This window comes from Peromyscus leucopus, chromosome 5 (assembly GCF_004664715.2).
Source record: "Peromyscus leucopus breed LL Stock chromosome 5, UCI_PerLeu_2.1, whole genome shotgun sequence".
Lineage (NCBI taxonomy): Eukaryota > Metazoa > Chordata > Mammalia > Rodentia > Cricetidae > Peromyscus > Peromyscus leucopus.
The window spans coordinates 126,870,487-126,941,525 of NC_051067.1; the positions used below are offsets into that span (position 1 = coordinate 126,870,487).

General features: G+C 43.6%; 2 protein-coding genes and 1 pseudogene across 8 annotated transcripts; 1 reads left to right on the plus strand and 2 right to left on the minus strand.

The window, feature by feature from the left end:
- Window positions 1–1,972: 1,972 nt before the first annotated feature.
- Window positions 1,973–26,026, minus strand: Taf5l (TATA-box binding protein associated factor 5 like). Of its 4 annotated transcripts, none has more exons than XM_028856342.1 (5): window positions 25,821–26,026; window positions 15,164–15,308; window positions 10,190–10,294; window positions 4,846–5,570; window positions 1,973–2,888 (listed from the first exon to the last, which is right to left on the minus strand). In XM_028856342.1, exons 2-5 carry the CDS (start codon window positions 15,303–15,305, stop codon window positions 2,091–2,093), a joined length of 1,770 nt encoding a protein of 589 aa, XP_028712175.1. In that variant the 5' UTR covers window positions 15,306–15,308; window positions 25,821–26,026; the 3' UTR covers window positions 1,973–2,090. The 4 variants fall into 4 exon arrangements, with proteins under 4 accessions (XP_028712175.1, XP_028712173.1, XP_028712176.1 ...); XM_028856340.2 differs by having other exon boundaries at window positions 4,846–5,573; window positions 25,821–25,994; XM_028856343.1 differs by lacking the exon at window positions 25,821–26,026 and adding an exon at window positions 25,434–25,624.
- A 99-nt stretch (window positions 26,027–26,125) lies between these two features.
- Window positions 26,126–59,996, plus strand: Urb2 (URB2 ribosome biogenesis homolog). Of its 4 annotated transcripts, none has more exons than XM_028856334.2 (10): window positions 26,126–26,522; window positions 28,289–28,427; window positions 31,917–32,093; window positions 34,269–37,596; window positions 41,415–41,575; window positions 47,473–47,583; window positions 49,860–50,102; window positions 53,934–54,021; window positions 57,110–57,249; window positions 59,262–59,996. In XM_028856334.2, exons 2-10 carry the CDS (start codon window positions 28,302–28,304, stop codon window positions 59,457–59,459), a joined length of 4,572 nt encoding a protein of 1,523 aa, XP_028712167.1. In that variant the 5' UTR covers window positions 26,126–26,522; window positions 28,289–28,301; the 3' UTR covers window positions 59,460–59,996. The 4 variants fall into 4 exon arrangements, with proteins under 4 accessions (XP_028712167.1, XP_028712168.1, XP_028712169.1 ...); XM_028856335.2 differs by having other exon boundaries at window positions 26,126–26,506; XM_028856336.2 differs by having other exon boundaries at window positions 26,126–26,328.
- On the minus strand, window positions 30,137–31,642 carry LOC114682463 (annotated as a pseudogene).
- Window positions 59,997–71,039: the final 11,043 nt, after the last annotated feature.

Genomic DNA, 71,039 nt, shown 5'->3' on the forward strand with positions numbered 1-71,039 from the left:
AGCACTTGGGAGGCAGAGCCAGGTGGATCTCTGTGAGTTTGAGGCCAGTCTGGTCTACAAAGTGAGTTCCAGGAAAGGCACAAAACTACACAGAGAAACTCTGTCTCAAAAAACAAAAACAAAAAAAAACAACAAAATTAATAATAATAATAATAATAATAATAATAATAATAATAATAATATAAAGTCAATCTATTTTACCCTTAGGATTACTTATTCTTTTTTTTTTTTTGGTCTTGGTTTGTTGTTTGTTTTAAAGACAGGATCTTATGTAGTCCAGGTTAGTCTCAAATTCCTGATCTTCCCAAGTGCTGGGATTATAGGCCACCATACCCATCATCTTGGAATTGTCTGACAACTTATTTTTGTTTGAGACAGGGTTTCTCTGTGCAACTGCTCTGGCTGTCCTGGAATTTGCTCTGTTCTGGCTGTCCTGGAATTTGCTCTATAGAACAGGTTGCCCTGGAACTCAAGAGATCCTCCTACATCTGCCTCCTGAATGCTGGGATTAAAGGCATGTGCTACCATCGCCCAGTCCAACAATTTATTATTAATCTAGCTTTTAGACCTCTTATAGTTTACAATGGGATTTCTTTTTTTCTCTTTATTTCTTCTCTCTTTTTTTCTTTTGAAACAGTGTCACACACCATGTATACCCTTGGTTACCCTGGAACTCACTATGTAGACCAGGCTGGCCTCAATTTCATAGAAATGCACTTTTATCTGCCTTTCAAGTGTTGGGATTAAAGGAGTGAATCAACACGTTCAGCTACAATGGGATTTTTTTCCCCAACGAGCTAAAGTGGGACCCTCCTAAACAGATATTCATCTCTCATCAGCAGCCAGCAACATTGGATGTATTACTGCTGTAGATAATTCAACTGGAGACCAGGAAGGACATGATGAAGAGTAAATTGAACAGAATACAAGAATAGACAACCACGCCTGCTTTGTGGCTGATCTGGCCTATGCTCTGGCCACTACTCTGAAAAAAGATAAGAGACACCTTTCCAGGACCAGAGTATAAATGAGATGCCACACTTCTTTTTTTTGAAACTAAATACATTTTAATAGAAAACAAAATACAAAATAACTCTTTCCAGAAAACAGAAATATTAAATCCTTTCCCACACATCAGAACTTCCTCTGTCCTTAGAGCATGGTTTGATACTCGTGAGTGTGCACTCATGATTCATTCCTGTGTTCACTATACTGGTACTGCAGTGAGGGGTGGAAGCAGATCATTGAGGGAGAAAAAGACACCAAAAGCCACCTCTCAGAATAAACAGTCATCTGGAAATCCAGCTTTCTTAAGTCTATCTTGTGACTTATTCAAAATTCGTCTTGACCATAATTTTGTTGACGGTGCGAGGATGGAACAGTGGACAACGGGCTCAGGTGCTGAGGCCCGCCCTCTGCCTCCACAGTCTTTCTTTCCAGGTAGAGAAGTCCTGACCGAGTGATGCCAACAAAACAATCTTTCTCCCCCACCATCACTCCAAGAGCCCACTGTTCAGTTAAGCTACCTGCCTGCTTGCAGAAGCACATTATATGGTGCCCCTTTCTCCTGATACACTGGGCTACCAAAGTCTGAATTCCCTGAACCTCAAAATTCCAAGTATCATAGCCAGTGCCAGGAGTCAAACCTGCAGATAAAAGCAGAGACATCTCTGCCAGTGCTAGGTTTCCTCTTCTCAATAATAATAATTATTAATTATAATAATAAAAATCCTGGTTCTATCATTATGGAAAAGAAAGACTGCTAGAACATCCCTTCTTTTCCTAGTTCCTGTCCCCACTTCCCTCGAGGGGTAGCCACAGGAGACACTGTCTACAGCTGCTGCAGGGAGTTCTGCAACTGTCCAGTAACCCTACTGGGGAGAGACAGATGCAAAAGCAAGGTGCCTGCATCGAGCCGGGAGGCCTCAAGCCTGAGCATCCGGCTCACAACTGGAGTCTAGTGCACCAGGGCTGTTTTGGGTGAATGTGGGGTAGGGGAGGGCTCTTTTGCAATCACTGATTCAGTTTTAGCAAGTCCTGGACTTCGACCAGTCTTCCAGCCCCACCCAGTCTGCCACCTGAATAAAAACTTAATGTTCTTGATTTTCTTGTGTGATTCCAGTCACCAGGAGGAGGTTGCAGGCCATGAACTGCACACTCAGGACGTTGCTCATCTGCCCAGTGTACACGCCCACGAGCTCACCCGAAGAGCCATCAGCAGGTGTGTTACAGCACGTGCTTCTGATGTCCCAGACACGCACAGAGTTGTCCATGGAGGCAGAGGCAACCAGACCGCTGTCTGGGCTAAAGGCCAGACTGGTGATACTGTCTGTGTGGCCTCTCAGTTCTTTAAAAAGCGTCCCAGAGGCCAAGTCCCACAGCTTTAACCGCTGGTCCTCACCAGCAGATGCCAAGTACTTACCATTGGGAGAAAAGGCAAGGGAAAGCACGGGACCTCGGTGACCTGTGAAGAGCCGCACTGAGTTCCCCTGTTGGGCACTCCAGAGCCGGACAGTTTTATCAGTGGAACCTGTAGCCAAGTAGTTTGAGTTGGGGTGGAATTTGACACAGTCCACATCAGCCAGGTGTCCTGCATATATCCTCAGCGGGTACGTCCGATCAAAAGACCACAGCCTGGCGGTACGGTCATGGGACCCACTGGCAAAATACAGGCTGTAGGGGCTGATGTCCACGTCCCACACAGGGTAGGCATGTCCCTGATACAGCACAGTGTTGGTGAAGCTTCCCAGGTCCCAGTACCTGATGGACATATCTTCAGAACAAGAGAGTAGCCCCGAGCTGTCTGCGAGGAACCGAGTGCTGTATACTGGGCCACAGTGTCCCCGAAGGATCTTCATCTCTGTGCCTGCATTATCTTCCTCATTCTCCTGGAACAAGATGGGTGGGGTGGTAAAACACACAAGAAAATATTCAGTGGTCTCACAAGGAATGTAAGCCCAAGAGAGGAAAAGGAAAGAACAGGGCCTGCCTGGAAGCAGTACCTGTCAGAGGGCATGCCCTTCATGGCCACTTACAATGCCCAACCATAGGCCACATCGGATTGAAGATAAATACTTTTTGAATGAGCATCTGACTGAAAGGCAAGCCTATAGGACATCCACTACTAATTCTGATAGATATCTTTTGAAAAGACAGACTTCTGAACTGATATTAAGTTCTTAGATTCTCCTTAAAGAGCCATCAGCTCTTTCTGTTTCTATTCCATTTAATGAAATCTAGAGATAAGCCTGGTAGTATAAATCTGTCATCACAGTACTGATCCTGAGTTCAAAGACCAGCTGAGACAAAATGAGAGCCTGCTTTAGAAGAATCTGAAGGGCTTGAGCCAAAATAAAACATAATTGCATAGGAACTTTAAACCAGAGTATACAGCTACGAAGAGACCATGAACACTGATAGGTAAGAGCTGGATATGGTGACTTATGTCTGCAACGCCAGACTTAGGATCACCATCAAGATTCTGATATTATAAGAGACTTTGTTGGGCTGGGGTTGGGGGTGGGACAAAGCAAAGGAAAAGAACAGGAAGATGGAGAGTCTCAAACGTGTCTCCTGCAGTAACAAACTTCACAGACTGCGAATGACAGCAAGGCGGTGGTGGCGCCTTTGGCACCTTCAATTCCAGCCCTCAGGAGGCAGAGGCAGGTGGATTTCTGGGTTTGAGGACAGCCTGGTCTACAGAGAGTGAGAGAGTGAGGAGGGGGAGGCTTAAAACAGAGCCAAGTGACTCAGGTCCCTTTTGGAAATATTTTTTTTCCCCTTGGAAAACAAGACATGTCCACAGCAGTACCTGGAGATAAAGTGTGCTCCCACAGCCCTTTCCCAAAAGGCTGCAGCCTATGTATAAACCGTTTCTCCTCCACTCCCTCACAGGGAAGCTCCTGACCACTATAGCTGTGATTCTTCACTGCAATGGGTTTTAACACTAGAAGACAATCGAGATTCTTTAACACTCAGCTTTGCTGGTTTCTGCATAGGAAAAAACACCTTTTTAGTAGGCATTGTTTCTTCTACTAGAAAACTAAGTCAAAGCAAAATAATTGCTTCCAATATGTATGAAACTTGAGGGAGTTGAGCACTGGTATCTGTCTGAAATTACTCAAAAAGGCTACTGCAGACACTTCAAATTAGAAATGCAAAAGCATTTGGGGGCTCAAGAGAAGCTGATCATGAAGACTGTCTCTCTCAGCCCAAGTTTGTATACAGTAGTGACTGGTGACCGGAATTTAGGCCACTGTGCTTGCACCTTTCATGGCCATCCCATAATAGCCACTCCACCTGACAACAGGTTGCTGCACTGATTGAGGAGACACCAGTTCTACAACCCATGTCCCTTTTCAAAGTGGGGCTGAGACCACTCTTGGCACACAGAGCTAGGACAGGTGCACACCAGTGTACTTTATGATGGACAAGGCTGTGAAATAGCCTAGATTTCTGCAGGGCAAGACAACAGTCACTACCGTTTAAATATCTAGCAATGCTGTTTCTCACTATTTGAACCTGCACAGTGCACATTTGAGTGCACACAACAACAGGCATGCAATGTGATCCCTAAGTCATTATCAGCTGAAGATCTGTTAGGCTCAATGGTGCCTCCTGCTTTTCAGACAGCAGTAAACACTGTCCACTCATAAATAAACTGAGAGCTGGGAGAAGGGCTGTAATGTGCTTTTATCAGGCATGAGTGGGACTCAGTGGCTGTGTCATTTAGTATTAGTCCAGCTTTGGCTGCCTAGCAGGGGACTACAGAGTACTGTTTGGTGGGACAGGTCAAGAGCACTCTAATAGGAAGGAGATACAAGAAAGAAAAAGTGGCATCCCTACCTCCTCCTCCAGAGTGTCACAAGCTAGACGGATACGAGATGTGTCCACATGGTGGGGCTCTGATTTCAGCTTTTTGGAGCGCAAGCTCCAGAGCTTTATGCAGGAGTTGTCAAACCCAGCAGCCAGAAGTTTGCTATCAGAGGAGATCTCTGCAGTATTCAGCAGCTGCTCTGTGTTATAGAAGGCATAGAAGCAGATGGTGGTGAGGGAGGGAGGTCCATCCTTGACCCGCTTGATACTCTCCTGCAAGACTTCCAGGGCAGCCTCATTCTGCAGAATTGGATTGGGCACATCTGGTGGCTCCAAGCCGCTGCTCTCACTTCGGGAGGAGCCACCACTGGCATAGAGCTGATAGTCTGTCCTCTTGGCAGGCTGAACGTCCAGGTGAATGTGCACGGCAAGCACCTTGCACAGGGCAGTGTTGTTGTCGCTTTGGAGGTAGCGGATAAGGTAGTTGTAGCTATCTTCCTGGAGACGGACCACGTACTTGTTGTCCAGGAATGCACGAAGCTGGAAGTTTGACAGAATGTCCTGGATGGTCTGTGTGGTTTGCAGCTGCTCAATGATGTCCTTCTGACTTGCATTCTGTAGGAACATTCCATGGAAGCGGCTATAGAAGCTTTCCACTGTGCTCTTGGGGCCACTCTGGACCAGGTTGAGGTGGAGGTAGACAAAGAGGGGGTAGAGGAGAGGCATAACTTCATGGCTGTGCTGGGAGTCAGAATCTGCTATGAGAAACAGCAAAAACTCACTCAGTAACCCAAGAAACAAGAGGATCCTCCTAGAGCCAGTTACCCAACACTTCCTGCCCACAGAATCTAGAGGTTCAAAGTCTCCCCATCAAACAAGAAAGAGCAGACTTGGAGGTTCAGTAATGGTTTTGGGGATTTGGCCATGCCTTGTGCAGCTGTAGTTAGGTCTATAGTCCAGCATCTTCCCTATTACTTCTCAAGTCAGAAACCCCTGCCTCTGAGGATCCTTAGATGGTTCTAGGCAGACTGCATTTGTCACAAAAACTTTCATCTTGATAAGCTTTAAGCTAGGAACACAAGTATGTTTAAAATCTTCCGGGTGGCAAGCAGGGGTGGTAGTTCATGCCTTTAATTCCAACACTTGGAAGGCAGGTGGATCTCTGTGTTTGAGGCCAATTTGATCTATATAGTTCCAGATTCATCAGGGATACACAATAAAAACCTGTCTCAAAAAAAATCTTCAGAACGGCACTTACCCTTGGTTCTGTGAGCACTGTAGCCAAGAGTAAATTCAAAGCTCATTGGCTATCCAGACTGATTTGTCCTATGTGATGATGAAAATATGCATTTAAAGCTTTGACTTCTTTGGTGAAAAATATGAAACTTCCCTTTCACAGTGGTAAATTACAAATAAGATCTGTATTTTGTTGTTGAGACCACTGACTAGTCCGAAACTAATGTCATGAAACTTTGATAAATAATGCTAAGTCAGGCTTTAACTGTCACAGATGGATGAGAAAAGAGGTTCATACAGCATCTAAGTATGTGTGCAAGTGCGGACAGAGTGTCTAAGAGTAGGGCTCTGCAGATCACTGTGAGCGGAAGAGGGCAGCCACCTCATGGCACAAGTACCATACAACAGAGCCAGGCCCACTCGCTCAGAGCCAAAGTAGTGTCTAAACACTTGACAGTCTTAGCAAAATCCACCTGTTAACACCCACCATTAACTTGACCTTTACTGCTTTTTGGGTTTTACTTGTCCTTTATTGTAATAAAGAGTTTGAATTTTATACAGAAACAAAAAAGTTTTATATTTAGTGTAACGATTGTTTAGTGCAAAGCAAGCCAGTACTTTTGTTCTGCTAGCCTATTTTTTTAAAAACATGAGCTATTCCACAGCAGAACCTAGGTAGATACCCAAGATGCAATCACGAAAATGTGCACCGCATAAACTCCAACAATCCCAACTCAATGTGAGAAGGCTTCACTGATAAAGTAGCCTGGTCTGTGATAAAATTATTAAGAAATTATTCTATACCATCGTGACTAAAAACTACATATTGTTACTGGGTCATGCCAGAATCATTTGTCATAGAGCAGACCACATCCAGAACAAGAGTACACAGAATTCTCCTCCATGACACAATTACATGTGTGTGGCTAAATCGTGTCTGGCTTCCTCACTGGACAGGATCTTCCGCAAAGGCAACAATTGTGTCAGAAATCACAATACCACTGAGCCAGTGCTTAACCTAAGTACATGCTGAATGAATGGAAGGCAGGCTGGAAGAAGTTCCCCACTATAAAGGCAAGAAAACTCCATTGCAGAGCAATAGATATAACCACTTAAAAACTTAATAAACCAAGCCGGGCGGTGGTGGCGTACGCCTTTAATCCCAGCACTCGGGAGGCAGAGCCAGGCGGATCTCTGTGAGTTTGAGGCCAGCCTGGGCTACCAAGTGAGTCGCAGGAAAGGCGCAAAGCTACGCAGAGTAACCCTGTCTCAAAAAAAAAAACAAAAAAAACAAAAAAGACGCTAAAACTTAATAAACCAAAGCTAGTTAAGAATTTCCACATTCTTGCTTACTACAATACCTTATCATAAAGGGTCTGAATTCCTGATCTTCCTGTCTCTACCTCCCAAGTGTTAGGATTATAGCAATGGACCAACCACCCAGCTCTATTCTGAGATATAATGAAGTCTATCCTTTCAGTTTAAACATAATGGATGCTTTTTAGTAAATCTTGACTTTCTGTAATAGTTTGACCCTCTGCTTAAAACACTAGACCATGTAAACATAGGTTTATTATGGGGGTCAAATAACATAGGGTGACTCTACACACAGAATGGAGACTATTTTGGTCTGTCTCCTCATATGCATCTGCCATTAGATTAACACAAGGACTATTTACTTGAGGAGAAAATTATTTTAAAATTTATAAAGTTTTTATCTGTATTTGTGTGTGCAAGTATGTACGTGCATGCATGCAAGCTACATCTGTGTGGGTGTACAGGGAGGCCAGAGACAGGTCTTGAATCCCTTGGAGCTGGGTTATAGGCAGCTATGAGCTGCCCAAAGTGGGTGCTGGGAATCAAACTTGGTTCCTACGGAGAATGGTAAAGGCTTTTAACTGCTTGCTGAGTCAGCCATCTCTCCAGCACCCAAAGTATTTATTTATTTTATTTGTTAATCACTGGGTTTTATTATTTTTTTTGTTTTGTTTTGTTTTTTAATTTTCCGGAGCTGAGCACCGAACCCAGGGCCTTGTGCTTGCTAGGCAAGTGCTCTACCACTGAAATAAATCCCCTGGGTTTTTATTTTTTTAAACACAGCTTTTAAATATTTTTTTAAAATGATTTTTAAAATTTTATGTGTATGGGAGTTTTGCCTGCATGTATGTCTGGGTACCATGTGAGTGCCTGGTGCCTTCAGAGGCCAGAAGAGGGTACCCCCTGGAACTGGAGTTACATATGGTGGCTAGCTACTTTGTGAGTGCTAGGATCTGAACCTGGGTCCTCTGGTAGAGCAGCCAGTGCTCTAAACCCCTGAGCCACCTCTCCAGCCCCTAATACAGTTTTTGAAAATAGTATTTGTTTTGTGTGTGTATCGGGGTACATGTGTAGAGGCCAGAAGACAACCGGCAGTTGGTTCTCTCCTGATACCAATGTGGGTCTCAGGGATTGAGCTCAGGTCAACAGGTTTCACGGCAATCACCTTTATCCAATAAGCCATCTCTCTAGCCTTTTTTGGTTTGTTTTAACACACATGTAGCATTGGCTGGCCTCAAATTTGCTATGAGAATGTCCTCGAACTGTCCTTGATGTCCCCGCTTTCCAAGTACTAAGGTGCCACCATTCTTGGATAAAATCAAATTATGTGTGTGTGTGTGTGTGTGTGTGTGTGTGTGTGTGTTTTTCGAGACAGGGTTTCTCTGTAGCTTTGAAGCCTGTCCTGGAACTTGCTCTGTAGAACAAGCTGGCCTTGAATTCAAAGAGATCTGCCTGTCTCTGCCTCCCTAGTGCTGGGGTTAAAGGTGTGTGCCACCACCACCTGGCTATTTATGTATTTTTTGAGACAGGGTTTCACTATGTAACTCTGGCTGGCTTAGAACTCATCATGTAATCCAGGCTGGCCTCAAACTCACAGAAATCCATCTGTCTCTGCCTCCTGAATGATGAGATTAGAAGTGTGTGCCACTAAACCAGTATCCACTAATTAGTCTCCACCCTTCCAGGGTAGAGAGTGTTTTATTTCTTATAAGGTGCTTACAGAAGGGATTCAGTAGTACTCACAATCAACATGCTTCTTACTGCAGCTCCTCAATTCTAAGTTAATACTGGCCATCTCAGGACCAGAAAACATGGTTTGGTTTAGTTGTCCAAACCTCTTCACCTCATATTCGAGGATAATGAGGTTCCTAAATGGGATAAATGGCTCTTTTTCTTTTTGAGACAGGGTTTCTCTGTTTAACAGCTCTGGCTGTCCTGGAACTTGTTTTGTAGACCAAGCTGGTCTTGAACTCACAAGAAATCTGCTTGCATCTGCCTCTCAAGTGCTGGGATCAGAGGCGTATGCCACCACCAGTGGGCTAAATGGCGCTTTCTTTTTTGGTTTTTCAAGACAGGGTTTCTCTGTGTAGCTTTAGAGCCTGTCCTGGAACTCACTCTGGACCAGGCTGGCCTCGAACTCAGAGATTCACCTGCCTCTGCCTCCTGAGTGCTGGGATTAAAAAGGCATGCACCACTGCCTGGCTAAATGGCTCTTCTTAAGCGACTGTTTTTTAAAAACTCACATCAATGTGTTAAGAAGAAGCAAATGGAACATCTATTCATTGATTTTGTGTCTCTGTGGTCATTTTATCTTTGGCCTGCCTAAATGACAACAGTGAACTTCTTCACCCAACTCATGAGCACTACTCTGAAAGATGACGAACACTTCAAACTCATTTCATTTAAAGGATGCTTCTCTCCATGGCTGATTTGGCTTTCATTTATTCAGAAGTCATAAGCCAAAAGCCACAGAAAAAGAGTGAATAGGACACACAGAGTTCTATCTTTATAAACTTCAACCTCAAGATCTAACTCTCACAGAAACTCTGTTTGTATACAAGAACTAGTTAATAGTGTGGTGGCGCACACTTTTAATCACAGCACTTAGGAGGCAGAGGAAAGTGGATCTCCGAGTTTGAAGCTAGCTTGGTCTACAGAGCAAGTTTCAGGACAGCTAAGACTATAAAGAAACACTTGTCTTGAAAAAACAAACCACCACCAAAAAAACAAGTACCTGATTCTCTAGAACCTAATAACATGCTTGTAATACAAGAGGTTCTGAGGGATGTCTACATTATTTGGTTTCTTAAAAAGGACTTACCAGTGAGAAAGCTTCTCAGTCGTCCAAACTGTACTTCATATTGCTGGGGTTCTGCCTGGCAAGGAGCTGCAGACACCGCATTGGCACAACCAGATTCTGATTGGACTGAAGAGAAAGACACACAAGACAGAGGCAGGAAGGCAGTTACTATCTACCATGTAGCAGGATACACAGAAGGCAGGCTGGCTACACTTGTTTGTCTCCCTTCTCTTCTGGTACTCCACAAAAGTAGGGCAGTGGAATGAAAAACTAGAAAGCATAGGATAAATTAAGTGAAGAGAGGATAGGCACATACTATTCCTGAGATTTATCTGAAAATGTCTAACCTATGTTGAGATCAACCAACCCAGGCCACAGCACATTGTAACATGTCAACATAGGCTAGACATTTCCAGATAAATCTCAGGAATAGTATGTGCCTTCCAGTTCAGAGAAACAGTCTTCACTTGTTTCTGATCATGTCTTCTAATTTTCTGATTCCCAATTTCAAAGAAATCATCTGAAAATCATTATCTTTTCTCTGCTCTTCATATTTCTGCTTTACTAATAGGAAGGTTTCTTTAACTTTCAATCCCCCCAGTCCCCTTTTTTTAAAGACAGGTTCTCTGTGTAGCGGTTCTAGCTGTCCTGGTATTTGCTCTATAGATCAGGCTGGCCTCAAACTCAGAGATCCCCCTGCCTCAGTCTCCTAAGTGCTGGGATTAAAGCTGTGTGCCACCACGCCTGGTCTAACTTTCAACCCTTTGTTGATTTTTTTTCCTTTTTATATTTTTTCCAAAAGAGGAAAGAGTTATTTTGGCTCAAATTCCTTTGTAACACCACACAAAAGAAAGGACAGCAGAACTTTGCCAAGACAAGGTAGGACAGCCCTTTAGAATATCCTGCTTCACAGAAAAGTCTGTCAGATATGCTAGACCTGTAGGCCAAAGAGGGAAGCCCCAACATTACAGAGGAACCTTGGGTGACAGTTCAGGCAGCCAGCTGTTTCTGTCATTTCTCACATTTTTTTTGAAGTCGCTTGCTTGCACTTCCTGCTTACTGAGGTAATATTTCCTTCTTGGGTCTTTGATGGAGTCAAAGACTACAGTTATAGTTTTCCTTGTTACCAGATTCAGAAAAGAAATTTACTAAAGAGGTATAATGTATATAAGGTTGAGAGACATTAAAAGATAAGTTAGAATACAAAGTGAATTAGGTACATTTTGGACTCACCAAGATAGGATAAATAATGGAGTATTTTCTATGAATTTGTCAAATGTTAATGGACTAGACTTTATTGATGTATTTATTGCCTGTATATATTGTATATAATTATTGTACTTATTATATAGTTTCTCTTATATTAGTTATAACCTTGTTTGAATTTTAGACAAAAAAGGGGAAATGTGATATTTTGTTTGTGCTTTAACAAATAAATCTTGCTTGGGGATCCAAGTGCAGAGCTAGCCACTAGGGGCCAGGCAGTGGTGGCACACACCTTTAATCCCAGCACTTGAGAAGAGGAAACAGGAAGTGATATGGCTGGGTGGAGAGAGGAAGTGATAAGGTAGGGTGGAGACAGGAGCTCAGCCTTTTCAGTCCGAGGACTCCTAGAGGTAAGAAGTCTTTCTAGTGGCTGGATGCTCTGCTTCTTTGATCTTTCAGCATTTACCCCAATAGCTGACTCTGGGTTTTTATTATTAAGCAGGTTTTTATTATTAAGACCAACTAGAATTCACAATACAGGTCATTATGTAGTCCCAGCTGACCTGGGAATCTCAATCTTTCTGCTCCTTGTGCTTGAATTATAGTAGTATGCCATTACACTTGGCCTGAGATTATGCTTCCTAAAAAAGAAACTCAAGCTTTCTACACTATCCAATGAAGAGTCTACACCATACTGTTTTTGATTCCTATTGTAACTTAAAGGCAAACTTTCACACAATGTCCAGAACCCTTGATGCTCTGCAAATGGAGAAGGTTGCCCTCAGATTCATTGCAGCAGATACTCATTTAGGTGGTACTAACTTGACTTCGAAGCCTTGACTTCTCCATAGTGACCTGAAGAAAATGCCATATCTAGCCACGAGAATGTGGATGGAGGAATGGTAATGAACACAGTAGAACTGAAGGAATCAAACATGATGACAGAAAAGGGGGTGTGAAGAAGAGTTCCTGCCCTCCAGCAGAACTCAGATGGCTAGAGCAGCAGGTGATCTCCCTCCCCCTCATCAGTCAAAACCCTTCAGATTCCTGTTATCCTCTGACTATGCTGGTTCTTGACTGGTGTATCTAATCTAACTTGGACCTTTAACTAGACTTAGCACCCAGTCACTGTCCTGAAATCTATCTCCAGATTTCTCAGGTCCTCCTTTAACCTGACAGTGGAGTGTTCCTTGTAATTCCTCAGAAAACAGCTCATTCCTTCTGCTACTGGCCAACCTGACCATAAGCTAGGGAGTGCAGTAGAATATTACTTTAAGGTATGTTACCTTTGTTTATGTTGCATTTGTTAAACTCTGTGTTACTGTGCCTGTATAAACACCTGTTGGTCTAATAAAGAACTGGCCAATAGCAAGGCAGGAGAAAGGATAGGCGGGACTGGCAGGCAGAGAGGATATACAGAAGGAGAAAACTGGGGGAGAGAGCACAGAACTAGGAATGAGAGAAGGGGAAGCCATCAGGGGCCAGCCACCCAGCTACAAAAACCAGCAAGCCACGGAGTAAGAGTAAGATTTACGGAAGTAAGAGAACAAGAGAAGCTCAGAGGCAAAAGGTAGATAATTTAAGATAAGGAAAGCTGGCTAGAAACTAAGCCAAGCTAAGGCCAGGCATTCATAATTAAGAATACGCCTCCATGTGTGATTTATTTGGGAGTTGGGTGGCGGGCCCCCCAAAAAGACGAAAAACTCCTAACAACAAGGGAGTACCAGGCTTTTGGCAAGATTTGCTTGCCCTGCCAACCTAGTGCAAATGACCATTTTTTTTCTACTCCCTGACCCTAAGGTATCCCTGTCAAAGCTCAGCACACCACCATTTTCTACAGCTGTACTGTAGCATGTATTCCCAGCAGCTGGAATCTTAAAGTTCTAGGGTTGTTACCATCTGCCTAAAGCAGATGTTCAATGAAAACCTGCAGAGCGAAGACCAATGATTCAGATCATTCATGAATCAGAAAATCCAGGATTCAATAGCACGATCAGCCCACTTCAACTTCTCTCTGTTCCTGCTGGCCTCTGGAAAAGCCACTGCATCTAAACTGCAGAGTGATGTCTGGAGATCCATCAGTAGTACTCTCTTGTTTTCCCACAAACACAGTTATTGCCCAGGGTCCCATGGGTGCACAGCAATAGGAGCTATGAGCCCTCTACTAGAGATAGGGAGATAACTGCTCACCAGGGTATCCCTGAGGAGCTGAAACAGAGAACAGCCAGGTATCCCTTAAAGGAACATGGAGGTAGATTTCTGACAGCTTCTGTTATCCCTCCATGAAGCCAAGACTCTCATTTCAAAAACCTCCTTAGGTTTCCAACATTCTATCACTTTCTCCATAGCAAAGGCAGTCTACCCTAAAGAAAACAGGCCACTGACTGAGAGTGCTGTGGAAAGGAACCAAGGAATCTACTGCTGCTAGGATGGAGCAGTGGAAATGAGTTCAAGGGAAGCAGCAGTCCAGGAACAAAGGGGAGAAGCAGCCACTTGGGGTATGTGAAGGAGGAGAGCCAGAGCTGAGTCATGCAAACAATGAGAGCTCCATACCACACAGCCGTTAGTGTGTCCTTTACAATCATCCAATCACCAGTATTAGAAACTCAGCTAGGCACAGTGGCATATACCTGAGGCTGAGGCTTGCTGAGAGTTCAAGGTCAGATTAGGCCTTGTGAGAACCCATTTCATAAAAACCAGAGGGAGATGGAAGGACAGAAAAAACTATTACATAAACCCTGAGTTCATAAAACAGCTAGGTGATAACCTCTGCATATGGTAACAATGATTTGATATTCCTGATGGAGTCACCCTTTTAAAAATTCCCCTATGGATGTTTAAGATAGTCTCACTCTGTAGCCTAGTCTAGCCTGGACCTCACTCTGTAGCCCAAACTGGTCCTAAATTTATGGCAACCCTCCCATTTTGGCCTCCCAAGTGCTTGGATTAAAGATCTGAGCCATTGTGTCCGGTTTTGAAATACTAATTTCAAAACAAAATTTTCTTTTTTTAAAGATTTATTTTCTGGCCGGGCGGTGGTGGCGCACGCCTTTAATCCTAGCACTCGGGAGGCAGAGGCAGGGGGATCTTTTTGAGTTCGAGGCCAGCCTCGTCTACAGAGCGAGACCCAGGAAAGGTGCAAAAGAAACAGAGAATCCCTGTCTCAAAAAAACAAAAAATAAATAAATAAATAAATAAATAAATAAATATTTATTTATTTATTATGGATATAGTATGTATGCCTGCAGGCCAGAAGAGGGCACCAGATCTCAATATAGCACCAGATCTCAATACAGATGATTGTGAGTCACCATGTGGTTACTGGGAATTGAACTCAGGACCTTTGGGAGAGCAGTCAGTGCTCTTAACCTCTGAGCCATCTCTCCAGCCCCAAAACAAAATTTGAAAATTTTAGAAGTACTTATGATACCAGTATTTCCAACCATTAATCCTACAGTATGTAACCACCTTATAGACCTAACTTCTACGAGCAAAGTTCTATGCTAGAAGAGAGAACCTATTACTCAGGGTCTTGTAAGGTAAAAAAAAAAAGTTGCACATACCATCAGGTACATATCAAACAATCTGGATGCTGAGGAAGGAAATATGGCTCTAGCCAGGGGTCCAAAAGGCTCAGAAGTCCAGTGAACACAGCTTTGATGGACAGGAAAGGCGTACAGGCCAGAGACCCAAAGAGCTGCTCACTGAGGCGGGGTAGCCTGCCCTTTGCTGAGAACCTATTTAGATACTGACAGATCCTGTTCCAGGCTAGTCACAGGGTCCTGGTACCTGTGAGGTTGGCTGCCATCTCCTCAGGGGTCTGTGATAGTCTCAGGCCTTGCTTCAAGGGGCCTTCTGAGTCCACGTACTGCCGACGTTTGAGGTAGCAGGACACTGCCACCTGAACCTGCTCCGTGCGCACTCGTTTCATGACCTGTGGAGAAGAGACACAGGAAGCAGACTGTAAGGGATGGCAGAGGTCTCACACAGCTGGAAAGATCGATACTGAAGTGACCCAGTGAGGACACAAGTCTGGGCTCCCTAATTCTGAGGCCGCTGTTCTCTTCCATTTTATCAATTTTCCCAAAGGCACACAGCCAGCTTCTTTGATGGAAAACACAGCAACAGCATGGGTAACACACCCCAAAGGTCATTCCCCAAAACAGTCATCAACCAGCTCCACGAACCTTTTCATTAGCGCTCCTAGCACCAAGCAGGCAGGCGAGTTTGAATTTCAGGCTATTTCTACTGCTCTGTCAGAGAGCTATTCCTTAGCAATGACCCTGCTAAAAGCTCAAGTAGGGGGCAGTGTCAGACCGGAGGCCCGAGAAACCCAGACACTGGGTAAGCAGATGCTGATAAGCTAAGACCCTGGTAATAGGAGGTATTTTTGTGTGTCTCTGGGGGTGAAACCCAGAGCCTTGCACAAGTTAGGTAAGCACTCTACCATTGAGCTGTATGCCCCCCACCCATAGTTGATTCGATCTTTCTTTCTTTCTTTTTTTTTTTTTAAAGAAAGGGTCTCACTGTGTAGTGATGGCTGGCCTGTAACTTGATTTGTAGTCCAGCCTGGCCTTAAACTCAGAAATCTACCTGCCTCTGCCTCCCAAGTGCTGCTGGGATTAAAGTTATGTGCAACCATACTCAGTCCATATTTCTCAATAGTCAAAAAGAGGTGGCACCCTACTGGGCATAGTGGTACCTTTAATCCTAGCACTTGGGAAGCAGAGGCTGGAGGCTCTCTGAGTCCCAAGTCAGTCTGGTCTTCAGAGTGAGTTCCAGGCCAGCCTGGGCTACACAGAGAAATTATGTCTTGGAAAAAAAAAATCTTTTAAGAAACGCTTTAATTTTATTAATTAAAAAATATGTATGAGTGCTCTGCCTGAATGTATTATCTACACACCACTTTTATGTCAGGTACCCGCAGTGACTAGAAAAGAGGATTGGATCCCCTGGAACTAGACTCACAGATGGCTGTGAGCTACCTCATGGGTGCTGGGAATCAAACCCAGTCCTCTGGAAAAGCATCCAGTTCTCTTAACTGCTGAGCCATCTCTCCAGCTGTTATCTTTTTCTTTAAATGCTTTTCAAGACTTTACCTCTAATTGTTGTCTGCAATTCCAGTGTATTATGCATGAATAGCCCAGTACATTTCCCCCGGTTATTTGGCTAATACACTGCTTCCAGAGTATCTGTAAATGTCTTTTTCCTTCTAAACTGATTTGTGAGATACTCTGAAGACCAACCCTCCAATTTCTTGAAAGTCACACAGCAAGGAGAGCACAGAAGGCTGGAGTCAAGAGACAAAAGTCTATGTATGTCATAAACGAAGTGTTACTGACCCTATTAAACCATGAGACAGAGTTATGCTGTCCATGAATTTCATTCCTGGATTACCACAGAACCCAAGATATTTGCCAGAAAGGAGGGGTGATAGCTATAAAGAAAGACAAGGCTATAATTTGGTCATGTAACAAAGCAGAAATAAATTCCCAATACTGACATTCCTTCTCATGGTGGTTTATTACTCTTTCAGTGTATTGATGAGCTATTTTAATTAAGCTTTTCATTTTTTTATTTTGTTTTTCAAGACAGGGTTTCTCTGTGTACCTTTGGAGCCTGTCCTGGAACTTGCTATGTAGACCAGGCTGGCCTCGAACTCACAGAGATCTGCCTGCCTCTGCCTCCCAAGTGCTGAGATTAAAGGTAAGATTCTTTTTTTTTTTTTTTTTTTTTTTATTGCTAGCACAAGGGCTCTGATACTTTGAGAGACACTTTTCCTGTCCATTAATGAGGCCAAAACCATCATTTCTCTGTGGCCACTATTCAATATAATCATTCATTCTGACTGTATCAGTGACTCCCTATGGCTCACCTACCTACACAAGAATCCCGGCAGTGTGTGTATGTGCAAATATAAGTAACCCCAGCCCTGGAAATTCTGGTTTGGGAGGGGAGGAATCAAACACACACAGCCGCTGTGACTCGATGATCCTTTCCAGTCAAGATGCCCAGTCTTGCCTACACTGTATTATATATACCTGCTGCTGCTGTTTTCCAGAGTGCCTAGTTTCAAACCCTATTAAACTAGTCCAATTCTACACTTGAAAAACTAAGACCTTTCCAGATTTTCCACTGTGAGCTTTCAGTGACATTGGACTATGGACATGTACCCGTGTGAATTCACAAGCATTCCCATCAATTCTTTTTTTTTTTTTTTTTTAAACTGCCCTCAACACAGGGTTTTTCTGTGTAGCCCTGACTGTCCTGGAACTCACTCTCTAGACCAGGCTGGCCTCAAACTCAGAGATCCACCTGCCTCTGTCTCCTGAGTGCTGGGATTAAAGGTGAGTACCACCAATGCCTCGCTCCAATCAAGCCCTCCTGACAGGAAAAAAGTACTGCCTGTGAGACACAAGACAACTGATTGGAGAACAGACCAAGAGATGAGTGTTCTCGAAATAGGACAATACATGTGTCCACAGATGAGGAGAAGAGATGCTAAAGCTGTGAAAGAAAACCAATGTCAAGGGTGGTGTCCCGAATTTGTAATCCTAGCACAGGAGGAAGTGAAGGTAGGAGGATCGAGCCTAACCTCAGGCTACATAAAATCCAATTTAGTTTCATTTTCAAACAAAAACAAAATACAAATAGGAAAGCTCAGCTACATATGGAATTGAGAGAATTTAGTTTGTAAATACTGATGCCAATGAGTTTACCCAAATTAACTGCTTGAAGTGGGGATTGTCTGAATGCAACTGCCTTTACTCTAAGAGATCCTTCCTGAGGACAGGAGGTAAGTCAGCTTCTGGGCCAAGGAACTCAAGGTAAGAATTCAGCAGGAACTGTGTTTATAGCCTACATGGAACACTAATACCACAAACATGATCCAACCAGCTTAGCTGGTTCTGTTCTGATGCACATATTTCAAGCAAAATAATGAAAGAATGCCTCAGAGCAATTGGATTTCCATGGTAAAATATCCATAAATGGACATGGCGGGGTGGGGGTGCCTTAAAATAGAACCAAGTCTCTTAAGACCCAGATATAAGACTTACACTGCAATTTTGAGATACCTGCTCAGTTTTCCAGAGATCATAATAAACACTAATAAAATAAAAGGGCTTGTTTATATAATTATACAATCTTTTGTTAAAATTTCAAGACTTGTCAGTTTTCAATTCACACAAACGTGATGCCAAATAGCCTTCTCTTCCTGTATCTTAACGGTTGCTTCTGTTCACTAACACTCAGCATAGTTGCAATGCAAAATCTTACATGATCACTCCAAGTAATCATCAAGAAGGACAAACTACATTCTTTTCTTACACTTCCCTAAAATGAGGATGTTGGAGCAAGGCCTGGTAAACCTGGTCCATCATTATACACTGCATCTCAGCCTTACCCACTTAACGTCAAATATAGTGGGTAGAGAACACACTAAATCTACTAAGACAAGCCAAGAAGTAACTACTCAGCTCTGTGAGGTGCCAACATACTACTATATAGATATAATTCATTCCTTTAAAATGGAAGCTTCAAGTAGAGTAAGTTCAAAGGAAATCCAGGGAAGCTAACTTCTACACAGTCCTTGAATTAGCTCCATAAAAGTTGCTGACCATGGCCAGTTTTGGGGGGTATAGAGAGCTGAGTATTTTTTCTGTGAACCTATAAAAAAGTATTTTTCTTTAATTGTGATTTTATGCCTGGAAGTTTATACTTTTTGTTTGAGATGTCATATAAAGTATTTGCTAAGGTACTCAATCTAATTAATTTAATTGTCCCTTTTGTTTTGTTTGGTTTGGTTTTTTGATAGGGTCTCACGCAGCCCAAGGTGACTCTACATTCTCTGAAGATGACCTTGAACTCAGCCTCTCCTGGCCTCATCTCTCAAGTGCCATAACATGGAGCAAGAGAGATCTATCTAAGGTCATCTAAGTGAATCCCTGCCCCAAATCCAGTATTTGCATTTCCATTAGAGTATATTCAATTAGCTTTGTGGAAAAAAAAAAGTCAAAGTTGAAAAATAACTGAGGCACACTACACTATGTAGTTTCAGCCATATCTCATATAATTTAAAAACCCTGACTTTTTTCCTTTAGACTGTGTCTCATATATCCCAGGCTGACTCCAAACTCACTGTATGTAGCCCCTGAGTAGAATCTTGAACTCCTGATCCTATCTCTACCTCCAAATATGAATGCCTTTCAAAGTGATTCTTTGCTCAGACATTGCAATACACTTCTACAGTAGTTCTGATTTCTCCCAAGGTGTCCTTAAGAAATAAAAGATCTTGTAAATGAGGCTATAGCCAGGGCTCAGGATGAAGTGGAAGGACCTGGAGTTTTGGTGGTGGTATCTATGTAAGTTCATACTTAGGAAACACAACACCCAACAGACAACATCAGTAACTATTTTTTTGGGCTGGAGAGGTGGCTCAGAGGTGCTCTTCTAAAGGAGCAGGGTTCAAATCCTAGAACCCACAAGTCAGTTCACAACTGTCTGTAATTCTAGTCTCTGGGGCTCTGCCACCCTTTTCTGGCTTTTAAGGGCTCTGCATGCATGTGGTATGCAGACCTCATACACATAAAATAAATTTTAAAAGAAAAAAAAAAAGCTGATTTCTCCATCACCACCTTCAAGATTTCAACGTCTTCTCTGGTCAACTAGCTTTGTCTATAACATACTAACCTAGAGATTCTTTATCAGTCTCCTTACCCAGCTCACTGACCCTGCCCAGCCTCACTGAGCTGCAGAGAAAGATTGTGACTCCTCACCTCCTATTAATGCAAACTACTTTTCCCTTTTCCTTTATGGTCCCATGACTGGGCTAGATATTGCTGAACTCACCTTTTGAGATACCCTATAACCAAGGTATGTCTCAAAACTGGAGCAATCCTCCTACCTCAGCTTCCTCCTAGGCAACTTAATGGTGCTATTACCCATCATTAAAGCAAGAAACCTAGTTATACTCTGAAGATACCCTGGCCACTTTAAGAATTCTCCAATTCCTATTTTAAATGAATTCTTTCTAAACAGAATCATTCTTACTTTCTGCTGACAGCACAAAGCACTTTTCAATTGGACTATCCCAGTATCCACCTACCTCTAAGTTCTCTTGTTCCAATGCAGGCTGTCTGTGCTTACCACTACTACCTGGGACAGGGTTTTTTCTTTTTCTTTTTGAGACAGGGACTGACAGCGTAGCCCTGGCAGATCTTGAACTTGCTTTGTAGACCATGTAGCCCTTGAACTCAAAAAGATCTACCTCTGGGTGCTGGGGTTAAAGATGTGTGCTACCATTAGCCGGGCAGTGGTGGTACACGCCTTTAATCCCAGCACTCGGGAGAGGCAGGTGGATCTCTGTGAGTTCAAGGTCAGCCTGGGCTACAGAGTGAGTTCCAGGAAAGGCTCCAAAGCTACACAGAGAAACCCTGTCTTGAAAAACAAAAAACAAACAAAAAAGCTGTGTGCCACCACCATGCTCAGTGGGAGGGTTTTCCTTAACTTTTAAACTGACATGGAAAAACAGGGCGGGAGTCACTAGGTGTGATGGTACATGCCTGTAATTCCAGTCCTAGGGAAGCTAAGGCAAACTGCACTGAGGCCAGTGTGCGGATACAGACATAGGCCAGCCATGGGTAGAGAGTGAGACCACTTTTTACAATGAGGGAGAAAAAAAAAGTGATGCGAAATAGCTCGTGATGATGCCCTTTAATTCCAGCATTCAGGAGGCAGAGGCAGGTGGATCTATGGAGGTTCAAGCACAGCCTGGTCTACATAGCAAGTTCTAGAACAGTCAGGGCTAAAGACCCTGTCTCAAATAGAAAGGGAAAAAAAAGCAATGCAGGATAGAAGGAACAGACAGGAGTATTTCCATATTCTGCATTATAAAGACACATATACTTCGTATTGTAAAAAGGAATCAGTGCACAATGTTATTAATGCTTAGTTTGTTCTGAGTTAACCCCTCCCAGCTCAGATGCTCCCGGAGTACAAAATTGACATTAGCAGAAATTAACCTGACCCCACATATCAAGAAGTAACACCTGCGTTCAAACACCCATGAGAGAAGAGGGAAGAGATAGTAAGAGAAACACAGGCCTCATAAGTCTCAGAAACGTGGCTGACCAAAGGGTCAAGACTGAGCTCTGGAGAGACTGATGCTTTGTGTCCCCAACACACTCTTCTTAATCTGCTGGCTGGAGATAAGATTTAAGACAGACTATGAAACTTCAGAATATGAATCTTTGTCTTCTCAGATTGTTAACACACTAAATAAGACTATATTATGATTCAATTATTATCCTGCTTACTGGTTTCTGAAGGGACAGGTAACATGAACTATGACTTAAAAGTTTGAGTGCTGTCTAGTTTCCGCTTGGACTTAATTTAGGCTTATGACCTTTTGTGATTTCTAGGAACCAAGAAAGCCACAAGTATTTTATTTCTACTTTAATACTGTTTTTCTAGCATGGGAAAAAAAGATCTATATTATCGTGGTTACTTTTCTACTGCTGTGAAGAGAAGCCATGACCGAGGCCAGCATTTACTGGGGGTTGCTTACTGTTTCAGAGGGTGAGCATGGCAGCAGATGGACGAGCAAGGACGGCACTGGAGCAGTAGCTGAGCGCTTACGCCATATTCCCAAGGTGGAGGCAGAGAGACTGGGTCTGGCATGGGCTTTTGAAACCTCAAGGTCCACCCTCAGTGACACACCTCCTCCAAAAAGCCACACCTCCTCATCCTTCCCCAAACAATTACACCCAGGGACTAATCATTCACATATATAAACCATGCTGGATATGGTTAATCCTGGCTTGTGATGATGCACACTTTTAGTCCCAGCACTCAGGAGGCAGGCCAACCTGGTCTACAGGTTGAGAGTTCCAGGACAGCCAAGGCTAAGTAGATAACAATAACAACAATGACAAATACACAAAACATGAGCCTACGGGGCCATCCTCATATATAAAAACCACCACATATATAAAACTTCATTGACATACATAAAAGGGCATGCATTATATATCAAATTGTGGTACAATTTTGCTCCAACTATTTATACACATCTTAAAACAACAGTACCTATGATCAACAAAACCACTATGGATTATCAAATTTTATTTTCAAGCTGGACATCATAGCACATCTTTAATCTCAGCACTGAGGAGGCACAGACGGGAACACCGAAGTGAGTTCCAGGCCAGCCAAAGATACACAGTAAGACCCTGACTCAAAAAAGCCAAAATAAGTAAGACATGTAATTGACTTTCCTTCTCTACCAACCTTCTCTACCACCACAGACAACCTTATAAGTTTTTTTTTGGGGAGGGAGTAGTGGGGGGAAGCAATAGAGATTAAACCTAAGGCTTCCCATATGCTAGGCAAGCATTCTACCACCAAGCTATCCTGGGTCCTCACGGCACTTCTTGAATTTTCAAATCCTTATATGCCTTCTTTCCAAGCTACCTTGGCTTTTTCAGGACAGGGTTTCTCTGGGAAGCCTTGGCTGTCCTGGAACTTGATGTGTAGACCAGGCTGGCCTCGAACACAGACATCTGCCTGTGTCTGCTTCCCAAGTACTGGGATTAAAGGTGTGTGCCACCACTGCTGGCCAATAAGTATTTTTTCATTCATCAGTTACAGCAATTTTTTTTTCCTGAGTCAGAATTCTTGCTATGTAGCCCATGATGGCCTAAACTCTGTACATAGCCAGTCTGATCCTGAACTTTCTAACCTCCTGCCATTGCCTCCATTATACTTGGATAGCAAGAATGAATCACTATTTCCCGATTATTTTCTGTGTATTGTGTGATCTGTACCTGTGCTCTCAGACATGACCCCAGCAATCACTGGTCAACATTTTTTGTTGTCGTTCTTTTATTAACTGATTTGATGAGACTGAACAAAAGTCCTAAACCAGCACCCCTGGGCTTGCTTCAGCCTGGTATGCCCTCCTGAAATCATCTTGGTGTTGGAGAAACAATCAAGTGTGCCTGGTGGCAGAGACCACAACATGGAATGACACCCTCTAATCACAGGGAGACTTCTCAGAGAAACCAGCCTTCTACCCTGGTACATGACATTCACTAAAATATGGTTTTTAGGAAAGAACACTGTCTAGAATAACCTATAGTTTCTTCTTGCCTTGTTTGAGTGTTCTCTAGGCTTTGAAATTTAGATTAAAAAGTCTATCTGTACTAAGCTAGATACAGAAGTAGGGATGGCCTTCTTTACTTCAACCTAATACCACTCTACTATAGGCATTCTTTCCAAAAAGTCAATGTAATACACTCATTTTAAAACTTACTGTTGCCGGGCGGTGGTGGCGCATGCCTTTAATCCCAGCACTCGGGAGGCAGAGCCAGGCGGATCTCTGTGAGTTCGAGGCCAGCCTGGGTTACACAGTGAGTTCCAGGAAAGGCTCCAAAGCTACACAGAGAAACCCTGTCTTGGAAAAAACAAAACAAAACAAAACCAAAAACAAACAAACGAGAAAAAAAAAAACCTTACAGTTGTCACTGGTGTGGAGGATAAAAAAAATAAAACCCAACCATGTCATTTTGAGGTTGCTCTGGACTGCCTCTGTTTACCCACTTGAACCGATTTTTCAGTGTTCACTTTACTGGGGTTCCACAGGCATTCTCGGTTTTTATGTAGGCTTTGGCCAATCCCTCTCTAATGGTTGGAGGCACCCTCACAAATGCTCACCTGGCTTGAACAATCTTGATGTTCAGTCTGGCTATCTCTTCCTCCCATGGCTTCCTCATCGTTGCCTTTCCACCCCGAGCCTGGGGCACCATCATAGTATGTCACATTACTGAGTTTCCCACGCTATCATTGATACCTGGCGTTGGGTTTCTCTGTGTAACAGCCTTGGCTGCCCTGGATCTCACTCTGCCTGTGCCTGCCTCCCAAGTGCTGGGATTAAAGGCGTGCACCACCACCACCACCACCACCACCTGGCTGCTAGACAACGTCTTAACTACTTCCCGAATACTATCTGCTTTTACCCTCACAACTCTATGAGGCAGGTAGTATTTTTCAAATGGAAAAACCGAGGTCCGGAGTAGTCAGACAACTTGCACAAAGTCATGTAGGCCCTGGATGAGAACTCAGTCATCTGGATGCGGTGTCTGAACCTGCACTCTTTACAGCAAGCACCCCATGCTCCACTGATCCCACACTGGATGCCTGGGGGGAGCAGAAGGGCGAACGCTCAAAGGTGCTCGCTCTGAGAATAAGCACCTGGGAGTTAAGCACGTGAGAGGCCGACGGCTATGTGGAAGGCTGGAAACGCGACTTCAAGTACTGTGCATGACCAGTGCCGGCCGGCAGCACACAAGATCAAGCTACAACAACTCAGAAAAAAGCAAAGCCCCTTCCTCTGTCCCCAGATGTCTTTCACAGATTCTTACAGAGCGCACAAACAACGAAAACAATCAGTTACTGAGCAGTCAGGACAGAAGTGCACTCAAATCTAGCAGTTGGAAAGGACTGTCCCCAAACACAGGAACCTAATTTGTTATCGATGGCAAAGCTACTAAAGGCACAAGCTGACTTCAGTTTTTCTGGTTTAATATTCGCTTTATAATTCCTAAATTCACATATGTGTGAATATGTATTTAGACCAAGCCTCACTCCGTAGCTTGGTCTGGCCCAGAACTCACTTTGTACACCAACCAGACTGGCCAAAAATTTGCAGCAATCTTTCTGCCTCAGCCTACAGAGTTCGCCACCACTACCATTTGAGTCTAGTCTTAAACCACCGCCCCATTTTACAGGAGGAGAAACTGAGGCAGCTAACTACTAGCTACATGGTTGCAATCCTAGTCTCCGCGGTCACCAACTCCATCCGTGACATTCAGCCCCTCTGAGTTTCAGTAGCCAAGAAGTCTTCAACCTGGAGTAGGCGGGCTCCCTTCCTACTTCACTTTCCCGTAGGGCCGGCCAGGCTTGGAACGGCGGGTCTCCGGACACCTGATCCCGACTCCCGGGAAACCCCTGACGCCATCCACCTGCGGGTCCGGGGTCCGAGCATAGGAGCGGGACTCACCTCTCGACGCCGGAGCCACAGCGCCTGCGAGGTCCGCGGGGCGGCGACTCCCGGCGGCAGCTGCGAGCCTGCCGTCGGCTGCCCACTTCCGCCGAGCGCCCTCGGGAGCTCGCGGCTGGCTCCGCGCGAGGGCGCCCGGCGGGGGCCGCGGGGTCTCCGGGAGCGTGCAGCCGGGGCCGCCACGTGCGGGGTCGCTCGGGCCCGCGCGCGCGCGCGCGCGAGGAAGGTCGGGCCTGCGCAGGTAAGCGCGCGCGCACGCCCACGCCCGCGCGCGCAGCCGGGCGGGCGGGCGGGCGGGAGGCGCGGAGGCGCGGAGCCGCCCGCCCGAAGCCCCTCCCCCGCGTCCCCTCCCCTCCCCCCTTTTCCCCGCGCCCCGCCCGCACTCACTGAACATCCCAGGCGGCTGCCGCTGCCCCGCCGCCGCCCGGCACCGGCTGCTTCCGTATCGGCTGCCCGCCGGAGGACTTCGTACCGCGCGGCCGGCTAGCCGGGTCCCCGCGCCCTACGTCCTTACCGCGCCCGCGGTTCTTGGTGGCCGCCCCATGACCGCCTGACGGAGCGGGCACGCCGGGCTAGGCTTGCGGACGCGCGACGCCGCAGCCAGGGCGCACTCGGCGCTCCGCTAGCGATGTCTGCGTGACGCCCCTCCCCGCCCCGAGCCGTTGGCGTCGACGTCTGCCGGAAGCGCCTCCCTCACGTGTGGCTAGTTGCTGTGGCGGTCCCAGGTGAACGCCGGGTGGAGTTTGGTGTTGGGTTTTGTTTTTTTTGCCTCGAACCGGCACTTTGGCAGATCCAGACACCAGCCCCAACTCGGGGGGACCCCCGCGGGAGAGCCTGGATCTGAGGAAGCCCTGCCTGAGGGATTCCCTGCCATCTGAGGGATCCCCAGTCTGAGGTAATTCCTCCTGAGGGGTTCTCCCAACTCGGGGAGCCCCGCTTAAGAGGAGAGCTGGGATCTGAAGGAGCCCCACTTGAGAGAACCCTGATCTGAGAACCCACCATAGGGAGCCCCGATCTACGGGCTCCTAGAACTCGGGGAGCCCGACTTGACAGCCAGAGAACCCCGATCCGAGGTAGTGGGATTTGAAGGTATCAAGCTAAAACCTTCAAAGTTTCTTTTTTTAATGTGTAGGACTGTTTTGCCTGTACGTATCTATGCACCCCTGCAGAGGCTGGAAGAGGGCGTCAGGTCCAGAACTGAAGTTCCAGGTGATTGTGAGCCACAAGGTGGGGTGTGGGAGTCGAACCTCGCTTCTCTGGAAAACCACTGAGCGGTGGTTCTCAGCCTTCCTAATGCGACCCTTTAATACAGTCCCTCGTGTTGTAATGACTCCCCAACCATGAAGGTATCTCATTGATACTTCTTAACTATAATTTTTCCTACTGTTACGACCATGTAAATAGCTGAGTGCCAGCCTGTGGGGGTCGGGACCCACAAGTTGAGAAGCCGCTGCCCTAGCTCCTTCAGTGGAGTTTTGAGGGCGACAGCAGGAAGGGGTGCTTCCCCGTTCTGAAGGCAGGCAGTAAGTTCTCCACATCGCACACTCTCCGTGCCTTGACACAGCGGGACGGTGAATGTTTATATTTTTTGAGCTAATTTGTTTAATGAAAATGATAAATTTTTATGACTTTTAAGAAACTCAAAAGCTTTGTCTGGGTTTCATAGTAAGTGTAAGTTGTTAATGTATATGCTTTCCCTTTGTTACTTAGGATTTTATTATTACAGTCTTCCCCCCACCCCCCACCCCCACCCCCCACCCCCCCCCGCCCCCAGCTGAGGACCGAACCCAGGGCCTTGCTCTTGCTAGGCAAGCGCTCTACCACTGAGCTAAATCCCCAAACCCTAGTTGTTGTTGTTTTTTTTTAAATCGTGTGTCTGTTTTGTAGTCTAATGTAGTTCTGCATGTGTAAGAAGTTACCTGTTATAGTAGCATTTCTATTGAAATTAATGCCTGCTTTCTGTCCTTCTCTCTCTCTCTCTCTCTCTCTCTCTCTCTCTCTCTCTCTCCCTCTCTCTCTTATGTGTGCAGGAGCCTAGGGAGGTTAGAAGATGCAGAATTTCCTGGAAATTGAGTTATAGACAGTTGTGAGCTGCCTTGTGGGTACTAGGAACTGAACCCAGGTCCTCTATAAAAGTAACAAGTGCTCTTAACTGCTGAACCATTTCCTCAGCCACAACACTTGATTTCTTTTTCCCCTGAAGAAACATTACTTTCTTCAAGTACTGTATCACTTTTTTATTTGCTTACTTAATAATGCTAATCCTGATACACAATACATTTTAGAAGATATGTACTGAAACTTCTTTCAATCTTCAATCATGTATGGTGACTATCATTCTGTGAGTAATTTATACATTTTGATTTTGCCTTATTGAATTCCTATATATTCTAAATGTGTGATGTGTAATCACAGCAGGAATATTTATAATTATCTGCCTGCTTTTGCTGAAATCCATGTTCAAATTAAATATAAATACACACACACACATAAATTTGAGACAGCATCTCACTATGTATTCTTGGCTGGCATCGAACTCCCAGAGACCTGCCTGTCTCCTCTGCTTCCCAATTGTGCCCATATATAAGGTGTATAGTGAGGGATTGGAGAGATGGCTCAGCAGTTAAGAGCACTGACTGCTCTTGCAGAGGAACTGGGTTCATTTTCTAGCACCTATGTGGTAGCTAGCTACAACAGTCTGTACTCCAGTCTCAAAGGATCTCTTCTTACCTTCTTGGGCTCTTGCATGCATACACTTAAGCACATAAATATTTTTAAAAAGGTAGTGTTCATTTTCTGATGCCTGTTTTGTTAGGTCTTATTATAATACTATTTTCCCTTCTTTTTAATTGTAGAAGACGTGTAACTATGGCTGCTGTTTATTCTGGCATTTCCTTTAAGCTTAAAAGCAAGACAACTTCCTGGGAAGATAAACTAAAACTAGCTCACTTTGCTTGGATTTCCCATCAGTGCTTTCTACCAAATAAAGAACAAGTAAGTTTAATGTAAAACTTAGATTTTTATGATCTCAAATAATTACATGTACAGCTTGGATATGACATTTATTTAAAAGATTAGAAAACAAGTTAGGGAGAAAACTTCATTGGAAGTTAAAAGTAATGTCAGTGAAAAAATAGTGAGGTCTTTCAGTTTGCTAGGTTGAAGGTTGGGAACTTGGAGAGTGTTAGTTTTTATGAGGCCAGGCTAGAAATAGAGAGGTACCAAGTATAATGTTGTTCTATTAATATTTCTTAAGCTTTTGTGGCTAAAAAGTAGATAATTGAAACAGTAGTAGGATGACAAGCTCATGGAATTGGGTTGACAAACATCCCAATGCTGGTTTTAAAGGAGGCACCTCGAGATGTATCAAAACTGTATCATAATTGTTAGAGTAGTTAGTTATGAGGTGTAGTGTGTAGAACAGTTGACCTGCTAGTGTCCACACCTACTACACATTTGAATCAGCTTAGCAGCTTGTTAGGTCCCTGGTAAGCACTGCACAGTATGAAACAAAAGGGTAATCCTAGCAGGCTTGATCAAGACCCAAGATGTCCTTATCCTTTTTCCTTTTAACATTAGTCATTCTTCGTACATATTGACACTTCTGGAGAGTAAAACTGAGTGAGGGCTTGGGTAGAATAAGTGTAACTCAGTGTCATAGTGTTTGCCAAGCTTGCCTGAAGCCCTGGGTTCCAGCATCATCATCCACAACAATAATACCACACACGTGACACACAGTTTTGAGAGCTGAGGCCTCACCTTTTCTCAGTGTTTTGTGCTTGAGTAAACATGTTGTAATAATGGAAGCTGCATGTGTACAACCCTCCTTCTCAGAAAGCCCTCGTGCATCTGTGTGCTTATGTCTCCTGAGAGATAGATTTAGAAGGTACCCTTCATGTATCTTGGGAAAATCAGGGCACATATCCTAGTGTTCTGACTCCCTTTCCTTTTCCTTTTCTTTTTTGTTTTGTTTTGTTTTTTGTTTTTCAAGACAGGGTTTCTCTGTAAAGCTTTGTGCCTTTCCTGGAACTCTCTCTGTAGACCAGGCTGGCCTCAAACTCACAGAGATCCGCCTGCCTCTGCCTCCCGAGTGCTGGGATTAAAGGCGTGCACCACCACCACTGCCTGGCCCTTTTCTTTTTCTTTACTGATCCCTCATTACCATTTTGATTTGCATATGTGATTTCTTCTGTGGTCACTGTGGACATTTATTGTGTTTCTCTTAGAAAAGGCCAATGAATAATGTTAATTTCACTGAAATTTTTCATTGACTCCACACTAAGGCAACATTGTTTTTCCTTTTTTATTCCTTAATAACATTTCAAGATTTAAAAACATATATGATTATGTAACATACAAGTGAAGATTTAAAAAAAATGCACCAGGTAGCAGTAGCACATCCCTTTAATCCCAGCACTCGGGAGGCATAGCCAATCGGATCTCTGTGAGTTCGAGGCCAGCCTGGTCTATAGAGTAAGATCCAGGACAGGCACCAAAACTACACAGAGAAACCCTGTCTCGAAAAACAAAAACAAAATGCTTTCACTATACATTTTATGCTGCCATTGAATTGAGATCTTTTGGCCACAGCTTCCCGAGTACTGATATTAATAGGCATGTATAAGTAACCATATTCAGCCTATTTGCTTCAAATAGGATCTTGTTATGTTGTCCAGACTCATTTTTTTTTTGGGGGGGGATGGTAAGTTTGTAATTATATTTATGTACAGAAAACTTAGCAGTGTACATTTAACCTAATTTAGTGGTGAGTTCTTTGGCCTTTGCCTTTTCCAGCTTGGCAATCCGAGCCACAGATTTAGGACCCAGGACTGTAGCATGAATCTTTTTTTTTTTTTTTTTAAAGATTTATTTATTTATTATGTATACAGCATGTATGACTGCAAGCCAGAAGAGGGCACCAGATCTCATTACAGATGGTTGTGAGCCATCATGTGGTTGCTGGGAATTGAACTCAGGACCTCTGGAAGATCAGTCAGTGCTCTTGACCTCTGAGCCATCTCTCCAGCCCTAGCATGAATCTTAAAGGGTCTTAATAATAAAAACAAACCTGGAGCCAGGTATTGGGGTGAACGCTGGAAGATCAGAGAAGCAGAACAAGCCACAACCACCTCACCTTGCCAATTCCTCAGCTGGTCCTGTTTCCTCAGACTGGAAGCTTCTGAGTCGTTATCCAAATGGATCTCAGCTGAACTATGCTGCTCAAAGCCTAAAAGCTTAACCAGGCTAGTTCCTGGTCCTTACGCCTTAAATACCTTTCTGCTTTCTGCCATCACTTCCTGGGATTAAAGGCGTGTGTCACCATGCCTGGCTGTTTCCAATGTGGCCTTGAACTCACAGAGATCCGGATGGATTTCTGCCTCTGGAATGCTATGACTAAAGGCATGAGTGCCACCATTTTCTAGCCTCTGTATCTAGTGGCTGTTCTGTTCTCTGACCCCAGATAAGTTTATTAGGGTGCACATTATTTTGGGGAACACAATACCACCACACAGGACATTGCCTCCCCAGTGGTGGTGGATCTCATCATATCTGTCCTTGTAATTGGTCCTAATAGCTTCCACCAGCTTAGCCAGAGCACCCTTATCTTCTGAGTTAACCTGTGTGAAGACAACAGTGGTGCATATCTTCCTGTGGACCAGCCGCCCCAGCCTGGCCTTTCCTTTGATGGTGCAGTAGGGGACCTCCATCTTTCGACACAGGGCAGGCAGGAAGACCACCAGCTCAATGGGGTCTACATCGTGGGCAATCACCACCAGCTGAACCTTGTTCTTCACCAAGGTGGTGACTGTATTGACCCCCTCTCGAAGGACAGGTGGTCTCTTAGTTGGGACATCCCCTTTGCCAGCAGCTTTCTTTTCCTGCTTTGTCTCTAGCATGTACTTGTGGGCAAGCTTAAGCAGCTGGGTAACTGTTTGCCAGTCCAGGGCCTGTATGAACTGGTTAATGGCAGGAGGAGCTTTGAGCCACTTATAGAGGATGGCTCTTTGCTGCTGCAGCCTAATGTAGCGGGGCCATTTGACAGTGTGTGAGATCTCTTTTGGGCTGGATGTCCTGCCCAATGCTGAAGTTCTTAGGCCTTTTCTCAAACAAAGGATTCACTACCTTTTTGGCCTCTTCTTTCTTCATGACAGCAAGGGGGGGGGGGAGTGGGCCACCTTTTTCCCCTTGGCCTTTTTTCCCTTGGGCATCTTGCTTGGCTGGAGAAGAGAGAAAGAAAAGGGAATTGTGGGTAATATGTAAACAGTTGCAGAGATCCCAGACTCATCTTGAATTTGTAAACTGAAGTGCTTCTCCTGTTTCAACCTCAGTGGTAACTGATACTGCAGACATGTTTTGAAGAAAGTTGTTTTTTGTTTTTTTTTCTTGCAATAGAATTTGGTCATGGCTGTATGTCCTTATAATGTTGGAAATCTTTCTCCATGTAAGAAATTCATTTACACAGTATGTTTTCTACAAATCCAGGTTTTACTTGATTGGGCAAGACAGACATTGGTTGCATTTTATAAGAAAAAACTTGAACTGCAGGAAGATATTGTTGAAAGGCTCTGGGTCTATGTAGATAACATTCTACATAGCAGGAAATTGCAGAATCTCCTTAAGAATGGAAAGACTGTAAATCTTCAAATTTCTCTTGTCAAGGTAAATAATGGTCTCTTCTATTGACTTGTGTTATGTGCATCTTTGTTACTTTCTTATTACTGCTTAAACTTGTTTCAGAATCACTTATGTGACTATGTGAGAAATTTCAAGTTAGGGGAGGGAAGAGTAAGAAGAAATAATAGCATCCCAAAATAGAAAATGTTATTTTTGAAACAGTGCCTCTATATGTAGCCCTGACTGTCCTGGAACTTTCTATGTAGACCAGGCTGGCCTTGAACTCATAGAGATCTGTGTGCCTCTGATTCCTGAATGCAGGGATTAAAAACATGCACCACCGTGTCAGGCCCACGAACAAGTTTTTATTACTATCTGCTCTCAGAATTATGGTCTTACTGCTTTGTGTACCCAAGTGCTGGGATTACAGGTGTGTACCATCAGAGCCAGTTTTATTACTTTGTAACTGGAAAGGTAGCTACCATATTATAACTACGCTGACACACACACACAGACATTTGATGCAATTTTCTGGAGGGAGATCAAAGATAATCTAGACAGGAATTATCTCAAAAGGTTTTTGATTAAAATCACAAAAGTTTGAACTTCATTGTCAAAACAGTATTTTCAAATGCCATAATAATTGCCATTAAAAACCAGTACTAATGAGCATTTAGTACATGACAGGCTCAAAGGGCCTAAGGATATAACTGGTCGTCATATAATGAATAGTAAGTTGCATTATTGGGATTTGAAACTAGATGTGCCTGGTTGTAGAGCTGTTCAGCCAGAGCCTCACAAAATGGAATGGAACAGAACAGAGAACAAGGAAGTAGATAAGCTGCCAGTAATGCTTAAGATCACACCCTTCATTGTGACACTGTTAAATAATGGGGTCATTCTAAGTGGTCCTTCAAGACAAGACAGGAAGATCAAAAGTAGTTTTATATTTAAGAAATGATACTTACAACATTTAAAATAAATGTATGTTTATAGTTATGAAATATTACTAAGGGACACATATACAACTTGAACACAAATTATGCTTTGGGGTCTGTGTAAAAAATTTTTTTATTGATCTATTTAATAAAATATCTGGAGACTACTAGTGATACATTGACATCTTAGGATTCAGCACATTTGCTATAACTTACTTTTTAATCCAGTACTTACTTGAGTGGAAATAATGATTGTTTCATGCGGTTGCTAATAGCTTAGTACCTCAGACAGCTTTGATTCTTAGATCTTGTAAGACTGGGAGCAGGTCACTGGCCTAATAGTAAATTTTGAGATCTGCCTGCTTTTGTGTCTGAATTTGAAATTTTGAGAGCTGAAAATAATGTGTATAACATGGTTTTTGCATTACATTTACATTTAAAAGAAAGGTACTCATTTATCATAGGCTGGCATCCAATTAGCTATGTAATTTAGGGATGACCTTGAATTTCTGGTCTTCCTGCCTATTTCCCTTGAGTACTGCGATTACAGGCATGCACTACCACACTCAGTTTATGTAGTGCTGGGGATTGAACCTAGGGCTTTAAGCATGTTAGGCAAGCACTCTACCAACAGAGTCAATCTCTAGCCCTGCTTTGGTGTTTTTAATAGGAAAATGTAATGGCTATAAATATGTATATAGGGCCACAGGGTCATGACTCAAATGCTGAGATGAGTTAAGGATTTGGGGTCTAAACCTTTTCCTCCTATGGGTTGCCTCATCCAGTCTTGATATGAGGGTTTTTGCCTTGTCTTTATTGCATCTTATTATGCCATGTTCGGTTGATATCCCTGAGATGCCTGATTTTTTCTGAAGGGAAACAGAGGAGCAGTAGATTTGGGGGGAAGGGGAGGTCGGGGGTGAGGGGACTGGGAGTAGTGGAGGAAAAGGAGGCTGTTGGGATATATGAGAAGAATAAATGAAAAGAAAAAAATTGACTGCTGACTTTTAAGCTTTGCAAAGCCTTTTGGAATTGGTGGCAAATTTACAAAGGCACTAAACCTTTTCAGAATTGATATTGACAGGAGATGGATGTGTAAAGGAATTAGAATAGACACTTTGTCTTTTATTGATGCATTAAATAAGTGTCAGTTCATGTTAGAGGTAGAAAAATCTGGGTGTTTCTCATCAAAATGGGAGAGGAATGATTGATTTTTTTCATACTTTCTGAGTAAGTGTAGCTTCAGGGTAGTCATGATCTTTATTTCTTTCTTAATACTCAGATCATAAATGAGAGAATAGCAGAGTTCTCACTTTCGGGATCCCAGAGGAATATCGGTGCCATCCTGAGTTGCTGCCAGGGCATCCTCTCAGCACCTGCCCTTGCTGTCATCTACACAGCCAAACCGGAGCTGATCGTGGCCTTGCTGAGCCAGCTCTGCTGGTCGGTCTGCAGACAGCCAGAAGGAGCCATGACAGCCCAGCTATTTGAGGTCATTCATCTGGCTCTTGACCATTACCTCAAGCTTCAGCAACAACAAGCCAACCCTAGACGTGTCTTTGTGGATATGACTAGCCACCTCCTCCAGCCCTGCCTTGTCCTGAGACATTTGCTTTTGGGGGGCACATGGACACAGCCTGGTCAAGGCCAGCTACAGCAAATACTGAGCAGAGACATCAGGAGTAAGATTGACTCTGTTCTTCGAGGCGGTGTTTTTCGACATGATTTACTCTCATCCTATAAGGAGGAGCTCTTGGAACAGCGCCAAGGGAACATAAAGATGGGGGTTCTGAAGAGTCTTCTCACTCCAATGGAGACTGTGATTACAAGGCTGGTAGAGCCTGACTGCATCAAGTCAGACCTACATGCTTTGGTTGTGGCCAACTCAGTGTCCTTATTGTACAGACTCTTTCTGGATTCATACCTTAAGGAAGAAAACCAGTTTCTCTGTTTTCAGGCTCTCCCCAGGTTGTTTGGCTGCTTGCAGATTTCACACCTGCAAGAGGGGCAGATGGAAGCCCTGTCCTTATCAGATTGGACCACAGAGCTTCTGGCTGTAGAGCAACTGCTAAACTCAGTGGCCACCAACAACATCTACAATGTGGCTGCTGACAGGATCCGGCATGGGGAGACACAGTTCCACTTCTACCGCCGTGTGGCTGAGCTGCTGATCAACCATTCACAAGCACCTGTGCCAGCTTGGTTTCGCTGCCTCAAGATTTTGATGTCTCTGAATCATTTGATTTTAGAGCCAGACCTAGATGACCTGTTGTCTTCAGCTTGGATTGATGCAGAAGTAACAGAATTTCGAGCCAAAAAAGCCCAGGAGGTACTTATTAACACTGTCTTCCAGACATATGCCAAGCTCCGACAGGTACCACAGTTGTTTGAGGAGATTTTGGGGGTGATCTGCCGTCCAGCCGCTGAGGCACTGAGGCAACCTTTGCTTGCCTCAGGCCCCTTCATGACTCTCTGTACATGCCTCTTAGAGTTGCCACTGAGTCAGATCCTGGATACATGGTCCCTTGTACTAGATAAGTTCCAGTCTTTAGTCATGCCCTGTTTGCAGAGTGATACTGACATGGCTTTGAAGGCACTGTCACTGAGCTCTCTGCTACACTGTATCATGTTTAACATGCCAAGTTTGGACAACAGCATGCCTCTGCCCATCATCAGACGGACCCAGTGCATAATGGAGAGGATGCTGAAAGAGCTTGTGAAGCCTCTTTTGGGCCTTCTCCTGGACCTCTGGAGCCCAGAGCCTGAGCTGTGGCAGCAGAAGTTGAGTGACTCTGCACTCTTACTCTCTTACACCTGGGCTCAAGTGGACACTACCCTCAGTTTGCACTGCAGCCAGTATTATTCTCTGGCAGGCCCCCTAGTTGGGGCTGCTCTGGATATCTCAAACCTCCCTTTGCTGCTCCCAGGTGTGGAAACACAGCTTTGGAAGAAGGTGGAAAAATGTATAGCCCAGTCCAGGTCTCTGAGTAGGTACTGCTTAGAACAGCTGTACCTGCAGAAGGTGAAAAGGACTCTAATGCAGACTAGTTCCCAGTCTAAAGAAGCCCTTCAAACCTTGAGGTCTGACACTGCCCACATTCTTGATTCTAGCAGAGACTGTTTAAGTCAGAAGACAGTAGTTGCCTGGGATAGGCAGGTGTCAACAATGGATGAGTCCACATATCCTGTAGCCCACTGGCACTTAATTGTATCAAACCTCACAGTTTTAATGCCCTACCTTTGTTTGGATGATGTGAGATACGTGGCCACTGTCCTATTAAGAACTGTACCAGCAAATAAAGCCCAGGAAAGCTTGGCACATGGTGAGCCATATATCACACTTGAAAACGTATCCACAGCCCTCCTCCACAGCCCTCTCTTCCCGGAGATGCAGTCCCTCCACTCTGCCTTCCTGATGTGTATCATTGCAAAATGTTCTAGCATACTATGCTCTGCTGCCCATAGTGATCTGAGTCTTATCAGTCAGCAGCTTCCCTGGCTTTTTGAAAAGGACTACCACACATTGGTGACTCATTGGGAAACCAAATTGGCAAAAGTTGGACCTGAAGGTATAGAACCAAGAGGAGAAGTTGCCCAGAATTTCTTATCTATGATCAAGAGTGGTTTTCCTATCAAGCTGGATGAAGAGCAGCTAAAAGACCTCCTGGAGCTGTTAGAAGTCATCTCTATCCTTCGCCTGGACAGCTTCTTGCCATCTTACCACGTGCATTTTTTTTTCCTGCTATTCTCCATGGCTGTCTCTACATTGGGACATTGCTCCAGCCCACTAGCTCTCCAGTTCTTGGTGACATGCTACCGGCTCCTCAATGGTCTACAGAGGGGAAGGAATGCCCGCTCTGTGTTCAGGATCATGTATGTTAGTGACATCTTTGAGGTTGTGCTGACCTCACTGTTGCAAGCCAGTACTGAGTTTCAAGTTGGAGAGGATGACTCCACTTGGCTGCAGCTTCTGGAAGTGTCAGGGGTGTTCTTGGAACAGCTAATGCAGATGCTTATCCAAGTAAAGCTTAGCTTGGTGCTCAATTTTGGAAAAATCACCGCCTTACTCTCAAGGTATAGTAAGGATGCTTCCAGCAAAGAATTGAAAATCCAGAGCCTTCAGGGCAGGCAACTGCTTCTAGTGGCTTTAACCAAGTTGTGTCAAAGTTTGGGGCCTTATGTTAAGGAGCGGAGGCAGCTCCTGGAGGCACCAGCAGCACTACCTGAGCTGCTGCGGCAGGCCACGATGCAAATGGGTGCCATGCTGCAGCTCTGCTTAGTGCCTGGGACTGCAGGCCGCCGCCTGCCGTCAGTCCTCCTCTCAGCTGTCCCCACTCTTTTAGAAGTAGACCTGAGCCAACACCTCAGGGAAGGACAGCCCCAAATTGCTCAAGTGGTGGATACAGATCGAACGCTGCTTTCTCACATGACCCTTTACCAGGATGTCTACGTTCAGTTGCTGGAGGAGTTGCCAGCCCTGTCAGGGAATACTCGGTCTTTCCAGGCAGCCTTGCAATTTCTAACCTTGTTCCTTTTGGCCCCAGAGCTCCATTCCAAGGAGAGCTCTGTTTTTGCTTCCATCTTTCATTCTGTGCGGAAAGTTCTTACAGGTAAGGTGTTTTTTTTTTGTTTTTTTTTTTTTTTTTAATGTGTGTGGATGTTTTGCCTGCATGTATGTCTACGTACTGTGTATATGCCTGGTGTCCTCAAGCCAAAGGATAGTGTCAGATTCCCTAGAATTAAAGTTACTGATGGTTGTGAGCTGCATGTTGGTGCTGGGACTCAAACCTAGATCCTGTGAGCATGCAGCCAGTGTTCTTAACCACTGAGAGACATCTCTCCAGGCCCAGGAAGGTATTTCTTTCTGACCTGAAGCTGCAGAGGCTTAAGTCAATGAAAGCTCCATGGCCAAGTTACCATGCTTCATCTCTTAAGATTCACATGCCTATCTCTTCAGCATATCTTACCAGTGTGTATCACCACAACTGGCTGCGCCACCTCCTTGAACAGGGTGGTACCTGGCAATTTCAGGTCCCACATGAGAAAGCTTGCCCCCAGACATGCATCTGGGACATCATTTCCTCTTTCTGTATTGGCATATGTAAGCAGTCACCTTTCCAGCTTTCCCTTCCCTGTGCACACTGTATCCTTCTATTCTTCTCAGGTCCTTTCATATTTTAGGGATTATTTTGTGTATATCCATGCTTGTTTTTTGAGGCAGAATCTTACTATGTAATGGCTGGTCTGGAACTCATTATGTAGACCTAGCTCATCTCGAATTCCACACCTACAATTTTTTCTTTAAATTGCGTGTATATTTGTGTGTGGGTTTGTGCACATGTGAGTGAAGGTACCTGCAGAGTCTAGAAGAAGGTTGCTGATTCTCTGGAGCTGGAGTTACACAGCTGTAAGCTGCCTAACATGGATGCTGGGAACTTAATTTAGGTTTTCTGTGTGAACATTATGTGCCCTTAGCCACTGAGCCATCTCTCCAACCCCCATTCATTGGTTTTAAGGTTTACTGTTCTTGTTCTTGGCCTTTAATTTGCTCTGGCCACAGAGGACTTAAATGGATCATCTCACTGGGGTGAAACTCCTCTGTATCAGGCTTATAGTGCTATAGATTAACTTTGAAAATTACATGAAATCTGCTTTCCTCAGCACCCCAATTCAGTATGCTTAATAACTTGTATATGTAGTAGAATAGGTTTACCTAGTGTGTCATCTCTTAATGAGATTACCCTTTGAGGCAGTTAAGACCTCAGTCACAGACTCGTGAGAGAGCTGATGTCTTCTGGCACAAAACTGACCCTGAAGTTTTATAGATCAAAGGTTTAGGGATTCCTGTATAGCCATTGAAATAGTTATAAAAATTATTTAGAAACATCTAAAAATATTAATGTTAAGTAACAGTATAAAGTTATTCTTTTTGGCAGGGAATGGTGGTGCATGCCTTTAATCCTAGCACTCCAGAAGCAGAGGCAGAAGCTATCATGATCTGCATAGCCAGTTCCAGGCCAAAGTTACATAGTGAGACTTTGTCTAAAAACCCAAACATAAATAAAATAAAATCTTAAAGACAAAAATGGTAAACAGAGTTGCTCCCCAAAGCAGACAAAGATAAACAGGCCTGGTGTCTTCTTGTATCTAGTCAGTACATATCACAGGTGGCAGGGGTTTTAAGTTTTTGGAGTTGCTGGGGGCTAGGGTAGGAATTAGGTAGTCTTTTGAGGTTAGACTTCACAGGTGTTGGGGAGTGTTGTAAGAGTACATGCTGGGTAGAGTTTGTGTTGTGTTGATTTGCATAGAGAAGCTACAAGGGTGTGGGACCTTTAGGAAGTGAAGCCACCAGGCGTGCCGGGGCCAGTACCAGATCCGGGTGTGTGGACTGAATAGTGTTGCTGTTGTCTTTCTGTCAAAGACCTTTCTGTCTCGGATTCAAGTGTGAATGAACTGAAAAGACCCTGACTGTGATGGTCTATCTTTCTCTGTTAATAACTCAGGGATTGGGGCTTCCCTGACTAGGACTAACATCAAATTTTTGTTAAAGCTTATGATAGGTGAGTGTCTTAAGATGGCAGCTAGCATCTAAAACTAGTGGCTGCTGTCAGTTTGTTAAGCAGAACTTCTGCATTCCCTTTCCCTACATCTAGTGAGATGAGGCAGTTCTAAGCCTCACTTTTATATCCCTGGACCTGTGGTACCTCAGACCTCTGGAAAAGAGCCTCACATACTTTGGGTCTAGCATGTTCACATATCTGAGCCGTCAGACTGTCTAGTGATGTGCTGGAGTAGTGAGCAGTCTAGAGGAAATACCAAGTGAGGTGGGGTCCAAGGCACTGGGGAAGGAAGGGAACATAACCTGAAGGTTGCTTTGAAGAACTGAAAGGTAGCAATATGATGGCTTGTGGAGATTCCCCTGCCCTCCAGGGGTGCTAAGGGGGCATTTCATAAACAGGAACTTTTATGAAGAATGCATTCAGGCAATAGAATAGATTGCCTTAGTGGAGTTGGGGAAGCCAGTGCTTTAGAGCTGGCCTTCTCTCTAGAACTATCTGTGCTCTGGCTGAGTTGGGCTTCATTAACAGATAGATATCCATAGAGGTTGCAGAAGAGAGAATATGGAATACAAAACCCCAACCTGAATGTGAGACTGGGGCTTAGAGGATATGTGTCAACCAAGTGAAAGTGGCCTTGAAGTCCAGCCAGGCAAATGTAGGTGGTAAGCCCTTCTGGAGAGGCTCTCCAATAGGTTCTGTGTCCTTTTGTTTGCCAGTGATAGGCATCTTTGCTGATATGTTCATTTTACTGATGGCAAGTTGGGGCTGAAAGAGGCTGGTGAATCTAGGTCTTACAGGTTGTAGGAGATATGAGCCTATGACTTAATCAGTCAGAGCCCCCAATCTCTGTCTTCTTGATTGTAAATAACACAGATGGAGAGGCAGAAGGTGTTCTGGTGGTATGTGGCAGTCTGAAACACATGAAGGATGCACAGGTCAATGTTGAAGGGCCTTGAATACCCTGCCTTGGACTTTATTGTAAGATTGTAGGTCCTGGAGGTTCCAGAAAACACCTGATGGACCTAGTAGACAGTCCCAGGAATGTCAAGGTTCTTTTTATCTTTTTGACACTTCTGAGTGACCCGAACCAGCAGGGTGACCTGAAGAGCAAGGTGTTGCGTGGGAAGACTGGGGATGAGAAATAAAGAAGACAGAAGCAATAGCTGGGCCCGGGAGTTCTTGCATAAACTAGTGACTTATGCCAAGCAAGTTTATTAAGAGATGCAGCATCATACATACTATTTGCAGAGGTAGGTATGGGGGTGGGTGGCCAAGTTCAGGAAAGAGCTAAGTCAGACAGTGTTGGCAAAGAGAACATTGGATACCTCAGACACAGCTGCTTTAGGACTGAAAACAACAGCACAGGGGGAAAGAGTTTGAGTCCCCAGAAGCTGCAACTTTGACTCTTTTGAGGCATTGGCTTCAGCTTTATACCAGCCTTGCCAAATCTACTCCTGGACAAGGATACAGAACTTAAAGTTCACTTTGTCCTTTCTTCAAGCCCTCTAAGAAAATCTAGGGTTGGTCTGGCTGCCTACACCTAGGCATATAAAAATACTCCACTTCTATACCCATATTGATTGTATAAGGGAGATAAAAAGATAAAAACAGTCACGTGTCTGCTGTGGTCCAGAGCTAACCTGAGCATAGTGACATTTTCTGTGTGCATGCACTGTACATAAGTAGTTCTGGGTAAGAGAAGGTACCACGATGAGCATCCATTCTGCTTTTTTCACCATGATTTAGTTGTACTATTACACTCCTCAACTCATGTTATTAATGGCTGCATGGTGTCATCATATTGCCACTTTGTATTTCATTATCACTTATCAGTCAGATCTTAACAGTTTTGGCTTCTTTTCCCCCAGGTCCAGGTGTTCCTGCTCTAGTCACTCAGGATATTGAGCCTCACTTAGAAGCCCTGCTCAACCAGATGTTTGAGGCTGGGTCAACAGAACACTTTGGGATTGTGCTGCAGTCTATTCTTCAGGGGCTGGACATCACTCAGGCATGGAGGTCTGATCTACAGGTGGATAGCTTCTTTCTTTTGTTTAGGCCTAAAGTGGTGTTCACTCCAGGTGAAAGGAAGGATTGTTTGAAATTTTGTGTCACTTTTAAAACTAGGCAGACAAATTTGGCTGAGAGTGGAGGCAGAGCAAAAGCCTGTGGGAGGGAGCCCAGTTGTGGACTTTCTAGCTTCCACTGAAGAATTTCACAGGGCAATTTCTTCAGAATTACAAATGTATGCTCTTATTACGTAAGGTGCTAAATATTATAAAGACCAAATATAAAAGTCTATAAGTTCATCTATCACAGTTTTTTGGGAAACATTATTAAGAGTAAAGAATGAAGATTAAAAGAGACACTTATGAAAAAATAAGATGTGTAAGAATGTGTCTGTGGGCTTCTCAAAGAATTGCCCTCACACATTTTTGAAAAGTACTTGATATGGTGAAACAGCTATAGACCAGAACTTAAGAAGTGTGTGTGTGTGTGTGTGTGTGTGTGTGTGTGTGTGTGTGTGTACCTACACACTCTGGGTATATAGCTCAGTTGGTATTGCATTCATGAGGCCCTGGGTTCAAACCCCAACACTGAAGAAAAAAAAAAAAAAAAGAAGCATTTGGGCTCTCAGTTGATAAGCCCAGTGCACTTCCATTTAGAATGCCTTACAGAGCTCCCGTGTCAGGATGATTGTGGGTACTATCTGGTCAGATGTTCTCAGTGCTTGAGGAAAAAGACCTCCACAGAGGTCTGTACTGCTGTAGGCTGCTGCTGCTGCTGCTGCTGCTGCTGCTGCTGCTGCTGCTGCTTTTCCTCCTCTTCACCCCCCCCCCCCACCTCTCAGCTAGGGTCTTACCATTGCAGCCCAGGTCCTGAATTTATAATCTCTTGCCTCAGCCTTTCAAGTACTGTAAATATAGGTATGTACTACTATGTCCAGTCTCATTAGTGGCTTCTTGATTCCTGACTACTGATAATACCTAGGATTGGGTTTTTGATCTAGATTAGAGGAGAATTAAGGGGTAAGTATGAATTCTGGGGAAGGGCACAGGAACAGTTTAGACCTATACCTGTGGGCCTGAGGACCTGCATCATCCCCACCAGCTGCCTGCTACACTTGCCTATCCCTGGAACTTAAATTGTGTATCTTTATAGCACAATTTGGGCCCAGCTTTGAGAAGGACTCTGGGTCTCTGGGCTTCCATTCAGCAAGTGACTTGGATAAAATAGCCCCCAAGTTTTCATTAAATGAATTAATCTAAGAATTATTAGACAAGGGAAACTTGAACTGAGTATTGAAGAATGAAGAATTTGAAGGTATGCATGGGATAGAAGTTTGTTGGTCTGCTGAGGCACAAGGTGTACAATTGTGAGAAAATGAATGGGCACCAAAACCTCAATAGGTAGATGTATCCTGTTGGTAAGCAGGAAATTAAGAACAGTTAGATTTGCAGGTGTGTGCAGTCAAGAGAAGACAGGGAAGAGTGCACAGGGCAGAAATTAGGATCTTGCTGGGGTTGTGTGGATATTTGTTGTTAGCCTCTCCCTGCAAGTTCTTTGCCAAGGTTCGCTTTCTGCCCATAATTTATCAATTTCATCATTAGTAAAAGGTACTACATTTCCTGCTGGGTCTATTTCTGCTTATTGACAAAGTCTCAAATTTTCTTTTAGAATCAACTCAGAGACATTTTCCACATAAGTTTTTGTTTATTTACTTACTTACTCTTTATGTGGTAAAAAGATCCATTATAAGATAATATCTTACCTCTGCATTAATATTCCTGTAGGAGAATGTTTAGAAGGGAAGATTACCAGAATGCAATCAAGCTCTGGATCCAAATGATCCACATGTACACCTGTAATTTCTTTTCTACCAAAGGCAATTCTCTCTTAGCTTCAGCTGATAATTCTCTTGGATTATTTAAATCCTTGTCCCCATTTAAGGTTTTGAACAAATTAATCAGTTCTTAATTTTCTACTCCAATAGTGGGCTGTAGATAGGAAATGTCTTTGAAAGCCATTAAAAGTCCACAATTGAGCTCTCCTAATTTGCATCTTTTGGAGTCTAGTTTTTTGTAGACCTATTTTATATCCTAAATAGTTAATAGAATCTCCTCTTTGTATTTTTTTTTTCAGGAGCAATTTGTAATCCCTAACAAGACAAAATTTTCTTTACTTCTTCAAACATTCTTTCTAAAGTATCTACGTTTGAATCAGCTAGTAAGATATCGTCCATGTAATGGTAAACTATAGATTGAGAAAATTGTTTACAAATCATTTCCAGTGGCTGACTTACAAAATATGGCATAGGGTGGGGCTATTTAACATTCCCTGTGGGAGAACTTTCCATTAATATCTTTTAACAGGCTGAAAGTTATTATAAATAGGCACTGTGAAAGCAAATTTTTCTTTTTCTTGTAAAGGTATAGTGAAGAAACAGTCTTTTAAATCAATAACTATCAGAGGCCATTCTTTAGGTAACAGAGAAGGCAAAAGAATTCAAGATTGTAGAGAGAGCCCATTGGCTGAATCACCTTATTAACAGCTCTTAGATCTGTTACCCTTATCCATTTTCCAGATTTCATTTTAACAACAAATACAGGAGAATTCCAAGGACTGGTTGATTCTTCAGTATGCTGAGCATTTAGCTGCTCCTGTACCAACTGTTCTAAAGCCTGCAGTTTCTCTGATGTTAAAAGCCATTGTTGAACCCATACAAGCTTGTCTGTTAACCATTTTAAAAGTAGGGCTGTTGATGCCTTTGAAAGATCAGCAGCTGTTGTGCCTTGTTCTTGTACAACCTGCATGGTTGGTGACTATTCTTTATAATACCTTCTAATATTTTCCCAGAAACATAAGTTAATTTATGGTTTGTTTCTGAGATTGGAGGAATGTTAATCTGGGTGTTCCATTGCTGTAACAAATCACGTCCCCACAAATTCATTGCTATATTACTCACATATGGCTTTAATTTTCTCTCTGTCCTTCTGGCCCTGTACATTCAATTAGACCCATCTCACACTCTGTTTTACCTGAAATAACATTCCAGTCCCCAAAAGCTGAATATTTACTTCCTGAAGAAGCCAATTTGGATGCCAAGATTTTGGTGCAATTATTGTTACATCCATATCTGTGTCTACAAGACCTTCAATGATGATGTCATTTATTCGTATTTTTAATTTTAGTCTTTGTTCATTTATAGAAGTTTGCCAAAATATTTGCTTTATGGTTTCTCCTGAATTCTTTGTTCTTTCTTCTATAGCTGTTTTATCATCCAGAGCAGTATGGTTTTTTACAATAGATATTAGGTTCTTAAATTGCTCTGGTAAGGAGTTTTCTCCATGATGACAGGAAATGACTAAATGGAATTTGACGTGGAGGCCTGTGAGAGGCCCCTCAAGGCATTTCCTGATGGCAAAGAGTTACCTTGACTGTCCCTTGTTGATCTATATTCATTAGTCCAATGTCTGCCTTTGCCACACCTTCTGCATAATCCAGAACAGAAGGGTGTTCTGTTGAGATTATTCTTAGAAAAAAAATTGTTTCTAGGAACACCTTGTTTACAATCTCTTTTTAGGTGACATTGTTTACCTCCATTGAAACATTTGACATTTTGATTTTTCTTCAAACCTCTGGAAATCACCTTGCCTATTCAAGCATCATCATAGTCATGAGATTCAATAGTGATTGTATATCAGATCCATTCCTCTAAGGGTGTTGATCTTGCCTTTAATGAACCAATTATCCTTTTGCATTGTGCATTAGCATTTTCAAAAGCCAGAAATTCAATTATTATTTGTCTAGTTTCTAAATTTAGTATCATTCTATTTACTGCTGAAGTCAATCTTTGTAAGAAGTCAGTGAAGGTTTCTTTTGGGCCCTTCATAACTTTAGTAAATGACTCGATTTTCTTTCCTACTTCTTCAATTCTGTCCCAAGCATTCAAGGCTGTTATGTGGCATAAAGCCAGGGTGTGATCATCATGTAGAGATTGCCTTTATACATTAGCATAATCTCCCTCTCCAAGAAGTTGGTCTTGGGAGATTTCCATACCTCTAACCAACCCTACTTTTTTGTTCAGTGGTCTTAGCCTCATTTTTCCACCAGGTCCTCCATAGTTATTGAGGACCAGCCTCCAAGACTACTGTAACCAAGTTTCTCCAGTCCTGAGGGATAATTCTATTACAAGTTGTCCATGAGTTTAACATCTGCATCACAAAAGGTGAATGCATGCCATATGAGATTATCACTTCCTTGCAAAGTCTAACATTTGCACAGGAGTCATTCAGCTCTTATACTGTCTTGAGGATATCTATCATTTGGCAGTTCCTATAAGGTTACTGGATAAATTAAGGTTGGCTATTTGAAAACCTTAGTCTGTTCCTCTCTAACCTTATAATGCAATGCTGAGATTGGTTCTTCTTTAAATTCCTCCATCTGTGTTTGAATATCTCTATGATCTGTTTTAATAAGTTTTTCTAAAACCTTTATCTTGGCACTCATATTAACCAACCTTTTAAATGATAAAACAAAAGTGATCAAACAGATAATGTTTATAATTGACATTACGTTAAATCCCATCAAAATTAATTATCCTCTCATCTAATTATTCTATTTCCAAACTGTGCATTGTGTAATCATAGAGACCTAACTCTCTCCATTGTAATAGTGTTACCCAGTTTTTAATGTGGGGGAAAAAATCTCTCTCTTTTACTAAATCCCCCCTTTAAGAATTCCCAGTTGTCTCACCAAATCTGCCAACGATGACGATTCAGATGTGAGGCTGACTGCTTCTGCAGAGAACATTGGAAGCCTGAGTAGGTTTTAAGGCAGCTACCTAGTGTGCCACAACCCACCGGGAGAGAAGAAGCCAAAGAGCCAGCCGTCTGCATGGGGGAATGTGTGAAAGTGGCTAACTTCTGCAGTTTTTGGAGCGCAAAAGCCTATGGAGTTTGCTGCAGATAGGCTGCAACAGAAACTTAGCCAGGCGTGGTAGTGACTCTGGCCACATGTAGCTCTGGCCTGTGCTGGTGGCTGCAAAGCCACAGGCAAGCATCTTTTTTGTGAATTCATGCCCCAAATATTAGACACCAGGTGTAGCATGAATCCTAATTGGTCTTAATAATAAAAACCCAGAGCCAGATATCGGGGTAAATGCTGAAAGATCCGTAAAGGAACCAGCACTAAAGAGACTTCTTACCTCTATGGAATCCTCAGCCTGAAAGGGAGAGAACTGAGTTCCTGTCTCCTCCCTCCTTAACTTGCCTGCTTGTGTTCTGGTTAAAAGCATTGCCTGCCATCACAGCATCTCACCCAATATTTCCTTTAAACTTCCTTATGTCGTTTTTTTGGTTTTTAAAATTATTTTAAAATTTTACTTTATATGTATGGGTGTTTTGCCTTCATGTATATCTGTGTACCCTGTGCATGCCTTGTGCCAGTGGAGGCCATGAGAGGGCATCAGATACCCTGGAACTGGAGTTAAATGATTGTAAGCCATGATGTGGATATTGGAAATCAAACCCAGGTTCTCTAGAAGAGTAGCTAGTGCTCTTAACCACTAAACCATCTCTCCAGCCTTCTTGTGTAGTTCTTGATCAGTGAAGTAATAGCATCCTCTGTGGACAGCATCTTGGCAAAATGGGGTCTATGATTAGACTATTCTTTGTCCTTCACTGAGCTTGCTGTCCTGGACCAATTTTGTGCCTGAAGGCCCTATTTCATCTCGAGTTATGTTCATCATCATTGCCTCCTCTCTGTTCACAAATGTGAAAGATGGCCCTTGCTCTTAGAACTCAGCCCTCACCAGGCCTGTCCCTGTCCCCAATAACAAGGTTCCATTTTATCATCAGTACAAGTAAGAGAATCTCCTCTCCTATGGGATTTGCTATTTCTGTTCTAAAGTTTGCCCTTTTGTTTCAGGTTGTTTTGTGTGCCATTAGACTACTCAATCTGCTACTCAAATGCCCACTCAATGGAGAAAAGGCGAGTTTGCTGTGGCGTACATGCCCCCAGATCGTCACAGCTCTAATGGTGAGTAGCTTCTCGAGAGGCACCCTCCAGCTCATTTGACATTCCCTCTTCTATAAGACAGCTAGTTGCTTGGGATCCGCCATCCTATGGTTCTGGGGCTGTTTCTTGAAGGTAGCGTGAACAGGTAACCCATTTGTGTTTTCTGTCTGCATACACTGTTAGACAATAACAACCTGGCATGGAGGTGGTGAGAGGGATGGACACTGAGAACTATAAGAAAGGGAGTGATGAGATGAATGGCAAGGACAAGGTGAGGCTACTTTGGGCCATATACTCAAAATAGGTGAAGGGGGATCCCTAGGGCTGATTCCCCACAAAATTGTGTGGTCAGGTATCAGGAGGGGTACATGTGTGTAAGGCATGTGATACAGTGAAGGGGAATACTCTTATCCTACCAAAGTGTTGAATTTATCTGGCAGTTACTTAGTTTCATTTTATACTACAAAAGCCTGGTTCCACCTGACGGACGCATGCCTTTAATCCCAGACCTTGGGAGGCACAGCCAGGTGGATCTCTGTGAGTTCAAGGCTAGTCTGGTCTACAGAGTGAGGTCCAGGACAGGCACCAAAAAACTACACAGAGAAACCCTGTCTTGGAAAACAAAACAACAAAACAAAACAACCAAAAACTTGGTTCATTGAGGCTGGTCTTAGTGTTTGCACCCTTCATTGAGCCTGGCTCAAAGGTTCTTACTGAAGATAGGAAAGAACAGTGCCTGTTTGCCATCATTGTCATCTGGATATAACTTCTGCTATCTGAGAGAATTGTCATGAATCAGCATATTTCCAGAGCTAAAGGGCCTGAAAACTAGACTGCATGTTTCCTCCTGTTTTCTAATTTGCTTGTTTTTGACCTAAGAATATGTAAAAGCAAAAGGCCTATGCTGCATATGTATGTGTTGAGTAGACAGTGGAGAAGCAAGTGGGGTATGGAACATACTGATGGGTGGCCATTATGATGACAGTGTGTGTGTTGACCACCTTGATATGCACCAGGTTGGAACCCACTTGATGCCTCTAATGTGTGTGGCAGACAGGCTGCAGAGCCATGTTCCCTGCAGAATGATGGCACTTGTAAGATTCAGGACCCAAAGACCTCCTTAGATACTGTCAAGCTAGAAGCCACAGGGGTGTTCTCTAAATGACCCAGGGATATAGTTTTTTGTTTGTTTGTTTGTTTGTTTGTTTGTTTGTTTGTTTTTAAACTCTTTTGGCTCTTTGGGGGGCCCACTACCCAGCTCCCCAATAAATCAGACATGGAGGCTTATTCTTACTTATGAATGCCTGGCCTTAGCTTGGCTTGTTTCTAGCCAGCTTTTCTTAAATTATCCATCTATCTTTTGCCTATGGGCTTTTGTCTTTCTCTATTTCTATATACTTTTCTTTACTTCTTACTCTGTGGCTTGCTGTATAGCTGGTCAACTGGCCCCTAATGTCCTCCTCCTTTTCTTGGTCTTTGATCTTCCTCTTCCCAGATTTCTCCTATTTATTCTCTTTGCCTGCCAGCCCCGCCTATTCTTCCTCCTATCTTGCTATTGGTTTTCAGCTCTTTATTAGACCAATCAGGTGTTTTAGACAGGCAAAGTAACACAGCTCCAAAGTTAAACAAAGGCAACATAAAAGAATGCAACACATCTTTGCATCATTAAACAAATGTTGCACAGCACAAACAAATGTAACACATCTTCAAATAATATTCCACAACACAGGGAAGTGCCCTATCTTGAGTCTGTTCTCTTATTGTCTAGGATAGTAACTGAAAATCTTTTTTTTTTTTTTTCCAAGACAGGATTTCTCTGTGTAGTTTTGGTACCTTTCCTGGACCTTGCTCTGTAGACCAGGATGGTCTCGAACTCACAAAGATCCACCTGGCTCTGCCTTCCAAGTGCTGGGATTAAAGGGGTGCCTCACTGTGGCTGGCGTAACTGAAAATTTTAATGAGACCTGTTTTATAATCAGAGGCATTTTATAATCAGATGATCTGTTTTGCTACGTGTGTCTGACATGCAGCTTCCTTGTAAGGAGTTGGGTGTGTCTGTTTCCTTTTAAGAAATTGCTTGTCTCATTGTAGATGCACTCAACACAAAGTGAGAGGTGAAGCAGCCAGGGCTGTGGGAGACTGGATGATAGCCTCCTTGTCCCTTTGGATTGTTGATGGTCCACACTACTTCCTTGTAGAGCATAGGCAGACTTTCTTTGTCACCTAGAGCTTTAGTGGTTTTATGTCTTTGGAGGATCACCGTCTCTTTTCTTTCCTTTGTTTGTCTTGCTTTGTAGCTGCAACACCACGAGGCCTGCCAGGAGCAGCCTGTGGCCCTGGTAGTGGTTGAGCCTATTCTTGACGTCCTGACTGTTGTGCTGCGGAAAGGGGAGGAGACCATCAGCAACCCTCACCATGTCAGTCTGGCTTTTAACATCTTGCTCACAGTCCCTCTGGACCACCTGAAGCCACTGGAGTTTGGCAGTGTCTTCCTGAAGATGCACAATGTGCTATTCTCCATCTTGCAGTGTCACTCTAAGGTGAGAGGAAGAGCATGCAGCTGCTCCTATGTGAGCTGGGAATGCCAGCTTCTAGAGGAGCACTAGAAGGGCTGGGGGCTGCTCGGTGGTGTGCGAGAGAAAGGCTCCCAGGTTATCCTTACTACCACTAAAAATAAAGCAGACAGACAGAAAACTAAAGAAAAGCAAGCTCCACTGTTACAGACTTTGCTTCCAGTAATTTCTGGTATGTAAACATAGAAATACTTGACCTACGCTTGAGGCCAATTGAGTTTTTTTTCATGTCTGATACTCTGAGTGGTGTCATATATTATACAAAGAAGGCCCATTATTTTGTGTTTGCTGGTGATGTATTTAAATAAGTCGCTACCTTGTTTAGATATGTTGGGTTTATAATTCAAGTGGTAAAGGGAGTGAGGGTCTTGAGTTTATAATCTGCTACTGTTATGTTATGCAGAGGCTGGGAACACAGATCTCATAGAAGAGAGTATGGCCAACTAGCATTTGTTGAACATTTGCTGCTTTACCCGCCATAGTAAGACTGTAAAGCATGTGTAGTCCTATTTTAGTGATGAGGATACTGAGGCTCAGTGAACGTTTTGACCAATGCCACTTGGTTTGAATCTGAGTGTTAGGCTAAGCCTATTGATACCTTTGACCAGGGTTCTTTTGGTTCTTTGACCAGGCACCACCACTAATATATGTGACCAGTAAGAATTCATAGATACTATGTATGTTCATGTACACATACATGTTGAGATATTTCTAAGTATTTTGATAATCTAAGAATAGATAGTGTGCATACATGCTATGATGTGTGTTTGAGGGTCAGAGTACAAATTTATGGAGACTGTTCTCTGTCTCTTTTATATGAGGGTCAGTGTCCAAAGTAGGGTTACTATTACTGTGCTGAAACACCATGACCCAAAAGCAGGTTGGGGAGAAAAGGGTTTATTTGGCTTACACTTCCTCATAATAGTCCATCACTGAAGGAAATTAGGACAAGGAACTCAAGCAGGGCAGGAACCTGGAGGCAGGAGCTGATGCAGAGACCATAGAGGGTTCTGCTTCCTGGCTTGTTTCTCATGGCTTGCTCAGCTTGCATTCTTATAGAACCCAGGACTACTAGCCCAGGAATGGCACCACCCACAGAGGTCTGGCCCTTCCCTATCAATCACTTATTAAGAAAATGCCGGGGTTGGGGATTTAGCTTAGTGGTAGAGTGCTTGCCTAGCAACTGCAAGGCCCTGGGTTTGGTCCTCAGCTCTGGGGGAAAAAAAAGCCTTGCAGCCAGATCTTATGGAGGCATTTTCTCAATTGAGGCTTTTTCCTCTCTGATGACTCTAGCTTGTGTCAAATTAACCTAAAACCAGCCAGCACATTCAGGGATTGAACTCAGGCCACGAGGCATGCATGGCAAACATCTTTACCCACTAAGTTATCTTATCTCTCCAGCAATGCCATTTTTAAGAGAAATGGGCTGTTCCAAAGACTTTTCCGTCTGTCACCTTTGGCCCTGCCTCCTATGTCACTACCTTTGATAAGAAATGTTTTGACTAATTATTAAGGTTGTTATGTGACTGTATAATATAAATGCAGTACAAATCTATCACAATCTGAGATTGCAGATCTTGCTAAAAGTTATGAAAGTAAGAATAAAAAACTGACTCCTGCAAAGCTACTAACACATGAGTATTTAGTGTGTTTGGACTTCAGTGTGTAGAGAACCTCAACAACATAATATTAACAGGATGATGTGAGTAATTAAAGTAGCTAACATTCACCTGACACTCTCAGGTCTCATGAGGGAAGCCAATACATGGTTAGAGCCACATACATGTGAACACTCAGCTAGAATCCTTTCACATATATCTGGGTAATATATGTGGTAACAGGTGGCCAACATTGACAAGGCACCTAGGAGGAGACTATGATGAGAAAACTTCACGTTATAATTATTTCCTCATGATGACCTGTTATCTTCATTTTGCAAATGAGAAAAATGAGGCACACACAGATTTGTGAAGTTACCAAAGTGTCATTGTGGAGCTAGGTAGTTTGGTCTGGATTTGATAACTTTTCATCAGTATAACAAGAATTCAGAGAGAACTTAGAGCATTGATGAAGCTCTGGGATGCTTTCACAAAAATAGCCTCCTCTTAAACCTGTTGCAAAAAGCCAGTATGAAAGGTTTGCTGTGATTTTGTCTGAATTTTGTTGGATTAATTATACTAGAGAGAATTGTTCTGGTGCTTTACTCTTTTTTTCAGTCCAACATATAGAGCAGTGTGGTCCAGTAAGTAAATATTCAGTGGTGCTTGCATTGTCAGTGTGGTACTCATTTGCCTCAGACATGTTGGCCACTTGAAATGTGGTTAGTATGACTAGGAACTACATGTTTAATTTTGCTTAATTCTAATTCAATTTACATGAGCTCATTGCTGTTTGGCTGGACATTGTGGTTGTTTCTGATGTCAGGTGTAAAGGAAGTATGTTTGGGACTGGGGAGATGTAAGCGTGAGGAGCCCAATTTGGATCCCCAGAATCCAAGTAAAGCTGGACATGGTAGCCTGTGTTTGTAACCCCAGTGCTTTTATGGCAAGATAGGAGGTGGAGATAGGTGAATCCCTGGAAGGTTGAGGGTCAGCTGGCCTGGAGAACACAGCAGTGAACAACAAAAATAAGGTAGAAGGCAAGGACTAATACCTGACTGAGGTTGTCCTCTGACCTCTACATGTGTGCTGTGGCATACATACAGCCACACTCACATACATGCATGACCTCACATACATGCATGACCACACATGCACACAGAGATGAAAAAAGCATGTTTTGTCATTTTAGCCTTCTTTTTCTTTTTCTTTTTCTTTTCCTTCCTTCCTTCCTCCCTCCCTCCCTCCCTCCCTCCCTCCCTCCCTCCCTTCCTTCCTTCCTTTCTTTCTTTCTAAATGAAATAAAGTAGAGTTTATTGAGAAAAGGCTTTAACTGCCTGATGTAGTAATGAATGCCTGTGATCTCAGCACTTGGCAAAGACAGGAGGAATGCTGTGAGTTTGAAGCCAGCTTGGTCTACATATGAATTTCAGGCCAACCAGTGATACATAGTGAATCTTTGTCTCAAAGGAAAACAATTTTTATAAATAAAAGAAAGTGGGAAGGAAGAAGTATTTGGAGGATGGTTTTTAGACACTGAAGAAGGTTAGGAGTAAGCTTTTTAAAAAGATTTTATGTGTAGGAGTGTTTTATCTGCATATATGTATTGCAGCACATGCATGCAGGGCTCATGATATCAGAAGAGGGTGCCTGATCCCTTGGAACTGGAGTTACAGACAGAGGGTTGTGAGCTCCTATGTGGTACTAGGAATTAAACCCAGGTCCTCGGCAAGAGGACCTATTCTTAACCACTTAGTTATCTCTCCAGTTCCAGGAGCAGGCTTCTTAAAAGAGTTGCTTAGACTTGGTGTTCAAAGGAAAGTCCTAGGCAGGCTATTCATCACTGTTATTTGGGATGGTTTGGTCCTCATTTTAAGTGAATTTATGTAATCATTTTTTAAAAAACACCAATTCTATGTGTGTTCCTAGGGTATATTAGAACCAGTGTAGAGAAAACACAGACTCGGCAAATTTTAAATCAAGGTGTCCTACAAATTTTGAAATGTATGCAATGTGGAACCCCTACTCCCTAAAATATTAAAACAAGAATTAAGGAGCCAGATGTGAACCAGATGCTCAGTGTTTTTGGCAAAAAGAGAAGTATCTGTGCTGCACAGCAAGGCATACACCTCTCTGTATGGCCTGCCAAGTAAGCAGACGAAGATCATTGACCTACTTATGTGTTCCTTTATTACCACAGGTGATGCTGAAGGCCATTCCATCTTTCTTGAACTCATTTAATAGACTATTGTTTTCAGTTATGCATGAAGGACGGCAGAAAGACAAAGGTAATTCAGAGTATTGGCATTGGGTGCACAGATTCAAGTGTATTTATCATGCAGTGTTTCTAGCCATAAATATTATTGAAAATAAAACCACCAAACTGAGTTCACATGAGAAATGTTCAGATTATCAAGTGAGTATTCAAGAAAGAATTTATTGAAAAATATTTATTTTTATTTGTGTATGTGTGTATAAATTTTGTGTGCAAAGCTAATGTTAGTGGAGACCAGAAGAGAGGCTGCCCTAGAGCCATAGTTACAGGTAGTTTTAAGCCCCCTGGTATGGGTGCTAGGAATGGAACTTGTGACCTCACGGAGTTCTCTCTCCAGCCTCTTGTCTTAGTTAGGATTTTTATTGCTGTGATGAAACACCAGGACCAAAAGCAACTTGGTTGAAGGAAGGGGTTTATTTCAGCCTACAACTCTCAGGCTGCACTCTGTCACTGATGGAAATCAGGGCAGGAACTTAGAGGCAGGAACTGAAGCAGAGGCCATGTGGATTGCTGCTCACTGGCTCGCTCTCCATGGTTTGCTCAGCCTGAAAAAATACAACTTAGTACCAGCTGCTCAAGGGTGGCACTGCCCCCTGTGGCATGGGCCTTCCCACATGAATCATTAATAAAGAGAGTGTACTGTTTTATTCATGACTTGCCTACAGGAAATATGATAGAGGCATTTTTTTCAGTTGAGGTTCTGTTTCCCAAATAACTCTAGCTAAGGTCAAATTGATAAAAACAAGAACACAACCCAGCCAAAGCATTTCTCAAGATGACTTTTGTTTGTTAGAGACAGGGTCTCACTATGTAGCCCTGGCTGGCTCAAACTGGCTTCAAACTTACACCTATCCTCCTGTCTCAAGATAATTTTTTAATATTTCAAATCATCACATTTTACTGTATCCCAAACTGTGGATGCACCTGGCATCTCTGATTGAAATTTCTTTTTCTGGAAAGAAGTGAGTGGGGGGAGAAGAGATGAGAGGTTGGGCACTAATGACAGATTTTGCAGTTTTCCCTTTACTCTGCCCAGCTGTGGACAGCTAGCTAGTGGTATAACTAACTAATTGTCACCATCTCCCATGCTTGGCATAGTGCATGTGTTGACCTAATAATTAAAATTCTACTCATGTGAAAGGCTAATAACAAGTTCCTTCTCTTTAGTAGCCTTTGCTGGTATATGATTATTGTCTGTGGTTCTAGTTAAGGTTTAATATCCCAAAATGCTATTCTGATGATGATGTCTCCCCTGGTCTACCCAGGGAGGCAGGCAAGCAAACCCAGGCCTTGCTGTGGACTATGGAAGTGCAATGTGACTGTATACTACATCAAGATTATCCCTTGTCATATGTTCTGAGCATGCATGGAAGCATGTGCTTCATGTTGGCCTAGCTTGGTCCTCTCTAATCCCAAGAATATTCTCTGTACTTACTGCTTGACCCACAAGGGTTTAACAGTTCTATTCTCTTTATTGGGTTCTAGTACACTCTTAGGATTATGAATGAAGTCAGTGGCTGCAATAATTAGTGTCAGTTACTCATATTGTCTGAAAAGAGAAGCAGTAGAATGTTAGGTCTTGAAGCACATGGCTACAATGTGGGCTTTGTGAAATACTTCCCAAATATTAACTTAATTTCATAGAAATTACATTGATTTAGAGAACTACATTTATTAAAGATGTCTTCGTGTTTATTCTAAAAAACTGCTGTACATACTAAAAATAAGTCTTATTGAGGTTTAATGTATACATGATGAAATTCATCTGTTTAATTGACAATTAAGAACAAAGTGAAGCCACACCACAGTCAAAATATAGATTGTTTCAACTCCTATTTGAGTTCTGTGCCTCTGTATTAGGCCTGACCCTGAGCAACCCCCAGTCTATCATTTGTTCCTGAGTTTGTTTGCATTTTCCAGATTTATAAATAAAATTATAGCTATCACTGTGCTCAGCAAAGCTTGGGAAGTGTTGTAGCATGGGCCAGAGCTCCCTACAAAGGCAAAGCAGGCTTAGGCAGCCCAGGAACTAGATGATCCTACATTGAATAGCAAGGGAGGACTGGGAGTGAGAAGTGACTCTGGGAAGATAGGAGTAAGGTGGGGATTGTTTGCTGATGACATTGTGTCTTATCTCCATTGGCCTATGGAAGGAAAACCTTACACAGACAATTTCTAAAACTGATGGAGGCAAAGACATCATTTGGAACTCTTAAATCCTCTCAATAAACCATTTCTCTTGAAGATAGTTTTCATTTGAACCTCTCTTACAGCAGTCTGTCTCCTTTAAAATAATGATAGCAATCATAGATTTCATCCTGAGAAGTATTGATTTTTCTAGTTAGATATTGTATTGGTTGTTTTTCTCCTGGCTGTGATAAAATACTGACAAAGGCAGCTTAAGAAAGGAAGGGTTAGCCGGGTGTTGGTGGCGCACGCCTTTAATCCCAGCACTCGGGAGGCAGAGCCAGGCGGATCTTTGTGAGTTCGAGGCCAGCCTGGGCTACCAAGTGAGCTCCAGGAAAGGCGCAAAGCTACACAGAGAAACCCTGTCTCGAAAAACCAAAAAAAAAAAAAAAAAAAAAAAGAAAGGAAGGGTTTATTGGCTCACAGTTTGAGGAGATACAGTCCATCATGGGGACAGAAGTATGGGGTGGTTGGTTCCATTGTGTCTGTAGTCAGGTAGAAAGAGATGAATGCTGGGGCTCATTTGGCTTTTCTACTCCCTTCCCCCATTTTCAGCTCAGGACTCCAGTCCATGGGATGGTGCTGTCCATTTCAGGGTGGTCTTTCCTGCTCACTTAATCCTCTCTGGAAATAGCTTCTTAGACACTCCCCAGAGATATGTCTGTTAGGACTGTTAAAATCCAGTAGGTTGACAATGAAAATTAGCTCTCACAGACCCCCTAGAAAAACACATAGACTTGAAATATTGTTTTTACTGTTGTCATGTTTGGATATCTTTCACCTTATTTTTGTCTACAAAATAAGCCAGTTAGATTCTGGTAAGAGAGGGTTGCAGCCAATTCTATTTATAATATGATTGTAAGGCTAGAAGAAATGCTCTTGCCGTTTCAAAGTTAATGATTTTCTATCTGTAGGAAGCATGGATGACTTGCCAGTGGTCCTTGAGAGTGCACGCCTGGTAGAAAGGATGTATAGTCACATTGCTACTCGAGCTGAGGAGTTCACCGCATTCTCCCCATTCCTGGTGGCTCAGTATGTGACAGAGGCACAGAAGGTAAAACCAGGCTGAACATGCTCATCAGGGGCTTCCATTCACAGTCTTAGAGCTTTTTACCAATAGCAGTGATAGGCCCACAGTAGTGGGCTTTCCTGTACATGGTGTGGGGGTGGGTGGGTGGAGGTGGGGTGTGATCAGCTTTATGGAGTTATGGTCAGGACTGAGGAATGTGTGTCATGGAGCCCCTCACTGAAGTTGGCTCAGGACTTCTAGGTCTCTGGTTTCAGTATAGACTTGGGCCTGTTTCCTTTTCTTGTTATCCAGCAGGCAAGTGAAATGTCCCCCTAAGCCAAGAACTAAGAACTCTTATAGATCCAGCCCAGCAGAGGCTAGAAAAGAAGGGTCTGGGGTAGTCAGCACATTTAGCTGTCCCTAGACACTCAGAGCAGACTATAGAGTAGACACACTGGGAAATTCGTTACTGGTGATTTTTGTCCAAACTTATCTGACTTTTGGAATTGCTGTTTTAAATGATGAATTTATCATTAAGATTTACTTGTTTGCATATGTCCATGCACTGTTTTCACACTTCATAAGCTATTGGTGCCCCATAGGCCACTTTAGGACTATAAATGACGTTGGAACTTGAATTTGATTAATGAATGCCAATGTGCCAGAGAGTTGGGTGAATATAGAGTATATGTGTTTCCATTTGTTTGTATTTGTATAAACACATTTACATGCTTTCTGTCGGGGAAATAGCCAGTCTGGTGGACTGGCTTCATATTGGGGTCTCTTGCATGCATTGGTAGTTGGATCTCTTGGTGGGCACTGTAGTGGAGTATCTGGCTAGAGAAGTCGGCATTTCTCTAGCATTTGGTTGAACAGCCTTTCTAGATTGCTTCCTTCCCTATTTCTAGTAACTATAACTGTTGAGTAACTTTCTACCCCACACCCTTGCTGACATTGGTATTAAAGCTTCTTGTCATCCTAGCAACTTTGGCTGGGTTGGGGGATGGGAGGGGGCAGCAGTGCTAAGTAAGTGTATAAGAAGATACTTCCAGTGGTCCTAGAATGACATGGGGACTTGTAATTTGAGTTCCTTATGAGTATTTAGCCGTTTTATCGAAGTTTGATATTACCCAAGCATATGAGTCATTAACATATAAGCTTTTGATGAAAGAAAAGCTTGTACTTTTTAACTGGAGAATGAAATGAGACATAGTAATTTCACTTTGCTGAGGGACAAAAAGGGAAGTGATAAGTGGAACCCATAAGTTATATTATTCTAAGATTTACTTTATGAAGTCTGGTTTCCTGGCTTCATTATTCATCTCTAGTTTAAACTTGTCTATTTTTTTCCTTTTCCTTTTGTTTTGTTTTAATCTTGAAAGCAAAAAGGCCCTGTGGGTTATTTAAGGCCATTACATCCTGGAATCCATTGGCAGAAGTCTAGGTCTTATCTTTCACTTATTTTTAAATTTAGTAATGAAAATACTTCATATGCATTAGAGACTGCTATTGAAAGCCATAAATACTCCCAGGCAGCGTGTTTAGCTTTAATTAAATGCTCAAGAGCTAAGACAGTCTGAGAGATCTCTGCATTCATTCCCTGTGCTTCTGTAGACTAGGTGCTGTGGGAGGACCTGTGAGAGACAGGCAGATGTCCTGGGAAGACCCTGTTGGTCAGGAGATGCCACAGCCCACAGGCCTGCTTGTTTTGTCTGCTCGGTGTAGTGAGGAGTCCCAATGAAAACATACAAAGATGTTTCCAGTGCTTTGCTCTTTTACTTCCAGATCAGATTTACAACAGTCTCTTCATATTGCTAGCTTGGGTTGAGTAGTGGTTAATGCTCATCCCACCCAATGAGTTTTGAAGCTGCTGGAATATATTTTCATTCATTGACCATTGATTCTAATTGTAGAAACTGCCTTTGTCTTAGAAAGTCTGAAGCCCAGGGATCTGTGGCCTCACCAATTTCATGCTGCTTAATTAATGAGCTCCGGAGTTTTCAGCATGCTGCCTGATCTGTCCCTGGTTTGTGCTTAGAGTCTTCCTTCTTTCCCAGGTTACCTTGTACCCAACTGTGAAGAACCTGCTACAGGAGGGAATTTATCTCATCTTGGATCTCTGCATGGAGCGTGATATCCAATTTCTGCGGGCTTCACTGCAGCCTGGAGCACGAGATGTCTTTAAGGAGCTGCACAACGACTACCTCAAATACCATAAGGCCAAGCATGAAGGAGAGAAAAGATATACAGCCTAGGCCATACCACAGAAGCACAGTTACCTGGGACACCGTGCAGAGGCTTCATGGTTCAGAGCCATAGAGGATATAAGGCTTCTGAAGTTCTCATGCACATTGTCAATAACCATGGGAACTCTACCCCACCCCCACCCCCACCCCCACCCCCACCCACGAGCACGCGCCTTACTATGTATTCCTGACTGGCCTGGAACTTACTATGTAGACCAAGCTGGCCTTGAACTCACAGAGATCCACCTGCCTCTGCCTTCTGCATGCAGGTGCTAAAGGTATGCACTACCATGGCCACTTTGGGAATTATATATTTTTGTAGCTTTTTTATTTTTTTAAAGCTGAGTGTTCTTTAATATCACTTCCTCCAGGATGATAAGAATTGAACCTAGGGCCTCACATATACTAATCTCACGCTTCTGCTACTCAGCTACACCTTCAAGCCTCAGTACATCTTTTTGTAACTAAATGTGGCATAAGAAGCCTGGAAATAGGTTCTGGGATGGGATGAATTTAATGAAAAAATTGCTGACCATTATGACTGTACCTAATGTGGTCCTTTTTCTTTTTCCCTCTCCTGGCTGGAAACTGTAGAACTGGTGTTTTGCTTCTGATACATGGGTCTGTAATTAAGTCCTGTTTGAATAATTCTACCCTTCAAATTAAGTAACACAGAGACACTTTCTAGCTGCCATTCTTGTGTCTTCCCTCGGAAAATTCTGGTGGTGCTTGGGGGAGCAGCAAGGGCCCTGGATAGGGCAGTATGTACCTGTCTGGTAGTAGGGGAGGTCTCGTTCTAGCACAGGAGCCAGGGTTCCTGCTTGTTCCCACTTCAGTCTCAAAAGTTCATTACAGAACTTCCTACTCAGTTCAAGAAATACTGTTAATTGTTCTTACTTTATATATATACACACTATATATATATGTATATATATTTTATATATACACACACACATATGTGTATATATATATATATAGTTTGTTTTGTTTTGTTTTGTTTTTCGAGACAGGGTTTCTCTGTGTAGCTTTGAGCCTTTCTTGGAACTCACTTGGTAGCCCAGGCTGGCCTCAAACTCACAGAGATCCGCCTGACTCTGCCTCCTGAGTGCTGGGATTAAAGGCGTGCACCACCACCTGGCTCTAAACAATATATTTTAATGGTCTCAGTTACCCAGCCTTTACTATCACTTAGAAATGGCTTGTTTTAGTCTTTTTGTTGTGTGTGTGTGTGTGTGTGTGTGTGTGTGTGTGTGTGTGTGTGTATGTATAGTAAATTGATCAAAACTTAATGTGTTCTTGTGTAATAATTGTCATATGTTAGAGTCAGTAATAAAGATATTTGATATTTTTAATGTTACATAGTATTCTGCTGAATAGACATAGCTGCTTCATTTAATAAGTTGCCCATTGTCAGACATAGAAATCTTACACACTTTCCTTTTGTGAATATTGCCTGTGGCTAGATTATTTCCTAAGACAAATTCACACGAGCTGTTTGTTTATTTAGTTTTAGAATATTGTGTCTTATATTTTGAGACAGGACCTTATTTCTGTAGCTCAGGCTGGCCTTGAACTTGATCTTCCTGCTTCAGCCTCTTAAATATTGGGATAAGAGGTCTGTACCACCAGTTAGCCTGACTAAAAAGTCATATTGGTTTTAACAGACTTCTATAAGTATTGCCAACTTACCCTCTAGAAAATATACACATTGATTTTCCCCAAGTGAATCTGTCACCACTTGGTTTGTTCTACACAGATAGGAATTGTGGGTAGGCAAGAAGTTCTTCTGATAGGAATTGTGGGTAGGCAAGAAGTTCTTCTGGTACTGGCAGTCACTTACCGTTGAGTGCCTGAGGCATAAGAACTAGACTGGCAGACCCAGAAGATTATGGCTTCAAGCCTAGAGAGCCAGAGACAGTAGGCCTTTCAAGTCTTAAAATTCTGCATCTTGACACTGAAGTTGGAGGCTTACCTACTGTGGACTTGAAACCCTTGGCAGGTATTACAGTCCTTTGCTTCCGGTAGCCATGAGCAATAGCAGCAGGCAGTGGGGGCGTGCAACACTTGCTTTATCAACCTTGGCTATTGAGACCCTTAGCTCTCACAGTGACCAGTGTTATAGCTCTCAGACCCAGGGTGTCTGAAATGCTTGGCCCTTGACAGTGATGAGTTCTATGGTTCTTAGGCCTTAAGACTCTTGGTATTTAAGCCTTGGCAGCTTTTTGAATTGTCAGTCCTTGTGTAGGGCCTGCAGTTCTTCCTTTTCAGCTCTGCACTGATTTTGTCATCTCTGCCCCCTCTACTTCCTACCCCCAGGTCACTTTCTAGAACTCTTTAGCTACCCTTTCACTTCTATTGTTGCTGCTATTAGGACCATCTTTGCCACTGCTACTGTTCTACCTCTGCCTGTTCTCTTACTCAGCCTGTTCTCTTACTGATACTACCAAAAGCAAGGAAGAAAAGATTGAGCTGAGTATGGTGGTGCATGCCTGTGATCCCAGTATTTGGGAGGTAGAGGCAGAGAGGATCAGGATCAGTTTGTCATTCTCAGTGAATTGGAGGCCAGCATGCACACTACATGAGATCTTGTCTCAAAGAGAACAGCAGCAAAAGACTGCTTACAAGAAGCCTTCTGTTGGACCTAGTCTTGATTGTAACACTAGGGTGCAACACAGAAAGGTGTCTTAAAGTCAGCTGAATAGTGTGCAGTGTTTGTATAGCCAGAAAAGAGGTGGTGGCAAGTATGTTTGTTCCACTCACAGGCCTCTGGCCAGCAGGGGAGGTGCTCTCTGACTGCTCTAGGTGCAAATAGCTGCTGACGTTCACTGAGCCTCACTGGAAAAGTTCACTCTAGGGTGCTTGATGTACAGGTGTAGTTCTTTCTGGAGCTGGACTTGTATGCGATAAGCAGATGCATATTCATAAAGTAGGAAGTAGGTAGGCTTCTTGTGACATATGCACTGGTCTGGAATTCACCAAGATGTTCCACTGTCTCCCTAGTGCTGGATTACCAGTGGGCCCCACAATATCACACTCCTATTTTTCATACACTACTTTTTCGAGTTACTCTGCTTGGAACAGACAATATGAACTAGATACTTTGGATACCTGTGACAAACCTGTGCTTTATGCCTCAAGTCTGATTTTATTTCCTGCTCTGGTAGACTTGAAGGGAAACAATTTGCATGGCTGTCTTGTCTCTCCTCTCCCCCTGCCTAGGCCTTCAGAGATAACTAGAAATTTGAGTGGGCTGGTACACTTCTGCTTTTTGCTGTGTACTGACAGATTTTGTTTTACTTAGGAAGTTGCTGCAGAAACCTTCAAAGGAGGTTTGCTCACCTGGAGATGTGGTACAGGGAGTAATAGGTCTTTCAAGGGCTCCTGCTATAGACAGATGGAACTGAAGCTATAGTCTCTGGCCTTCTCTGCTCCCCAACCTGGTAGAGCAGTGCCTGATTCATCCTCCTGCAGGTTCACCAGATGACACAAGGCAGGAGTTCTCCAAGCTAACTGGATTCCAGGTTAATCCAGTTGCAGGCACAGCAGTTCTTCAGGTGTCCTGATGGTGGTGCTGTGGTGCTACTCAAGGAACTCTGGCCAAAGAACTTGCCCTTGGAGGGGGAATGTGATCTTCAGCCTTCTCAACAGTGCTGTAACAGAAGTGTGGTCCCCAACAGGTTCCCATTCCTTAAGTGGTTACTGGTGCCTCAGTCTCTTCTCTGTGACCTTAAATCTTGCATGCAAATCATTTTCAGATCTGCCTTGCTGATTCAGAGGACTAAAGAGCGTCTTCCAGACTAGGGGTCTTTCAGAGGAACACACCACAGAGACCTAGGCACAGGGGCTGATGCTGGACTAGTAACCTGGTAGGCCTGCTTTAGCTCAAACGCCAAGCCACTCAACAGGTGCACAATATCCCTGTGTAAGACAGGTGTAAGAACACAGTCCTGGTGCAATGTATACTTTCTAGCAGGGCCACTGATAATGAGTGACAGAAAAGCAAGTCTTGAAGGGAGAGACCTGTTTGTATAGAGTGGAGGACATGGGAATGGGGTGGTAGATCTAGAAGAACTGATTGAAATCACTTGGCTTCCTGATTTGGACATGTGATGGGGCATTCGTTGTGAGGGGAGCTGGGGCTGAGGAGGCACCATGTGGGGGACCCCTGTTATGTTTCTTTGAAGGCACTGCTGGGGCGGTCTAGAATGTTTGGGGAGGGGACACCAAAGAAGACAGGAACTTCTTGCCCTCAGCTATTCTCTGTGGGCCGTAGTGGGTAACCTCCAGAGCCTGTCTTCTGCAGTCTCCTTGACGCAGTTCCTCACAGACCCTTTTCTTTTCACACCCTGCTGCTTCGTGTGTTCAGTTGTGCTTTCAATGACACGTCACAGGGGTTACTCCAATTCATTTCCAGCCTTGTACCTGCTGAGCTTACTTATTCTGAGACAGAGTCTCTGTAGCTAAGGCTGTCTTTGACTTGCTGTGTAGCCAATGCTGGCCTTGAACTGATTGTCCTGCCTCAGCTTCCCAAATGCTGGGATTTCAGGCTTGCACCAGAGTGCCCAGTTAAGCTCTCCCACTTGTTTTAAAAAGCCACTGTCCAATGGCTTTTTAAATGATCACTTTGTGATCCTCATTCTCTTGAGCATCTAAATATTCTTCCTCTCTTTATTTCACCTTCCCTGCTATCCTTCCTGCACAGTCTATGTGGTGGGCAGGATGCAGTTTCAACAGATGTAATTCCTGTCATCCTAAGGATCTTGTCTGAGTCAGTTGGCCATCTCCAACTGTAACGAGCCTTTCTCTGTCCTGCCAGCCAGCTCCCAAATAATGACAGAGACTTATTAATTATGAAAGCTTGCCCTATAGCTTAGGCTTGTCCCGCTAGATCTTATAACTTAAATTAACTCATTTCTATTCATCTACATGTTGCCACTTGACTTGTGGCTTTTACCTCTCCTGCATGTCTGTTCCCTCTTTGTCAGGTTTGCAACTCCACTTTCTCCTTTCCAAAGTTCTTTCTCTGCCCTAAAGTCCTTCCTATACCTCTTCCTGCCTAACCATTGGCCATTCATCTCTTTATTAAACCAATCGCAGTGATGCATCTTCACACATGTGTAAAGGAATATTCTATACCACTCTCCTACTTCTGTGAATCAAGCCTCAACTCCCTGCACTTCCATCTGTGGTTATTTTACCCATTCCCAGCCCCCTTTTTGTTTCCTGTAGGCATGATTTTTTACCTCAGGGTCTATCCTGGGGACCCTGCCACTCTATCTCTTCATCCCAGAATTGCTACTTCAGGTCTGCAGTAGGCACTAACAGAGACCTTGCATTTGAGTCTCTTCCCTTGTTCAAGCCTACTCTCACATTTACCCCTTGGCTTCCTCCTTGTCCTTCAGTTTCTCATATAGCTTGTTCCTTACTGCCATGTCCCCATGACCCTCACTAGCATCCCCACTCCAACACCTTTTGTTGTTACTTTACTGAGATGAGTCCCCTAGTGGTCTTCCGTAGTGGTAAGGCCTCAGTGATAGGTTATCTCCAAGTCCTGTTTTCCACTTCATTGGTCCAGCTATAGGAGAAACAGCTTCCCATCTGAGGAAGAATCACCCTTGAGGCAGCATAGTTTTGGTTACGGTTTTATGGTGAAGTTATGGTTAATTGTAGCATGAATAAGAGATGCTAAGAAGTGTGTGAAATGCTCTGTAGTGAACACAGCTGGGGAGAGTGGGGAACAGTTTCATTAATAAAGGAGGACCCAGGGGCTGTGCCTCAAAAACTGGCCTGGGCTAACACTGCAGGACACAGGCCAGGCTCTCTGGAGGTGAAAGCAGTGGTGTTTTGGGTTAGAGGGTCTTGGCAGTGAGGCCATGGGAGGGCAAGAACCTAGCAAGGAGCACCTGGCCTGGCCACCTTGGGGACAGCACACACAGGTGAGAAAGCAGACATTATATACAGCATGTGCCTGCTATGCCTTCATGTCCTCCTGGAGGGTGGGGCCACTTTAAGGACTGAAAGACTGTGTGGTCTCATGGGGTGCCCATGGCATCTGTGGCTGTGGTTCTCTGACTCAGCGTGAAGCTTGCACTGGCATTTTTGTGACACATTGTCAGCTACTTTAGTCTAACCCCTGCCCAGTTTTTCATCACTTTCCATTCTATTTATAGATAGACAGAATTTTCTAATTCTAAATCAGCCTGGCCCAGCCCTTTGTCCTTCCCATGTTCCCATCAGCTCCTTGTTTTCACTAAGAACCTTGAGTAGAAGTGCCCACCTCTGCTGTGTGCATCCTAACCTTTCCCTTTGTGCATGATCCGGGGCCCCAGCCTTGTGGTGGGTCCTCAGTTTCCCTCCCTGGGTTTACACTCTCTAAGGTTCCTGCAGCACAGGCTCTTTTCCTCTCCTTACCCCTAAAATTCTGATATTCTCGTTCTCTCTTTATCTCTTCCACTCCCATTAGGTCACTAGCCTCCTTTGGGCAAGTTCCTCTCAAGCTTTTGATTTCTGCTCCTTGAACCACTTATCATGTCTTGAGCTGAATGCCTGACAGGCATATGTCATACAGGTCCGCCATAATACATCCCCCACATTGTTGTCTCACTCCCCTTTAGTCCAGCCCTTATCACTTACAGCTTCCTCTACTGCCACTGGTCATTCATGTCAGTGACCACTTGTACCTGCAAGGACTCTTTTCCTCTTAAAAGCAAACCAACTCTATGGGCATGGTAGAGCACACTTGTCATCCCAGCACTTGGGAGACAGGCAGGAGGATGTGGAGTTCAAGGCCAGCCTTACTGCTTAGCAGAAAGCTCTCATGTCTCAAACAACAACAACAACAACATTCAAGCAAGCCAGAGAACCTAAACCAAAACAGAATCTACCTGGGAGAACTTTAGTCTGTCCACTGCTGCTTCAGCTGCCCTGCCCATCATCACTACCCAAGATGGACTTGTGCTGCCTCACATAGTCTAATATGATTCCTTTGGAATCAGTATTGTCTTGGTCTAGGGACAGGAGAAGGAGTAGCTGTGGAGCTTAGTAAGATCCAGACAATACCAAGAACGTGTGCTGGGACAGAGGCATCGGGACGAAGGTAGGTGGGGCCTCAAGCTCGTTAGGTGGCTGAGGACGACCTTGAACTCCTTCCGTCACAGGTCTGTGCCATCACACACAGTTTATGTGGTGCTAGGGATCAAACCCAGGGCTTTATGAAAAGCTGCCTACCACCTGAGCTACAGCCCCAACCCCTCTCAGGATTTTTATTGAATGCTGCCCTAACCATTACACAGGAATATGACAGATGGAGTACTGGAGCAATGACATCAGAAGGAAATAATCAGTCAGGTAACATCAGAACTTGGAGCATACTGTGAAACTTCAAACACCATGTCATGAAAGGAAGAAAAAAGTGGTACATACAGTTGTTTCAGACCGGGATATCTAGAACCAGCAGTAGTTTTCAATCCAGACTGGATCCCAGAAGAAAAGCAATCAGGCATCTTCCTCTCCAACCATCACTAAACCAAAAGCCATAAGAGAGATCCTGAGAGCCATCACTGTTGAGGACAAGCAAGAGCTGAGTAGTTAAGGGGGTGCCACATGGCTCTGAGAGGACTTTGCAGGTAGCTTAAGGGGTTCATTACCAGATATGGGTCTCATAGATACCCATATACAGGTTTTATACAAGATAGTACAAGTTTTGCCTGCAAAGTGGGATAGTGCTGTTCAAGGACGGGTAGTAATGACTGCAGGTGGCCAGGCTTGCTCCATCTTACCCCTTGGGCAGAAGTACAGGATGTGGGGCATTGGGCTCTTGCCTAGCTTAGGGACTGGGTTTGGTGGGTGTCTCTGTGGACACTGAATTGTTCTCCAAAGTCAGAAGTTAAGAGTAGAATCAGTGAAAAGAGGTCTCAGAAAGAGTGAGCCACCCTAGTCAGTGCTGTTTCTAATCTTTGCTCCTGGATCACATACCTGGCATCTTAGTTACTATTCTGTTGCTGTGAAGAGACACCATGACCCTGGTAACTCTTATAAAGGAAAACATTTAATTGGAACTGGCTTATAGTTTCAGAGGTTTAGTTCATTATCATGGCAGTACATAGTGACGCGCAAGCAGACATGGTGCTGAGAAGGAGCTGGGAGTTCTACATCTTGATCCACAGGCAGCAGAAGGAAAAACTGTCATACTGCCTTAGAAGACCTCAAGGCCCACCTCCACAGTGACACACTTCCTTCAACAAGGCCACACCTCCTAGTAGTGCCACTCTCTATGGGCCAAGCATTCACACGTATGAGTCTGTAGGGGCCATAACCATTCAAACCACCTTAATAACCAAGACAACGGCGCAAACTTTTAATCCCAGCACTGGGGAGGCAGAGCCAGGCAGATCTCTGTGAGTTCGAGGCCAGCCTGGTCTACAGAGTGAGTTCCAGGAAAGGCGCAAAGCTACACAGAGAAACCCTGTCTCGAAAAACAACAACAACAAAAAGAAAAGAAAAGAAAAAAAAGAAAGAAATCATTTAATTGAGGGCTTGCTTGCAGTTCCAGAGGTGTAGAGTCCATGATCATCATGGCAGGAAGCATGATGGCAGGTGGGTGGGCATGGCACTGGAACAATAGCTGAGAGCTTCTTTCCTGATCAGCGGGCAGGAGGCAGAGCAAGACAGGCTGACATGGGCTTTAGAAGCCTCAAAGGCCAGTAACACACCTCCTCCAATAAGGCCACACCACCTAATCCTTCCTAAACAGTCCACCAAGTGGGGACCAAGTATTCAGATGTGAGCCTCTGGGGGCCTTTCTCATTAAAACCGCCATACCTGAGTTCTGTCCCTAGCTCTAGGCAGTGAGGGGTGTTTTGGAGTGACTGAGGAAAGCTCTGGGCTCTTGATGTGGAATCTCAGCACCCACTGCACCAGAGCCTGGCTGCCAGTGGCAGGTGCTTCCTTTTATGTGCCATCTCTTTCAAACAGCTTGGGTTCTCAGAGCTTTGAAATCACTTTTGCTCTCTTTTATTTTAGGAACAGCTGAAAATTAACTGGTAGAAATGGGTTTTGTGCCAGTTCTGGCTTTCCCCCATCCAAATTACACATTCACTGAGAATAGCTATCCCTATAATTTCCGTGGAACACAAGATCATTGGTGACAATCAAAAGACAGGGTGCTGTGCACCTTTTGATTGACAATGTAGCTCTGATTTGGAGGTTTCTGGTAAAGTTTCATTTTATTTTCATTGTTTTAGACTGGCAAGAGCTCTGTCCATTTTTCCCTTTCCCTGGCAAAGGAGTCTAAATCAGAGATAAGTCAGAAATGCTGATGTAGGGAAGTGTGATTGGGAACTGCTGTGCTCGCTGGCTCTGGAAGTTTCTATGTACCTTAGTGACTTCTGTAGCACTTCCTACATAAAGACACAGCTGTACAGTTAATGTGTCTGCCACCCTCATGCACTGTGAGAAATCACTCTAGCACTAGTACATTTTCAGGCTATGAGGTAACTTTGCCTTCTGCACAGATAAGGCCGTCATGAGGATGGCGAAGATCAGAGGATACATCCTGAGTTCTGTGTCTTGAGAGCTCCTGTTAGGACAGACATGGACCACACAGTTTCTCAAACATTTCGGAATCCTCTCCCTCTCCTGGCATCAGGCAGGGCCATGTGGATCTGACACATGAGTGTTCTGGGTTGAGCTCCTGTCTGAGACAGGTGGGGTGCAGATGTGGGACAGTTCAACTACAGGGTGGCCTCAAGCCATCTGCACATGCCATGCCCAGGTACACGTAGGATGAGGAAAGCATGGACATTCTGTTTGCAGCTGCACAGGCTTCCTCTGTGTCCAGGTTTCTGAGGAAGTGTGGGTTCTCTGCTGTGCTGCAGGGTAAATAAAGTTGATAATTATCACATCACAGGGCTGAAGTCTGCAGTTAGCTGTTGACACCTGGGTCCCTCCATTTCAAAGCTATGAAGGGAACTTAACTAAACCTCTGTCCCTCTAAAGAACTCAAGATTCAAAGGTTAAAGTGGAATTCTGCTTTTCAGAGAGGCTAAATAGCAAGTAGCTCACCTCTCCTTGCTTGCATCCTCCAAAAAGCCCTCCTGCTTCTCCTCCCCCTCCTTAAAAACTCTTCTCCACCTGGCTCCTCCCTACTACCACTTCCTGTCAGCTGTGACTAACTCAGCCTCCTGACCACAGGTGAATGTTATTTAATCAGACACATCTTTGCATCATTAAATGTTCCAGAGCATAAACAAAAGTTAACACACCTTAAAAGAGTATTCTACAAAACCTGTGCTGATATCCCCTTTTCTCATTTATTTTAGTATGTGGGACAGGGACCTCAGGAGCAGGCATACATGGCTCTGCCCATTTTCTCTCTGCCTGTGGAGCAGCAACCCCAAAGTGCTTGAAAGAAAGCACATGAGCTGAAGGAAGTGAATTGTGAGTCCTGTTTTTTTCTTAAGGCAGGCTTTCATAAATCCCAGTCTAGCCTTGAACTTTGGATCTTCCTGAGTTCTAAAATTACAGGTGTCTGTTAGCATGCCTGATTTACGTGGTCCTGGGACCAAGCCCAGCACATTATGCAGGTTTGATAAATACTCTACCAATTGAGCTCTATCCATAGCCTCTAAGTTGATCCCTGGGTTGTCACTGAATAAGCTTCGTGGCATACACTCTGACCCATAGCAGCCACAGGAGCAGGGAGAATAGAAACTTCATTTCTACACAGCCACAGAAATTTCATAATTGCTTTCTCTGTAGCTAAGCCTGCTCTGATCTGAACTGCTCATGAATTGTCCCTGGAGATCACTGTGGAGCAGGCCCACCACATCTGTCTATACAGGCCCAGGTAGAAGGATGGTTCTATGTTGTTTCAGCTACTGCTTCATTTTGTGGGTTGTTTTGTTTTTTTAAGACAACATCTTATTATGTAGCTCTGGCTGTCCTGGAACTCACTGTGTAGACCAGACTGGCCTCAGACTTACTATGTAGATCAGACTGGCCTCAAACTCACAGAGATCCTCTTGCCTCTACCTTCCAAGTGCTGGGATTAGAGGGGTGTACCACTATGTTCCGACATTTTTGTGTTTTTAATCACAACCAACTCATAATATATTCCAACAGATATAAACACTCAGGTCTTGACATCTCATTTGAAAACTAGCCAATAGTCAATGTCCAATAAATGTTCATTGACTGAACCTGAGGCATGGTAAGATTGGGTGATGCATCTCTATCCTCAAGTAGAGGTACCATTTTAGTGGCCAGGATTTCCCTGTCTTTCAAATTTAATGATTCTCTTTTCTACATCTTACTGGACTAGCATGAATGAATTCTTTAACATATGAATAAACCATTGATTGAAACTTTTGTCCATTTCTCAATTCCTCTATTTTTCCACCACCCATTTATTTATCCACACATCCATGCATCCACTTACCTATCTACCTGTCCACTGACCCATTTACCCATCTATTTACTCACCTACTTGTTCCACAAATCCATGCATTTATTCATCTATCTACCCATTCATTCACTCATCTACACATCCATGTATCCATTTACCCACTCATCCATGCATCCATACACCCA

Bases quoted from the DNA above. Each gene is read 5' to 3' on its own strand.
- Taf5l (XM_028856340.2), bottom strand. From the start codon at position 15,305: ATGAAACGAGTGCGCACGGAGCAGGTTCAGGTGGCAGTGTCCTGCTAC. The intron at 10,295-15,163 runs GTACCAGGACCC...CTTTCTCTTCAG, and splicing joins GATGGCAGCCAACCTCACAG to TCCAATCAGAATCTGGTTGT. The intron at 2,889-4,845 runs GTAGGGATGCCA...ATCTTGTTCCAG, and splicing joins GTGACACTCTGGAGGAGGAG to GAGAATGAGGAAGATAATGC.
- Urb2 (XM_028856334.2), top strand. From the start codon at position 28,302: ATGGCTGCTGTTTATTCTGGCATTTCCTTTAAGCTTAAAAGCAAGACA. The intron at 28,428-31,916 runs GTAAGTTTAATG...CTACAAATCCAG, and splicing joins TTCTACCAAATAAAGAACAA to GTTTTACTTGATTGGGCAAG. The intron at 54,022-57,109 runs GTAATTCAGAGT...TTCTATCTGTAG, and splicing joins AGGACGGCAGAAAGACAAAG to GAAGCATGGATGACTTGCCA.